Source organism: Lepidochelys kempii, chromosome 3 (assembly GCF_965140285.1).
Source record: "Lepidochelys kempii isolate rLepKem1 chromosome 3, rLepKem1.hap1, whole genome shotgun sequence".
Taxonomy (NCBI): Eukaryota; Metazoa; Chordata; order Testudines; family Cheloniidae; genus Lepidochelys; species Lepidochelys kempii.
The window spans coordinates 61762942-61835030 of record NC_136382.1 but is presented as its reverse complement, the minus strand read 5'-3'; the positions used below and the strand labels follow the sequence as shown (position 1 = coordinate 61835030).

General features: G+C 41.1%; 1 protein-coding gene across 1 annotated transcript; it reads left to right on the top strand.

Annotated features, from left to right (window-relative positions):
* Positions 1–35185: 35185 nt before the first annotated feature.
* Positions 35186–40010, top strand: HTR1B (5-hydroxytryptamine receptor 1B). The gene is made up of 2 exons (XM_073335129.2): positions 35186–37012; positions 38919–40010. Exon 1 carries the CDS (start codon positions 35797–35799, stop codon positions 36949–36951), a length of 1155 nt encoding a protein of 384 aa, XP_073191230.1. The 5' UTR covers positions 35186–35796; the 3' UTR covers positions 36952–37012; positions 38919–40010.
* The last annotated feature ends 32079 nt before the right edge of the window (positions 40011–72089 follow it).

The following is a 72089-nucleotide window of genomic DNA, read 5'->3' as shown; positions in this document are numbered from 1 at the left end:
TTCTCTCTTTTCCACCTCATACTTTTATTATTTTTAACTTTAAACTATTTGATTCATTTTAACAAACTACAGTTCAGCCCATAATTTCATCTGGGATATTGTTATGACTTGAAACTGCAGTGAGGTTCTGATGGATTTGTTACTGTAGGTTTTTCCTTACAAGACTGACCCTTGCATAACTACAATACCTGCAAACAGAGATATTTATCTGCAAGACCACCTACGGACATTTCAAAGATATCACTTAACTTGGGTTACATTGTGGACCCTAAGCCAATGATTTCAACTTTTTTGGATCCAGGACTGAAACTAAAAATGGGCGAAAAAAAAAAATAAAAAAAAAAAATCCACCCACTGATCCATTATATCCCACAGCCTTTTGTGGCCAGAAAAGACAGTGGTAGTTTAACATGGAAAGAAACCATGAAAGTTTTTGCGTGCTTGCTAGGGAGCTGGGCATGGATAAGATATACCAGACATATTTTAATATCAGTTTCATAAACTTATAATATAAATCTGTTAATCCTATATCTGAATCCAGGTTACTGTCACACTATGTGCACAAGTTTTCCAAATTTAGAGAAGAATAATTTACTGAGAAACACTGTCACCGAGACATTGAAGTAGTATTTTCAATGAACTGTCTAATTGTGAATCCATTTCCCCAGTGACAGATGGATGGAAGCAGTTACACACATTGGTTGAGACATATAATAAACATTTCATTGCAGTCGATGAAAGGGACTGTATTATTTTAGATTCCTCCTGATGTTATTCTCATGTTGGTCTCACTGATAGCAGTGTTTGCTTATAGAGACATGAGAAATTAAATCAGAAATTAAAGGACTACAACAGATATCACTGTTGTCACCAGCCCACTTATGATGTATTTAAAGAGTTTTAATTATTAAAAAAATATTTAAGACTTGATGTTTGCTTTTGGGCTCTGACTTCCCTCCTCCTGAAATCCATTCCCCATTATGATTCTCTTTTAATTTTTAAGAGAAAATAATTTTTTTCTTCCCAAAAACAGGTTTGTATGTTGGTAATCAATTTGGTGGTGCACCTTGCAATCTGATATCAGAGTTTCCAGGAACATATATCCAGAATTTGATTGCATCCCATGCAAACCCACTTGTTCAGGTCAAGTTTAACACAATACTTTAACTCTTCAGGGCAGGGCCATCTTTTACTTCATGTTTATAAAGTGCTTCAGTGATTAGGATCCTGAAGTAGCACTATAAAACAAATCAGCACCCTTGGCATTACCAAAATAAAAAGCTGGCCAACCTCAGGAACGTCGGCAAACAGGAGGTCATGGGAGATCTATAAATAAACTGACAAGCTCAGATATTTACTTTTGACAATATATGTTTGCAGCATTGTTGTAGCTGTTTTGGTCCCAGGATGTGAGAAAGACAAGGTATGTGAGGTGATATATTTTATTGGACCAACTTCTCTTGGTGGAAGGGACATGCTGTTGAGCTTCACAGAGCTCTTCTTCTGGTCTGGGGAAAGAAACACAGTACCTGAGCTAAAAATAACACCCCAAGATTGCCAGGCTTGTCGTCAGAAGCAAGCTCCCCACAGACAGATGACCCATCCCTGCTGATATTAGAAGGGCATAATTTAAAGATTTCTCTTCCCCTGGAGCAGCTTGAGTCATGGTGCCCTCCATACAGGTCCCGCCCTTACCCTCAGTCTCCCCTCTCGGAAAGCAGTGGCTCCTCCCTGTAGCTCCCAGCTGTTGCTCTTTCCTCTCCCCACAGGGTGCAGCTCACAGCTCACCGGCTCTGGCAGCTGCTGCGCAGGGAGAGGGTACGGTCACAACATGTGACCAAGAGGGGCCAGCAAACCCTGGCAGAAATCTGGGGGGGGGGAGCACTTGACACTGCCTGCCCCCCCCCCACATCACCTCTGCACACAGACCAGCACGCACCAATTCAAAATGGCACCAGAGCCTGCCAGAACAACAGATGCAAAACTGGCAGACAGTTCTCCACTGCTGTGATGATAAATGGTCTACACAACACATCTTTCAAGATTCATGGGTCCTACACATGCTTAACACAACATATGGTGTACCTCATCCAGTGCGTCAAATGCCCCAACAATAATTATGTGGGTGAAACCACACAATTATTACGCTCTTGAATGAACTCACATAGAAAAACGATAAAAGACAAAAAGAAAAGGAGTACTCGTGGCACCTTAGAGACTAACCAATTTATTTGAGCATAAGCTTTCGTGAGCTACAGCATCCGATGAAGTGAGCCGTAGCTCACGAAAGCTTATGCTCAGATAAATTGGTTAGTCTCTAAGGTGCCACAAGTCCTCCTTTTCTTTTTGCGAATACAGACTAACACGGCTGTTACTCTGAAACCTGTCATGATAAAAGACAAAAACATCATATCACGCGTGGGTGAACACTTTTCACAGAATAATCACTCCACATCTGATCTTCAATATTGTCCTCAAAGGAAACTTGCACAACACCTTCGAAAGTTAAGCTTCGGAACTTAAATTAATAACTCTGCTAGACACCAAAAACTATGGACATAAGAACAGTCATGCTTAGGGCCCTACCAAATTCATAGTCCATTCTGGTCAATTTCACAGTCATAGGATTTAAAAAATTGTAAATTTCATGATTTCAGATATTTAAATCTGAAATTTCATGGTGTTGTAACTACAGGGGTCCTGTGGGGGGGGTCACAAGGTTATTGTGGGTGGGGGGGGGTCATAGTATTGCCACCCTTACGCCTGCTCTACAGCTGGCTGCAGCGCTGCCTTCAGAGCTGGGTGACCAGAGTGTAGTGGCCACTGGCCGGAGCCCAGCTCTGAAGGCAGCACCACTGCCAGCAGCAGCGCAGAAGTAAGGGTAGCCTAGTATGGCATTGCCACCCTTCCTTCTGCACTGCTGCCTTCATAGCTGGGTCCTCAGCAAGCAGACACCACTCTCTGGCTGCCCAGATCTGTAGGCAGCAGTGCGGAAGTAAGTAAGGGTGGAATGGTTTGGTGTTGCCACCCTTAAAACCCCCCATAATCCTCTTTTGGGTCAGTTTGAGAAACTCTGGTGAAATCTGTATAGTATATGGTGAAAGCACACAAAAGACCAGATTTCATGGGGGAGACCAGATTGCATGGTCTATGATGCGTTTTTCATGTCTGTGAATTTCATAGGGCTCTAGTCATAGTAGATCAGATCAATAATCCATCTAGCCCCATATCCTGTCTTCCAACAGTGGACAATGCCAGGTGCTTCAGCAGGAATTAACAGAACAGGCAATCATGGAATAATCCATCCCCTGTCATCCACTCCCATCTCCTGGCAGTCAGAAGCTATGGATACCTAGGGCATGGGGTTGCAGCTCTGATCATATTGGCTCACAGCCACTGATTGACCTATCCTCCATGAACTTACCTAATTATTTTGAACCCAGTGACACTTTTTGCTTCACAACATCCCCTGGCAATGAATTCCACAGGTTGTCTGTGTGTTGTGTGAAGAAGTACTTTCTTACATTTGTTTTAAACTTGCTTCCTATTAATTTCATTGCATGATCCCTCGTTCTTGTGGTATGAGAAGGAGTAAATAATACTTCCTTATTCACTTTCTCCGTACCATTCACCATTTTATGGATTTCTTTCAGATCCCCCCTTACTCGCCTCTTTTCCAAGCTGATAAGTCCCAGTTTTTGTAATCTCTCCTCATATGGAAGCAGTTTCATATCCCTTATCATTTTTACTGCCTTTTCCAATTCTAATATATATTTTCTGAGATGGGATGACCAGAAATGGACACAGTATTTAAGGTATGGGTACACCATGGATTTATATAGTGACATTATGATATTTCCTGTCTTATTATCTATCCCTTTCCTAATTGTTCCTAACATTTGCTAGCTATTTTTTTGATTGCTACTGTACATTGAGTGGATGTTTTAGGACAACTATCCAGGATTACTCCAAGATCTCTTTCTTGAGTGGTAATAACTAATTGAGACCCCATCATTTTGTATGTATAGTTGGGATTATGTTTTCCAATGTGCATTAATTTGCATTTATCAACACTGAATTTCATCTGCCACTTTGTTGCCCAGTTTTGTGAGATCCTTTTGTAGCTCTTCAGAGTCTGCTTTTGACTCAACTATCTTGAGTAATTTTGTATTGTCTGCAAATTTCACCAACTCACTATTTACCCCTTTTCCCAGATCATTTATGAATATATTGAACAGCGCTGGTCCCAGTACAGATTCCTGGGAGACACCACTATTACCTTTCTCTATTCTGAAAACCGGACATTTATGCCTGCCTGTTGTTTCCTGTCTTTTAACTACATGTTTGTTGACCAGCTTGAAGAATTCTAATAGAGTGGTGAGGCGTGACTTCCCTTGACAAAAGCTGTGTTGACTTTTCCCCAACAAATCGTGTTCATCTATGTGTCTGATAATTCTCTTCTTTGCTATAGTTTCAACCAATTTGTCTGGTACTGAAGTTGGGCTTACTGGCCTGCAACTGCCTGGATCACCTCTGGAGCCCTTTTTAAAAATTGGCTTCACATTAGCTATTCTCCAGTCATCTGGTACAGAAGCCGATTTAAATGACATGCCACAGTTAGTAGTTCTGCAATTTCACATTTGAGTTCATACAGAACACTTGAGCGAACACCATCTGGTCCTGGAGATTTATTACTCTTTAGTTTATCACTTTGTTCCAAAACCTCCTCTAATGACACCTCAATCTGCAACAGTTCCTCAGATTTGTCACCTAAAAAGAATGGCTCAGGTTTGGGAATCTCCCTCCCATACTCAGCTGTGAAGACCAATGCAAATAATTCATTTAGTCTCTCCACAATGGCCTTATCGTCCTTTAGTGCTTCTTTAGCATCTCAACCGTCCAGTGGCCCCACTGGTTGTTTAGCAAACTTTCTGCTTCTGATGTACTTAAAAAAAAATCCTGTTACTTTTTGAGTCTTTGGCGAACTGTTCTTCAAATTCTTTTTTGGCCTTCCTAATTATATTTTTACACTTCATTTGCCAGGGTTTATGCTCCTTTCTATTTTCCACACTAGGATTTAACTTCCACTTTTTAAAGGATGCCTTTTTGTCTCTCACTGCTTCTTTTACTTTGTTATTTAGCCATGATGGCACATTTTTGGTTCTCTTACTACGTTTTTCAATTTGGGTATACATTTAAATTGAGCCTCTATTATGGTGTCTGGTACAGAGGCTGATTTAAGTGATAGATTACATACCATACTTAGTCGTTCTACAATTTCATATCGGAGTTCCTTCAGAACTCTTGGGTGAATACCATCTGGTCCTGGTGACTTATTACTGTTTAGTTTATCACTTTGTTCCAAAACCTCCTCTAATGACACCTCAATCTGCGACAGTTCCTCAGATCTGTCACCTTAATCAGAATATTGGTTTTATGGCTCATTACAACAATTTGTAACATACCACATTGCCTGCTACTCTTAATTGCTCACTTCACTTTGTGGACGACAATCTAACCCTCACTTGCCCAATTCATTTCAAGTGACCACCTCCAATCTGCATTACCCCTTCTGCTTAACAATCTGTTCCAATTTGTATATAGCTCAGATACTGTGCTTCCTTTCCCAGACCAGAAGAAGAGCTCTGTGTAACTCAAAAGCTTGTACCTTCCAGTTTCACCAACAGAAGTTGGCCCAGTAAAAGATATTACCTCACCCGTCTTGTCTTTGATAATGTAAGTAATTGCCTCATCTGGAACACAATATGCCTGGTATCATCTAGGGATACAGATGTGGCGATTGAATGTTCCACTGCCTTGCAATATTATTGCTAATGACACATTTAAGCTAGCTCTTCCAGAGACCTTAACTCCCATTTAGGCACCTAAATAAGAGCCAATTTTCAGGAGTCCTATGTACCCAACAGCTCCCCCAGTGACACTTATGGCCATATTTTCAAAAAGATCTCAGCACCCAACATGAGCTCTTCTGAAAATTTGGCCAGTTATTTAGATGCCTAACTGGGAGTTGAGCTCTTCTGATCAGCTGGCCCTTCGGGGTCATTCCTCATGATTAGATAACAGTAACTCGAACATAATTCCAGAACATCACCTTACTATTACTGTCACCTATCCTTCTCCCCCATGACGTATTCTATGCCCACCAATCATGTCTTGTCTCTATTTAGACGGTCAGTTCCTTAGGGCTCTGTTTTATGTTTGTACAGCACAAGAGTCTTTCAGTCCTGACTGGAGTCTCTGGGCACTGCTCAGTACCGTTTGCAAATTAATTGAAAGCTTAGCAGACAAGGAGATTTCACCTCTTAGAATTTTGCGCAGGGTATTTATTGATGAAAATCATCGATCCCATTTTTGAATGACTACCTACCCTAGGAGACACTTGGAATACAGAAGCTGCACAAAACTGTGCATATTCAAGAACTGTAGATGCTAATTTTCTTTTCGCTAACATTTTGACCTGAATTTTAACAGCTGCCTGTAAAATGTTTTGTCCATTTTTTTAAAAGATGCATATAGCATGCAAATTGCATTTTTTTCATGAAAATCAGGTAATAGAATATCTGACTATGCAACTAATTCTACAGATAAGGATCTCATGCAAGTAGCCTCCCCAACTTCAGGAACACTACTTGCCTGTGTAGGGCAAGTATGCAGTTCAGAGTTTATGGAATCAAATCTATGAATACATTTACTGAGGCTATGTTTAGGTCAGTTTGAATATCTGATCATTTGAACATCTTACATTTACTTTTATGTTTCCAAACAAATCTTTCTCATTTTTGTATATGGGTAGCACACTACAGCGATTAATTATTTGCATAATTGGCTCTTTCTGTTAACTTGAACAATGAGCTAATATTGTCTCCCACAATATATAAAAAATATGTCACCTTGTAAATCAGTTTGCTATAAGTACCCAACAAGAGATATTTCTGTCTTTCCTTTGCTCCCTAGGATTAGCAACACTGACACAGAAACTCATGATGTATAACGAATATTTGTTCATTAACAAGTTGCACAGATATGACATTTCAATTATTTTTTTTAGGTTTAATTTACACATTTCAGCATTCTGTAAACTTCTTTATCTAATAAGGCCAACAATTTTACTGTCCATCTTCATAAAACAACTAGCCCCTTTCTGAATAAATGTTTTGCCTTCCATTGTTACTGTAGCTGTCACTGACCTTAATTTAGGCTGCAAACAATTTTATGCAATATATGTAGTAAGCTATTTCCATCTTTGCTTTCAGTCAACAGTTCCCTTCCTCCCTCCCCCAGTTAAACTTTCCTTGCACTTGATTATCCTTAATCACTTGGTAAGAATTAGCAAAGAAAACACTTTAACTGGTTGAAACGTGTTTCACTGGAGTTCAGCTAATACCTACCAGCTAAGTATTGTACTCTTTTAAAAAGATTTTAAACCAAAAAACCCCCAGAACAAATAAACGAATGAACAAAAACATTACCATTCCTGGAAATAAACAAATCAAACCATTACCATATAATCCATCACAATTTACTGTGTCCACCCAAACCTAATATTTCCCCATAAAATTCGCAAATATACACAAAGATGAAAATAGGAAAAGATTAGAAGATTATTAAAAATTGATCCCTTAAAAAGAAAATGTGTTTATATAATTAACACATTTATAACCACACTGTAGTGGAGGCAGTTTGGCCTAGTGGACATGGCATTGAACTAGGCCTCAGAAGTTCTGTGTCCAATTTACAGCTCTGCCACTGGTTTGCTGATTGAAATTTGAGTCAGTCACTGCTCCTCACAGTGCCTCAGTTTCCCAATCTGTAAAATGGGGCTAATGATACCAACCTCCTTTGTAAAGCACTTTGAAATCTAAAGATGAAAAGCTCTTATACAGAGTTACATATTATTATTATTAAGACTACGTTTTAGTCATAGGTATTTTTAGTACAAGTCATGGACAGGTCACAGGCAGTAAACAAAATTTCACAGCCCGTGACCTGTCCATGACTTGTACTATACTCCTGACTAAAACTTGGGCCAGGGTTGCTCTAGGGGGGTGGTCCGGGAGCACTGCAGGTGCTGTGGGGGGAGGGGGAATGGCCCGGGACCCCTGCTTGGGGGAGAGGGTTGGCAGGGCCAGCAGGCTCCCTATCTGGCTCCATGTGCCCCTGCAGCTCCTCGGGGAGAGAAGGGCAGGGGGGACCTGCGCCCCCGCCACGAGCTCCAGCTGTGCAGCTCCCATTGGCTGCGCAGCTCTCATGGGCCGGGAACCACAGCCAATGGGAGCTGCAGGAGCAGTGCCTCCAGGCAGGGGCAGCGCGCAGAGCCCCCTGGCCCCTCCACCTAGGAGCTAGAGGGATATGCCAGCTGCTTTTGGGGAGCCCTCCCTAAGGTAAGCGCCGCCCCAGACCCCAACCCCCAGCCCTGAGCCCTCTCCCACACCCAAACTGCCCCAACAGCAGCCGGTGCTACTGGCCCAGGGGCTGCCTGATCTGCTTGGCCAGCCCCAGAGCCAGCCACACCGGCCGCTGTAGAAGTCACAAAAGTCACAGAAAGTCATGGAATCCGTGACTTCCATGACCTCTGTGACAGACACGGAGCCTTCATAATTATTAAGAAAACATCCAGTTAAACCTTTCCTTACCTATTTTAGGTCAGATTACTAAAAGCTGTTTTTATTATTATATCTTTGTGACCTTTCCAGACCTCCCTACCACCACCAGAAAACCATACAAACCATACAAAGCAATTCTCCTCAACAAGGCCAACACAACAAAGCAAATGAGTTTTTTGGCCAAGGCATTTTGGAGGTAGTATGAGCCCCCAAACCTTCACAAATTAGTGAATTTCAGGTAAATATGGAAAACTTAAAATTCCTCTTCTGATTTTTACCAAATTTCCCAGAAAAACATTACCCTGGATGATATGTGGCATAAGAAAGCTCCAGAAGGTTAGTTTCTTCTTGGATACCTCAGGGATGTGTGGATTGAAAACTTGTCTTACACGGGGAAGCTAATTTTAACCTTAACTATGGAGCTGTGGTATAAAATCCCTTAGCAATCAAACTGGCTTCCTTCACATCTTTCTGATGGCTAGCTGTGTCAATACTCTCAAATATTAGAAAATGTAAGTTACTGCTTGAAGTGTCTTGGTCACCATTAAAGTGAATGAAGGCCTGTGAGCAGGTGACTTTTGCTTCAGTTCACATGTCCTGCATATGCTTCAAACTCACCAGCTTTCTCCAGTTTAACCTTTTTTGACAAAGAAACGAACAATGGGACAGAACAAAGTTCAGGCCAGGTCTTCCACTCAGTTCTGATAGCTCCTATGGCTCTTGCCTCAGGGGCACTCAGCCCACCTGCTCCATCCTCTCTGCCTTAGATCCAAGATCCTCTTGTCAGGGTCACCCAGCTTGGAAGCCCTTTTTCTTTCTTCCAGGGTTGACATTGCTCATGGTGTTCTTAGGAAGGGCCAATTTCAGCTCCTGCCTCCAGGACAGATAACTAAACTTTTCCTGTCCTGGGCCAATGCATAGGTTGAGGAGTTCACCACGTCACAGGGACCAAACATATGCCTTTAATTCTTTTCAGTTTTTGGTGGTGGATCCCTGGATGTTTGACATCCATACATACTCAACCCTGAACCAAAAAATAATCACCTACCAGAACTCTTGAGAAAACTCTGCAATGCCTCTCTTCCTGGTACAGTAGAGCCCTAAGGCTTTATTCCTTAATCTTCTTTCCTAACTCCTTTATCTCTTTTGAAATAACCCTTTCAGCAAACTAATATACTGTATCAGTCCACCCAGAAGGAAGGGAAAGACAGTTCCTTTAGTGCCACTCCTTGAACATGTCACGACTCAGAAAAAGACTGATATAAACATTTCACTACCCACTGAGAGCTCATTTTCACTTTTTTGCCCCCTCCTCATGAGCATATAGGGCTAAATTCCTGAAGTAATTTCCAAACCTAAATCTCCCAAATGGCAGAACACTATATTAGAACTGAGCTAGCTGCTAAATAATGACCCGTGCCCCAACCTTCCTTTGCACCCTTGCATAATCAACTTGTACTTAAAACACAGCATCAGCACCTCATCTTGCAGTGGGGTAATAGCAGGTTTCCACCCATCTCTGAAAATATTCCACTCATTTCTAAAACATTCTCCACAATCAATTAACATATCTAGTCACCATGCAGCTCACTGTCAGGAAAATATGCTTGCACCGAGGGCATAGAAATGAAAGCAATATCCTTTCCTTGTTGGACTGATCAAATGTGACAATAAGCACTCACCTGATGATAGTGTGATTCTGAAAGTTCTGACAGAAAAGCAGGCTATTTCTAGTAATTTCTGTAATGACTTGGATAATACAGTGGACAGTATTCTTATAAAATGTGCAGATGCCACCAAGCTACTTTGGAAGACAGGATTAGAATTCAAAGCAACTTTGACAAATTAGAGAATTGGTCAGAAATCGAAAAAATGAAATTCAATAAAGCCAAGTGCAAAGGGACTACACTTTGGAAGGACAAATCAAATGCACAACTAGAAAATGAGAAATAATTGGGTGGGTGGTAGTACTACTGAAAAGATCTGGGGGTTATAGTGGATCACAAACTGAATATGAGTCAACAATATGATGCAGTTGTGAAAAAGGCTAATGCCTTTTCTCGGTTTAACAGAAGTGTCTTATGTCAGACACAGAAGACAATTGTCCCTCTGTAAACGGCACTGGGGAGACCTCAGCTGGAGTATTGTGTCCAGTTCTGGGTGCCACATTTTAGGAAAGATGTGATTAATTGGAGAGTGTCCAGAGAAGAGCAACAAAAATGATAAAAGGTTTAGAAAAGCTGACCTATGAGGAAAGGTTAAAAAAGAAACCCGGGCATGTTTAGTCTTGAGAAAAGAAGATTGAGGCAGGACCTGATAAGAGTCTTCAAATATGTTATGAGCTGTGTTAAAATGGACAGTGATCAAGTATTCTCCATGTGGACTGAATATAAGACAAGAACTAATGGACTTAATCTGCAGCAAGGAAAACTTAGGTTAGATATTAGGAAAAGATTTCTAAATGTACAGGTAGCTAAGCACTGGAATAGGCTTCTATGGGAGGTTATGGAATCCCCATCATTGGAGGTTTTTAAGGACAGGTTGGCCAAAACCTGTCAGGGATGGTCTAGGTTAACCTGGTCCCGCTTCAGCACAAGGGCTGGACTAGATGACCTTACCAGGTCCCTTCCAGCCTTACATGTCTATGATTCTGTGAGAGTCTGCCCGCATAAGACTTATGCAAACACTTTACTTGACCTGGAACCACCCTTTAGCGATTAGTGGTTCAGCACTACTTCCCAACCCGTGTAGTTCTGAGATTTAAAATGCTAACACCCCTCAAAAAAGGGGGATTTTAATTACAATGCTCTGTAATGTAAAAAAGGAATTTAAGCAGATGGTTAAGTGGGGTTATAAAAGAAATTGCAGAGTCCATTGAGTATCTTGCACATATGATTACAGTGTCTGAGAACAATGGAACAATTCATATATGTGCTGAACCAAAACCAAGAGAAGACAGTAGTCCAGACAGAGGAAGACACCCTACCTATAATGGATGACTTTCTTCCAAAATGAGTACCAGTAGGCACACCAAGTATGTTCCCTTTTAGATGCTGCAAGTGCTTATTGGCAGATTCCTTTTCACCCAAGATGATGCCAAGTTTCCTACTTTCAATAACTTTGTTTAGATGATTCTATTTCCACAGACATCCTATAGTCTTGCTGGAGGACCTGTCTGCTGCATGACGTGGGGGAGGGGGAAGTCTTTGGTGTGAATGATGGCACTATATGGAAAGAGAATATGGTCAAAATAAATTTGTCTAGCATGGTGGAAACAATAAAGCTGAATAAAGAGTCAAGTGCTCGCTGTGCCAGAAACTACTAGATTTACTGAAGCACCATATAAAAGAGCAGTTCATAAGCCTGAATCCAGAGAAGGTAAAAGCCATGCAAGAAATTTATTCTCTTGTATCCATTCCAGAAGTGAAAAGTATCTTTGTATTATGAGGTGATTTGCTATCTAGACAGATATATGCTTAAACTGTCAGACGTATTACATCCTTTTCCTGAATATCTTAAAAAATAAAGTATGTGGTGTTGGATCACATAACAAGAAGAGGCATCCAACAGACTACTCCTGCACTTGTCTTCAATGCCAGTAAACCAGTTGCTGTAAGTATAGGTGCCAGTTATTTGATTAAAGGAACACTGCCAAGTCACAATGGTAATCTGAAGGCATCTACAATCCATTTCTGGACATTGGCGTCTTAGATTCAAACAAAACATTCAAATTGAAGAGGAGTGCTTTAATGCAGTATGGGCATGCAAAATGTCTGAAACATTTTGAAAGACATTGTAGCCTGTCAAGGAGCTTGGTAGGTGCTAATGCACTGTCAAGACACCTTTTTAAAGTTGCTGTTGCAAGAAAATTGCAAAAGCCTAAGGAAACTGAAGCTCATGTAAACCAGAAAACTTAAAACCAACATTCAAATCTCATTTACACCGAATCAGAAGGCACAATATTAAAAATCTGGAATGCCAGACAGCATTTTAAGTAGGTGGCTTAATTACATTGGAATTCTCCAAACTTTTTTCCTAGATAAAAGTAGCCCTCGAGTATCTAGTGGAAAGTTATTGTATGAAAATAGAATACTCATCTCCTCATAAATACAGCAAACTATCCTTATGCAAGGCCATGTCTCTAAATGTACACGCCAATATGTCTATTTGGTAACCAGAGGCTGTGAAAAACATTCTAGCAACTACAGTCAGTTGAGAGTTTTGTCATGAAACCAACATAAAGAGCCATTAACTGTTGCAAAACCTGCCACTGTGGAAGCTGAATACTAGCCTCCTATGTCCAGTACTGTCAAGATTAGCACAGCACATTCAGGAGGAACAAGAGATATTTGCAACTCATCCCAGAAAGAAGAGATGAAATTCAGCAAGTCTCCATTTGAGATGTAGTGTTCTCTATAATGTCACACTTCTCGGGCTGCTGACAGGCACCTCCTACTGTCTGGGCACTGAGAAATCTGTAGGGCGCCCCCTGATTGCCTAAGCAGGAGTCTCTGTGATACAAAATTGGGTGAAGCTGTCTAGCTGTCTTTGAAGGAGGTGGGGCTCCTTGCTCCCACTCCCCTAGTTCCTTTAGTACAGTCCCAGATTCTCTAACACCAAAAGGGTTAGAGGGTGGCAGTACCAACCACCTAAAGCTCTCTTTGGGGATTGCCAAACCTATCCCACCTGGCTGGTATATTGAAGTCTGTTGTCTCCTTATAGGCGCATGGGGATCAGTGAATGGCCTTCCTGAGGGCTGTTCCCCTGAAGGCTTCCAGGAGTCTGTCTTGGGAGCTATAGAACCACTGTCTGCTCTCCCCCCAGAGCTGCTCAGCAATTGTCTGGAACTTCTTGCTTTTAAGCCCTTATTCCACCCCGATAATGATTGACAGGGCTAGAGGGGTGGGGCCAGCCTTCCGTGTAGCAGCTTTTTAACCCCTTCATCATTGATGCGGGGTTCATACAGCTTATCCTATGCAGACATGGACACTGTCACTTCTAAGAGTAACAGCCGTGTTAGTCTGTGTTCGCAAAAAGAAAAGGAACTGAAGTTTTTCCAGACTCCAGCGAGAAAAACTGTTGAATTGGAATTCATTTGCAAATTGGATACAATTAACTTAGGCTTGAATAGAGACTGGGAATGGCTAAGTCATTATGCAAGGTAACCTATTTCCCCTTGTTTTTTCCTACCCCCCCCCCCCAGACGTTCTTGTTAAACCCTGGATTTGTGCTGGAAATGGCCCACCTTGATTATCATACACATTGTAAGGAGAGTGGTCACTTTAGATAAGCTATTACCAGCAGGAGAGTGGGTTTGTGTGTGTGGGGGGGTGAGAAAACCTGGATTTGTGCTGGAAATGGCCCAACTTGATTATCATACACATTATAAGGAGAGTGATCACTTTAGATAAGCTATTACCAGCAGGAGAGTGGGGTGGGAGGAGGTATTTTTTCATGCTTTGTGTGTATATAAAAAGATCTTCTACACTTTCCACAGTATGCATCCGATGAAGTGAGCTGTAGGTGACGAAAGCTTATGCTCAAATGAATTGGTTAGTCTCTAAGGTGCCACAAGTACTCCTTTTCTTTTTGTCACTTCTAACAGACAGGAACTAGAGACTGAACACAATGTGTTGTAGGTAGTTTAGCCAAATTGGAAAGATCACCAGGAGTCAGCTGCAGCTGATTCTTCAAGTCCTTTGCTCAAAACTTCAAGAGGAAGCGTGATTAGGAACCCTGAACATTATAGAGACTATTGTTGTTATAATTATTTATATTTGAGTAGTGCCTAAAGGTCTCCGTCAGGATTGAGGCTTCTTCAAACATATAGTTATTGTAGACATAGCAAATCAAATGGGGTAGCTTATAGTCAACTCGGAATCTAAGTTAGAAAGGCTGCTATGCGTCTGTCTTTATTTGGTATTGCATTATGTTTTCCAGGAATAAAACTACTGGTTAATAAAGAAGAGAAAGTGTCAAATAAGGATGCTTCAAGTTCCTGTGTGAGTTGCAGTGAGGAGCAATTTCCCAGTCACACAAGGAAAACAATGGCAGTTGGTATTCCTGTGGATTCATATTGCTCATATGGCAGTTTTACAAATGGATAAGCTGGGACACAGTTATATAAAACGAGAAAAGTGAGGCTTGACTTTGAGCAAGTAAGGAGCAGATGTTATCCTGAAGTGGGAATCAAACGACTGAAAGAAAATATTGCATACCCCTTCTGGAACCATGAAACTCATACACCAACCTAAATTAAATAAAATATGATACCTCCAAATAGAAGACTTTACATTTGTTCAAAACTTGAAAACAATCCACATGACACTAAGAAAATTACAGCCTGATCCCATACACTAAAACATAATCAGGCAATATCCTTTTGCACAGCAGTCACCAGTTCTGGAAACTTTGTGCCTTGCAATCCAAAAGTCATAGCCTAAGAGTGATTTTTACCCAGGCAAAATTAACAAATTTATCATTAGACCTTTTTGCAAGTGACTCAGAATAAGCAAAACTCTTTCAAGAATTTGAATACCTTGTCAATGTTCTCTGACGTTCTTGGAACTTGTCCTGAATATGGATGAGTGAAAGTACGTTTGGTGTCTGTCAATCTCTGACAATGTCAAAGCCACAGAAACCTGAAACCATTTTGTGCTGGATACATTATCCTTGGCACTAGGAAGATTCAAGGCTACATTTGTTCCTTTATCACACAGCATTAAGTAAGAGTTGAATGGCATCTCTTACCCCAAGGAGCAGAGGCACTGACTTTCTTATTTCCCTAGGGGTGCTCAACCCCTTCTCTGCCCCAGACCCCGCCCCCACTCCAGCCCTTCCTCCAAGGCCCCACCCTCACCCCGCTTCTTCCCACCCCTATCGTGCCTTTTCCTGCCCCTCCCCTCCACCAACTCCTGCTCACTGATGAACAGCTGATCACTGGCAGGTGGGAGGTGCTGGATGGGGTAGGGGAGGAGCTGATCAGCAGGGCTGCGCCGGTGGGTGCTGAGCACCCACTATACTTTTCGTTGGTGCTTTATCCCCAGATCACCCATGGAGTCAGTGCCTATGCTAAGGAGAACTCTGGGAAGGATTTTGAGGATGTGTGGTAGGGAGTGGCTGGAAAAAGCCTGTCACAATCATAGTCCCTGCACCCTGGAAAACACAACATTTGCTTCATCCATATACCTCAAGGCAATTGTAATGACAATCACTGTATCTCACTGCTGTTCTTCATCACAGGAGTGTTGGGATTAAAGTCTTTGGTAAAATCTATGTATCTATTGGGATGATTTTTTAAAAATCTATAAACATATCAGATACTTTGAACTTCTACACTTTAAAGAGCCCTTTAAACATGAACTAAATTGTGGCAGACTACCCTCAGAAACATGCCACTGCTGCAGGCCTGGCTCCTCTAGTGCTTAGAGCATACTGTCATGGTGTATACACAGGTAGCTCATAATGACTCACTTGGTTGTCATTGTCACTATTTTCCTTTCTGGACATTTTGCTCCGACACTGGTTTCCTCGTTTCTCTTCTTGAGTACTTTTGACAGTTTTATAAATGTGGATCATAAAATTCTGTTTAACAGAGGTGTCTGAACAGTACACAAGAAAACTGATTGTTTTTGTATCATTACATTCATTTAAATCAATATAGAATAGTGATTTAATACTTTAATGTAATTGTCTACAGATTTGCAGACAACAAAGTTACATTTAAAGGCAAAAATTGTTTCAAAGCTGCCACCAACTGTTATGCTTGCAAATTGCAATTCAAAGAACTTATTTTTGTGTCCAAATCACTCATTTATACTGAACATTATAATGTATCTCTGTACACTGCATGGCTTACAAGAAGTAATGTAGCATAGCTTCTCCCCAGGCTGGATAGGCAAGTAGATTCTACTTTGGCTACTTTCTGATTTCTAGCCTTCAAAGAGCATATAATACTATGTCAAGCAGACCTTTTAAGATGGTATGTTGGAACTTACCATTTAGATTTGTGTAATTTAATTAAACGGTAATAAAACTGATTTACAAAACTGTAAAGAAATTGGCCAAAAACATACCAAAGATCCCAACTGATCTGGCTTCCTCTTTCCCCACCCCCCTCTTTTAAATGATATATGAATTCCTAGACTTCTAAGTATGTGCAAAATACTCAGTGCTCCCTGCTCTTTTTTTACCTCATCCAGACTTCCATTTCCCTCTGTTCTAACTGCTGAATATCACTGCGTCCTCCAGGTGGACAGAATACAATACCTCATAAAAACCTTTCTTAGTGCTACCGTATTCCATGTGTCTTGTCGAGATGACTGGGAAAAAGCTGTTTTAGAAACCACTTATTTCCCCCTCAAGGTAAATGACCCAGCAGGTCTCTTGGCCTGTGAAAAAGGTGTTTCAAAGTCTTTCTCAACCCTCAGTTTCTCACAGCTTATTACCTTCACAACACTGGGCAGAGAACCACTACATTTCAGAGCTGCCACTTTTACTATTGCAAGCCGAAAAGTCCATTAGAATTTAGGAACTGCACGTTCACTTTAGCTTTAAGAGAACAACCATGCCATCTCCTTTATTTCACCTCTCGGCTCCCATCCTTTTTTGCTTGATTCTCCACCTAGAGATGGATTGGTGGATGGGGGCACCCACATTTCCTTGTGCCATGTCCTGAAACATCTGGCACCTCTCTTTTTCCTGTCCATTTCCTCTCACTTCTCTTTCTCCTTCTCTTCTTTTTCCCATTTTGGTCGCCTTTCATCTTTTTTGTGTAGTTTTTTTCTTCATCTTTTTTCTGTTATTTTTATTCCTTTACATTATTTTTCTGCTCTCCTCCCTATTATTCCTATTGCTCCTATGGCCTATTGTTTTGCTCACTAGAAGGCTAAATGCTGCTGTTGGGCATCCACTGGTGCCATCCAAGGCTGAGCTGAGTGCAGCAGCAAAGCAGGGCCACTGCCTAAGCCTGCTCCCCGGCACTCTAATATAAGTGGGCTGCTCTCACAACCAGTGACATGAGGGGCCTCAACAGGAGCAGGCAAGGAATACAGGCAGCTTTGAAGGGAGCCCCCTGGCCCATTAGCTCCAGACATGGCAGCTTATTTTTCACTATGTGTCCCACACAGCTTTCCCTGCCTATACTGATACCCCCTCCTCTGCTTCATCATGACCCCCCATGAACTAGTCTGAAATCCCCCCAAATAGCCCATTTAGTCAATTGACATTGAGCTAAATAGAAATAGGATCTTTGCCTTCAGTAGAAACATTTAACACTACTTGCTTTTATCCAGTTTATTGGTGCCATGAAGAAGGTGCACCTACACTACAGAAGTCTGTTACTCTGTGTTGCAGATTACTGATATGGTCTTCCAGGAGACTGCATTTTTACAGCTACTGGTAATCTCTGCAATACATCTAAATAATTAATAAAATAATAGACCTAAATCAATTTAATTTGCCTCCTCTGATTGTATAAAACACATCAGCTGGGAAATAAATCAGTGCGAGGTTAAAGGTTTGTGGGGTTAATAGCTCATTCCTTTACAATTTATAGGATGATTAGACATTTAAAGAATCTGTCTATTAAGGAAGCTGTATAGTTCTTTGTTTATACTAGATTCTGAGCACAAGTCTTTTTCTAAATTTTACAGCATTTTATTAACAAATAATAAAATGAAACCTCTATGCATAAGGAACCCCAAATCTGAGATTTGTGCCTTTTTTGTTTCCTTTTTTAATAGCACAAGATACAAATTCATATTTTGATTAGGAAAGTATAAAGTCCATAATTATGAGCGGAGAAGGAATTCCAGTGTTTTGAAATTGATCCCAAAGCTTAAAAATATTTTCTGAATTTATTTTGTAGCTTTTCCAAAGCTTCTAACTACTATAGATCTTAAGATTCCCAGGAACTCTCTGCCCCTAATTTTCAGGGGTCTTGTCACCTACCTTTCCTAAATTAGACATTTGCAAATAAATATTAGGAAATAATTTTGTTTTATGCTATAACGATTATTTCCACTGTTTTAAAGATCACCAAGTTGCTGAAGGTGTTTGTTACACAGCCAAATCTTGAGTAATGTGGAAAGTAGATCAGTACCTTGAACCGCCATATTTTATAGAAAATCTTTTGATTATATAATATGTAAGTATGCCACTGAGCTATTTGTTAAATATTAATGGCATAGATATTGCTACAATAAAACACTAAATTAAATAAATACAATGGCAAACTAGACTTGAAAAGATTATGCTTTCAGCATTCTTCATTTAAATTATAAAAGCAAGAGACAACAAACATCAAAAGCATTTAACCTGAACATAAATCCAAATCAAGGAGAGATTATAATACCAAATCTACTGAAGCAAAAGGCAGACATATCTACCTTCTCATACAAGTGGAGAGGAAGAATTCATACAGTGAGTTCTATTCAGCCCATCATTGTAGTATCTGTGCGCCTGATGGCAAACAAGACAAAGTTTTTGGAATGTGTCAAGCAAAATGCCAGATTTCTGTAGACTTAGCTGTGGAAGATATGTAGGTTTTTCCAGCCCAGATCCAAGAAAACCTAACCTTGTTTCAATTCATGACCAAATTCTGATCTCAGTTATGCTGATATAAGTTTAGAATAACTTCATTTACTTAAAGAGGAGTAACTGTGAATATACACCAGTGTAACTCAGATCAAAATCTAGTCCATTAGCATTAGGATTTTTAATGAATCTGTAAACTTGGGGGCCATACCCTATGGCTGGAGAATTGCTAATATAGTTCCTATTTTTAAGAAAAGAGAAAAAAGTGATCCAGGAAACAACAGGCCTGTTAGTTTGTATATAAGGTCTTGGAACAAATTTTGAAAGAAAAAGTAGTTAAGGACGTAGAGGTTAATGGTAATTGGGATAAAATAGAAACTGGTTTTAAAAAGTAGATCATGCCAGACCAAGCTGATCTCCTTTGAGAAGATAACTGGTTTTTTAGACAACGGAAACATAATAGGTTTAATCTACCTGGAATTCAGTAAGACATCTGATACAGTTCCACATAAGAAATTATTAGTTAAATTGGAGAAGATGGGATTAATATGAGAATTGAAAGGTGGACAAGGAACTGGTTAAATGGGCGACTACAATGGGTCATACTGAAAGGTGAACTGTCAGGCTAGAAGCAGGTTACTAGTGGAATTCCTGAGGGATCGGTCTTGGTACGAACCTTATTTAACATTTTTATTACTGACCTTGGCACAAAAAGTGGGAATGTTCTTATAATATCATACAAGAAGATCTGGATGACCTTGTAAGCTGGAGTAATATACATAGGGATACATTTAATAGTGCAAAGTGCCAGGTCATGCATTTAGGGACTAACAACAAAAATGTGTACTATAAGATGGGGACGTATCAGTTGGAAATGACTGAGGAGGAGAAAGACCTGTATGTATTGGTTGATCACAGGATGACTATGCGTTACCAATGTGAAAAAAGGCTAAGTCCTAGGATGCATCAGGCAAGGTATTTCTAGTAGAGGCAAGGAAGTGTTGGTTTCATTATACAAGGTGCTGGTGAGATCTCATCTGTATCTCATACTGTGTGCAATTCTGATCTCCCGTGTTTAAGAAAGATGAATTCAAACTGGAACAGGTACAGAGAAGGGCTATTAGGATGATCCAAGGAATTGAAAACCCACCTTATGAGATAAGATCTTGGCTTGTTTAGCCTAACCAACAGAAGGCTGAGAGGTGATATGATTGCTCTCTCTAAATGCATCAGATGAGATAAACTTCAGAAAGGGAGAGGAGTTATTTAAGTTAAGCACCAATGTGGACACAAGAATGAATGGCTATAAACTGGCTATCAACAAGTTTAGGCTTGAAATTAGGCAAAAGTTTCTAACCATCAGAAGAGTGAAGTTCTGGAACAGACTTCGAAGTGGAGCAGTGGGGGTAAAAAACCTAACTGGCTTCAAGACTGAGCCTGATAAGTTTATGGAGGGGATGGTATGATGAAATTGCCTACGATGGCATGTGGCCCATCTGCAACTGCTAGTAGCAAATGTCCCCAATGGCCAAAGATGGAGCACTAGGTACTACAGAGAATTCTTTCCCAGGTGTCTGCCTAGTGGGTCTTGCCCACATGCTCAAGGTCTAACTGATCACCATATTTGGGGTCAGGGAAGGAATTTTCCCCGAGTCAGATTGGCAGAGCCCCAGAGGGTTTTCTGCCTTCCTCTGCAGCATGGGGCATGGGTCACTTTCAGGTTTAAACCATAGGTGCTGGAACTAGGGGTGCCAGGGGTGCTGAAGCACCCCCTAACTTGAAGTGATTTTCATTATGTACAGGGTTTACAGTTGGTTCAATGGCTTTCAGCACCCCCAGTATAAAAATTGTAATAATATAATAATAAAATAGTGTAAATGGTGAATTCTCTGTAACTTGAGGTCTTTAAATCATGATTTTAGGACTTCAGTAACTCAACCAGAGGTGAGGGTTCTATTACAGGAGTGGGTGGGTGGCCTGCAATGTGCAGGACGTCAGACTAGATGGTTATGATGGTCCCTTTTGATCTTAAAGTCTGTGAATCTAACACTGCAAATATTTCGTCACAGAGGAAACTGCAATGAAGTCAGTGACATCTTGTTTTGCTGCTAGATTGACATATGTAAGTAGACCAAAGAAGACATAAAAAGGACCAAATCTTCCATCATACCCTGGTATGGACCACAACGCAATGGTGCTTGCCTCTGCAGACAAAATTCTCCACATAAATCCATAGGTGGATTTTGACTCCAATATTCCTCTGACCCTCAGAGAGAGATTTTGAACCCCTTACTCTCACTACTGATCAGCCATTCAGGGAGAGTAAAGTATTCACAATCTGGTCAACATGTGTGGAACTCTCCCACTGACTTTAAGGAGCATGAAGCTGTGTACTTTACATGTATGAGCATTTTTCAAAAATATTATCTATTGTGTAAGAAGCAGCTACACAGGGAGGAAAGTCGTATTTTCTCTAAACCTGTAAGCTTTTTCTATACAGTACATTCCTGATTATTGAAAGCCGACTTTCTGATTTGTCCACAACAAATGTAGTAAATCCCCATTCTCTGCTTCATAATAGCAGAAGATCTCATTTGCTACTAAATCACTTGTATTGGTCAGGTGTCAATTAAATCCAGTGCATGATCTTAAACTGAATAAATCTCTGTTTAGCTTTTGTCACAACCCTATGAGGAGTTAATAATATTCCCATACTGATTCAGAAAACTTCCTTTGCAACTGAACTCCTATTAAACCTTAGATTGGTAAGTGCTGTCCTGTCATACAAATGCTCCATTAGCATGAAATAGAAGTTTGAAGTAAGATGTGGCCGAGTTAGCAGGCTCACTAAATACACAGATATTATGGAAATTACAGTATACAATGATTTTGCCTTACAAAAGGCCCCGTTGTAGCCTTACTACACTTTGTAGCCCCTTTATCTTTGGTGATACTAGTAAATAATAATACTTAGAGCTAGTATCTATTAAGGCAAAACTTTGCCTCTGCTTAATAGTCTAGTGTATTATTATCTTTATATAGCATATCTGGTTATAGTACAAAATGTACAATTTCCCCTTTGTTAGCATTTTGGCCAGTGGCATAGCGTGTTTCCAATTTTTCTCCTTTGGGGTCTTCCACATCTCTTGCAATGCCATAAGAGTCTCACATTTCTCCCCATTTCAATACACCCACCCTAATTGTGCCCAAGGAAGACTGAATAGCCATTTTCTATTAGAGCCAATCAACACACTGCCTGAATCAGATTTCTGTAATTTTTGTAACACCCACAGCCTTTACTGGCCAGTTGCATGACAAGCCAGTACCCAAATCAAACCTGGATTTCTCAGATGGCAGTATTGGCATTACCAGTAAGCCAACAGGAAGTCCTACCTGACAATTTTCAATGTGATCCCCCACCATGGATTTTTTGCATGGTTTGAGCAATGTATTATTAAGATATTAAAGGAATGGATACGTTATCTCATATCCAACAAAACCTTCATGAGGTTTGACTCTTTCCTTGCTATCTGAATTCAAGTTTACAAAGATACATTCATTCTTATTTTTACTTATTGTTATACTTGTGATAACACCTGGAATACTGAATCAAGTTCAGGGCTCCATTGTGTAAGCCACTGTACTAACATAATTTATAATCTTCAGAAGCTATGACTATCTATTCTTTTCTATTTTTTAATTTATTCCTATAAGTGAAACAAAGAGGACTGGGTTAGATAAAACATTTTAAATGTGTAAACTATTAGATACCATATTACCTTTTAGAAGACAGGATTTATGAGAACAGATTAAAAGAATTAAGGGCCAGAATCTGAGCTCCATTAAAGATAAAAGATGTAGGCCCTCTTATACCAGCAAAAGGTTGGACCCTATATGTGTATGGTATGGCTAAGCAATGAGTAAATGGGGATATATGATCACAGTCAACATGAAGAAAATGAAGAATGTTTAAGGTGGTTCAAGAATTTAAAACCAAGGGGTAACAGGATGAAATTAAGATATAATTTAAGATGAACATCAGGAATATTTTGCCAAAGATGGTATCTATTAGTCTGCAAAATAATTTCTCAAGGAAATGACAGAAGCCCCATTATTTGAAACATTTAAAACTAGAATGGACATAGCACATGAGATTATACTGTAGGCAACAATCCTTCTTTGGCAGGGGCCCTGGCCTAGATGACCTAACAGATCTTTTTTCCACAATTAACTTGTATAAAGCCTATGTTCTTATAGTTTTCTGTACTGAAAAATTGGAAAGGGTTCAGAAAAGAGCTACACGCATGATTCAAGATCTGGAGCACTACCTTACAATAAGAGACTTGAAGAGATCAGTCTACTTCACTTATCAGAAAGAAGTTAAGGGACAACTTGATCACAGTCTACAGAGACCTACACAGGTAGAAGACATCTGATACTAGAGGGCTGTTCAATCTAGCAGATAAAGGCATACAAAATCCAATGGCTGGAAGCTAAAGTCATCAACGTTCAAACTAGAAATAAAACACATTTTTTGACAGTTAAGGCAATTTACCACAGGAATAGTTTAACAAAGGACGTGGTAGATTCTCTATCACTTGGAGTCATTGAATCAGGATTGCGCATCTTTCTAAAACAGGTGCTCTAGCTCAGCAACAAGTTCTTGGGCTCAGTACATGAATCACTTGGAGAAATGATATGGCCTGTGCTATGCAAGCAGTCAAAATAAAGCAGTGATACTCAAACATCACTGGTTCAGGAACCAAATGAGAAATCAACATTACCCAAAAGAACCACAGTAGTGTGAATTCTTTGCTTCATTTACTATTTTTATATATCTCTATAATATTCTCACAGAAAAATGACTGACCAAATATTATTATTTTATCAACTACTAATAACACAGTAAAAGCATCCTGATTGGTTAATAATTAAATCACACAGTGTTTTAATATCATGTGCTGCAAAGAGCCGCAGGAGACACAGTAAAGAGCCACTAGCGGCTCACGAGCCTCAGTCTGAGTATCACTAGACTAAAGAATCATAATGCTCCCCTGTGTTCTTGAAATCTGTGAATCTTCTATAAATTACAGTAGGTCTAGGAATTGTGAATGTATCTCCCTAAAATAGAAAGTACCTGTTCTAGATTTTCTCAATCTGCCTTCCTAGTATACCATTTGGTTACATTTAACTTACTTTGCCTTTACCAAAATCACCATCTTTGTCACTACAGTAGCTCAATAAAAAAAAATCCTATTGCTGCTTACCTATCTTTTAACAATGTCCAAAACACCTGTTATCAATATTTTAGAATCAACTGGGCTTCTCATTTTATGAATCATATTAATTCTGTTTTGCTTTCTTTCAAGGATGTTTTACAAAAATCAGATAATGCCAAAACCTATATTATCTTTTTCTCCTATGCCAAGGGAAAGCAAGGAGTGCCCTTTCCAGCCCTCTCCACTAATATAGACCGTGGTCCAGTTCAGCAACCTTTGTGGGGTTCCACAGAAGGCTAATAGCATGGAGAAGGCTGAGCCCTTCCTTCTGTGTGTGAATTCTGTGCATGGAGGATTGTGTCTGCGTGTGTATTTGAATTGGAATGATCAGGGACTCAAGTTTTACTCAAGTCTAGCTCAGGCAAATCTCCCCATGAACCAATAGCATGAGACTTTATGTCTTGACCCACTATTTCTTTCAAGTTTGTTGTATTAATTCCTAACCATTTTATCTCATTTAATCCCTATTTCAATTTGTCTCCAGTCTGAAAAAAAATGGCACTGTCCACTCTTTAGATACTGACATTATCTCCAAACCCTTTTTTCCTATGGGCTCTAGGTACATATGTGCCCCAGCTCTTTAATAAGTTTCAGTGAGTCAAGAGATGCAGTTTGCAATCCTGGTATAAATAACAGTGTATGCAGAATTCAACTGAAAATAAATGTGATTGTGTTGGTTACATAACAGCAAAGGTTGGACTTGATTGTGTAAAGAAATGCATTTGGTGCCCTCAGACCTTCCACGGATTATTTGCAATACTCTCATGTTCCTGCATTTCAAAATAGCCTTTCCTTGGAGGTCACATCTACTCTGTGAATCCCCATCAGAATTTTGTGTAATTTAGTAGAACCACTCCCTGTGTAATCTACTATTTTTCATTATAAAGAGTTAGTATAATCTAAAGCAGTTCATTAAATATCCTCAGGTTACTCTATCACTCTCCTTGCAATCTGCTGTGCCTTCCCTGTGTTTATATCATTTTAAAATCAAAGTGACTAGTATGACACACGCTGGCCTGATTTAGAATCTTCAGCAGAGGATTAAAAACCAAGATCCACCTAGCCTATTCCCTGCTTTTAATCTTCCTCTTAATTTATTCTGATCTTTTGCCAGTATTTTTATTAGGCATCCAAGTGATTTGTTTCTTCATTTTATTGATATTAAGTCTGTAATAAAGCTTTAGGGCTAAATTCATTGGGACTTACATACACCTAAATGAAAATGAAGTGGGTTGCAAATCTGCAGGCCAGTTGGACCAGTGTAGCTGAGAGCAGAATTTGATCCTGCAGGAAGAAATAAAGCTCCAAGGGAACCAGCAAGACCAAATAATGGAGAGTGGCAGAAATAACTAACTAAAAAAAAATTGCATGCTCAAACAGTTCCTCAATAGAAGAAATGAGCTTCTTGGATTATCCTGTTCTAATAGTTTCATCTGATAGAATCCAAGTTAAAAGCCTGCTTTTGCCAAGGGATATAAAAGTAAATGTGCATCACCTCTAGTGTTCAGGAGTGTACATCCACAGTGTTGTTTCAGCAGGATAATCATGAGGCAGTAAATAATAGACTGAGCCCCACATGAACATCTCATCCAAGGATGACATCTTGGAGAACTCCGGGAACTTAATAGCAATCAAAACAGTGAAGAAAGTAGGCAATCCTGCAAAAAACATGTTTTTTGAAGGGAAGGTGACTTATTCAATCCTACAGAAGAACTGCAAACCTCTTGACAACACCAAGTGACAAAGTGCGCCTGTTGCAGAAACTAAAATTATTGCAAACTTGCAGGATTTATGTCAAAGCAAGACAATACGCTTCTCATAATATAGGAACTTTCAGCCATTGAATCTTCAAGGGGCATTCACTTTTTAACACGTTACTATGATAAGAATAAATAGCAGGCAATGCTATGTATATCATTTAAAAACTGATTGCTTTCGATTAAATTGTGAAGGCCTTATACTAGGAATTATTCAAGAAAATGTTCCTTGAAGAAGCCCTGGAGATTTTGGTCTCTGGAGGCAGATGATGAGCAAGTGAGGAGAGGGGCAGGGAGATTCTATTTGCTGCTGTCCTCTCCAAAAGTACAACCCACAATCCTGCCTCTTTAAGAACATCCTCTGTTTATCTGAGGAGGGGAAATTACACTATGTTTCACATTTAAGTTATTCCTCCTGCCCTTTAAATCTCTACACTTCAGAAAAGCAGAATTGCCATAGATGTGAACAAGCTGACACATGCCACCTCCCAGGAGGATGCCCTGACATCCCATTCTTATTTTGAATTAGTTACATAAGGAAAGCACGACACAATTTTCAATGTCCTCCCCAAACAGTAAAACCCTTCTCTATTCCCCAAATGGAAAATATGTAATAAGCCACAAGACAATTTTTACAGGAAAACGGAAATTGATTCCATCAAGTCCAATATCCTGTCTCTGACAGTGGCTAGTACCAGATGTTTTACAGATGCAATAAACCCCAGAGATATGTCCATGCTTGATTCACAATGATTGTTCCAGAAGACAAATGTTTGTTTCTGGTCATGTTTCACTGTAGGACTCAGCCTAGGGTAACACGTGGCCATGAACAAATGTCTGAGAATGTCTACATTAGAATTTACTATTGTGTCAGTTGGCAATCAATTAGCAAGAGCTGCAGCACAACCAAAAACTCTAGTCCTTTTTCTAACCTCTTGTCAGTTAACGGTTGGCTTATACCCCTTCTAATGTGTTCATAATCCTATCTAATATAATGCTGTGATCACCTATATAAACATCTAATCCTATTTTGAATTCCACTAGCTGCTTGGAATCAGTGATGTCTATAAGCAATATAAAGAACATAATTATTTTATGTACATTCCACTTTGTAAACTATACTTTAGAGGGAAGTAAAAAGTTTTGGCCAACAAGGGAAAGTAAAAAAAAACAGTACAATTCATGTCCAAAATATAGATCCAAAAATGAATAAAGGAGCCTAAATCTGCCTTCTGCTGTGTGAATCCTAGGGCAGAATTAGCTCCATGTACTATAATCTTTAAAGTCCAGTGCATTCTGAAGAACTCACCCACAGCAGAGATATTTTGGAAGGTCAGTAGAGATAATAGCAACCTTTATCTTGACAGGGTTCTGACCTGAAAAATGAATATTTTAGTCTGATCTCTTCCTGTAAGGAAAGAAAAATAGAAGCTGACCTTTTCTAACTAAGGAAGATATATGCATATATTTGAAAATACATCTATGAGAAATATAGATGGGATAGATAAATAAATAAATTAAATAAAATGTGGGGGGAAATAGTAGGCCAGATCCTTGGCTGGCATAAACTGGCACAGTTCCACTGAAGTCACTCGAACTACATTAATGCCCTCATTCCCCTCAAATAAATTGAAATATTTATTCTTACAACCAGCGGGTGAAGAGTTACATTACTTTCAATATTTGGGAGAACCTTAAACTCATTGCAGGGAAATTATATATACTCACTGAAGAGTTTCCAGTAATGTTTCATGGACGTCTGGTCTCCCATCCCAGTGGGCTGCAGAAAGAACTGTGGCTACATCACATCCTTTGATAATTGCACACCCCTTTGACAAATTGGGTTCCATACTTGGCAACATCTATACTTGCATTTTTTATGTGAGACTGACTCCAAGACCTGATTGTATTGGATCTGACTGGCTTGCAGAGAATCTGCAGCTGTCATAAAAAGGATGGCTAAATCAGCTGTTCTTTCACTAGATCTTTCAGTATAGCTTCAAGATAGGAAAGGACACATAAGCTTGGATCTTTCCCAACAAGACAATATAGAGTAGTATGTGGGTACTGTCAGTATGAGTTATAATCTTCCCTGATGTTGTATTTGTGGGCTTTCTTCATCAATGGTTTTCAAAAGAGCCAGCTCTGACACTCCAGCTAACCAATATAAAGCCAAAAGCTATAAAAAATTGGGAGTTAAGTCTGGTTACCTCCAAAAAAAAAAAAAGAAGCTATGGTGAAAGCATATATATTAACATTAGCAGTGTGCTTAACATATGTTACCTTTTTGCCTAGATAGATATTCACTAGGGATTTAGAAATGCCAGAGCCTCATCTAGAGTAAATCAGCTTAGCTCCTCTGAAGTCAATGGAACTCTGCTGCTTTACACCAACTGAGAATCTGGCCCTTAATTTCCAGTATTATTATTTCTTCGCTTTGATTTACAGCACTGAACACATTCTCTGCACATTTTGTTCTCTCTTGATTTGTTGTCTTTTAAAAACACATATGAAGAATTCTGTGAAGTGTATCCAAAAACTTGCTGTTTGGGAGCTTCACTATTGGAGATTTTTTAAAACAACTCTGGATCCTGAAACTAAGTCTTTACAGATTTTCTCCTCTAAAGGGAGGCAAGTTTACACCTGATTTAAAGTGAAATAAGCTTTAGCCCCTCTGATATTCAATTCATAACTGATGTTGGAAGGTTTACCTTTTGTCAAGTCTCAGCATAGAATGCTGGACAAATACTTTTCAAATTAGGTGCCTCCAGATAGTCCAGATCTGGAGTCCTCACTACCCCACTTTACTTTCTCTTACAGCTTTACCATCAGGTTCTGGGAGATGGTGAGAAGCTGGCCTACATGCTGAACAGGTACCTAGCTCTTCTTTTGAAGAAAGAGTTCTGCATGAAAAGGATAATTCACCCATGCTAACTACTTAGCACATAAGTGTACCCTGATATCTGAAAGTTTAAGGATGGGAACCATTTTCTATGGTCCATTCCACAAGGACCAGAATAAAATTCATTACTTCTCCTGCTGAGCATCAAACACTGACTACCTAAAATGCATAACTTGTGACAGTCTAAACTATGAGGATGGTCCCTCCTCAGGGAACATTGCTTATGAGGGGCCTGGAGAAAGGGCAAAGCTTTCACTGGAGTTACTGTACATGCTGCTCCCCAACCAGATCTGGAGGCTCTCATAAGAAAAGATACCTTAAAAGATACCTGTGATTATGATGGGACTACTTCTGTTTCCAGCTGAGTGTCTTTTTTCTGTTCTGTTGCCAGGAGGACATTGGCCAGCCTAGAAGGAGGAGATGGTGGGTTGGTCTGAGGTGGTCATGTAGCATCTGCTAAAACTCCATGCATAATAAACTGAACATCATCTATGAGTCCTGTTTAGGTTGAAGAGGAAGCAGTCACTGAGCATTGATACCACTTCCATGAGCTGGAGGAAGCCAGTTAGGCAGGATGCAGTGTCTGGAGATGAAGTGGCAGAGAATGTGCAAGGGAGGATTGAGCCCTCTTATCATTTGACTCTGGATGTCCAGTTGAAAAGTAATTTGTAATGCAAGATAACCCCTATTTATAGGAAGTTTGAGTGTCAACTGCACCTATGGATGCTCTGATCTTCCTAACTGGACAAATTTAAAGAAAAAAGTGATAATTCAAATAATATCAGCTTTATCTCTCTGTTTAAAGAGTCCAATTAAGTGTGAGTGTGTATGTGTCTGTGTGAAAAAGAGTGTGAGCATGAGCACATGTGCTTGATTCTTTTTATAGGACTTTAGAGTCAAAATCAAAACCATCCCCAGCTGTTCCTTATAATTAAATTTTAGACTCAAGCTGGGTGTTTTTATTTTCACTAGTGACTTAAAAGTGTTGGCATTTAAATGGCCTCATCTATATTTCAAAGTTAACATTAGGAAACTTCACACATATTTTGGTGGTGTTTGTCTGCTGGCAAACTCAACCAAATACCAATGTAAGTATAAGGGAGGCTTAAGTTGCGCCTAGAGCCTTATACACTGGAGTGACTTAAAGCCTAAGGGATCACAACAAAATCCATAAGTTCTGATCCTACAGTCTGATTCATAGAGACAGACCTATGAACCTATGCAGAGCCCTGTTGACTCCACATGGGTGAAAAGATCCACCTTCACAGATCTGATTGTGGGCTTAGACTCTTAGTTTGTGGTATTCATAGGATTGTTCCTACATACCTGCCTTTCCCTCTGACTTCTTCACAAGCCACCGACCCAAGTTTGTGCCACATCAATCACCATATGCTGGCAGTTTGCAATAAAATAACCAGAATATTATCTTTTTTTTTTCACTTGCAGTTCCTTAATTAAACTATTTTAACAGGTCAAGATGTGAATAAAAGAAATATCAGAACTATTACCCCCAACAGAATGAAATGACTATTTATGCATTCCTCTGTGTAAAAGCCAAAAGCTGCAAGAAGTTGAATCTCTTTCTATAAGCATTTTTAAAGGCACAGTTGAAAAGAAAAGAAGCTTGCAAGAGTTTCTGCCTATTGCTTTGAAATGCAGGTTTCAGTGCGATGGCATAACTATGGATTAGAATCATTCATGTGATAATATATGTGATTCAAATTATTGTGCTGATTGAAACTCCGGGATAAGATGACACTTGCCAATAATTTCTTGAAGATCCTGCTTTCATCCTGTTTCCTGCCTCCATCAATTCTTGGCTTTGTGGGAGCCCATCATGTAACAGCACTTGGACTGTGCACTCCTTGGGTGGAGAGAGAATAAAAGACACCCTTGAAAGTCTGCAGCATCTTTCACTATGGCCCAGATCCTGAGAATCAGCATTCACAGCCCAAAGAGAATAGATGCAGTTTTCCAAAGTTTTCTTTCCCCTTTTCACCAGGAATCCCTATGATGTAGCTCCACAGCCTGGGTGGGAACATTCCTTCTCCCCGGGCCCCTCCATGGAGATCATTAGCACAAAATCGGCTACAGTGAGCCCAGTTAGGAAGTTGTCTTTTACCTTATTGCCTGTAAGTAAGATATTGCCAGTTCAAGCAGTATTCCCAGTAAGAAATATAGGGAATATTTGCTGAAATAAGTGGGGACAAATATGGAGGCCCAATTATTCCCTGGTGTAACTCTAGTGAAATCATTGAAATTACACCAAGGATGGTTTTGGACCTGGATGAATACACTCTTGATCATAAGATTCAGCGTTGTATAGCATAACTTTAAAAACGTGAGAAGGAAAGACATTTCCTGCCAAACAAACAGGGGACCAATGACTGCTGAATATCGATGTACAATACTGAGAATTAAGGGAGAAGGACAACCGCAAGAGCACGCTCAGAGGAACAAGAACTTTTTACAATAAGGGTAAACAACTGCATTAGAGAGGCCAGAGCTCATTCTCCAGCCACCTGGTATTTATCTTGATTAAAGGTTAGATTGGAGGTCATAAGGTTAGAAGTTACTGTTGAAGGACAGGCGGTTGTAAGAGAAGAGACTTTCCACCGCAGGAAGACATGCTGCTGCAAAACAGAAACAGTTTTTGAAATTAAAATCAGTGGGGTATCACAAGTTGGCCCTTCTCGGGAGAATTCGGGAGTGGGTATTCAGAGGGAAGTTGCCTACAGGAGTTTAACCAAAATCAATAGAAAATGTTAAATGGGAGAGGGGGAACTTATGCTGCAACATGAAGAACTCACATTGTAAAACCTCTTCCCACTGAAAAGAGTCCCGAAGAATACCAAAAGCTCTATATTATTATTTGTTATAAGTAACGATCAACGAATCAACGATCAACCTCGTTGTGTTTGGCAATGTTGAAGCATGTACATAAAACAGTCGCTACGCCAAAGGGTGGGAGACCAAGCTTCACTGATGGTCAGTATTCTACCCTCATTTACATCCGTGGAAGAGTAATTAAGCAGTGATTGAATTTACCCACTATGTAACATGTGGGCATGGGCTAATCACTCACTGCTAAATTGTCAAGGAACACATTCCCAGTGTGCAGTGAAGTGCAGTTAAATACACCGTTGTGTGTACATACAAAATAAAATACTTTCATAAAAACAACTTCTGGCCTTTTAATCAAGTGCATACTTTACATCAATAGGTGACGAATCTTGGCTATATCGATTGGTTCCGTGCTAAAAAAGTGGCAAACATCAGAGGCTGATGCTTGGGAGTGAACAGGGACGATATATACTGTGACCAGAAGCCAATGCTCGTACAGCCAAACCTTGTCTATCAAAACTCCAATTAACTCAAACTCTCATCTTTGCCAAGATTTTGATTGAAGCTCTAAGTTCTGCAGAGTTTCTAACTAGATGATTTCAGTGAGGCGAGGACTGGGCCTTTATGGCTTGACTTTCAAAATGCTGAGCACCCGTACCTTCCACCAATTTGTGGGTGCTCAATACTTCCGAAAGGCATGCCACCCTGTCTGGAGGGTGCAGAGGGGGGATTGAGCCCGCGCATGTCTTGCTGTCCAGCATCACTGCTTTTCTCGGGCTGACATTCCGTATGGACGCTAGTCTGTTCCAGAAGGTCTCGTTCCTGGACAGTTCCCTACAGACGGCAGCTCTTTCAGCGCACACCGCAGCCTGCAAAGTCACGGTAGCTGTATGCAACTTTTTCTCTGAGCTTCTATTTGGGGAGCTTTCTTACCAGCTTCCTACCCCCTTCGTTTATACTTGCACATCTCTGCTTCTCAGCCTGCCACCCTAACACGCCCTTTGACTGGACACATCGCCTTGTCTGGTGTGCTTGTCTCGTCTTACAAGACTTTTCGAGTTCTCTTAAAGCTGCACCGCTGGTCAGGTGGGGGAGTGTATAAACAGGAGGAAATGGCTCTATAATTCTGTGCCAAAGCCGTGGGCTTTGACTCTGGCTCTCTCTCTCTAGATCAACTTACTTTCTAAATGCTCTTTGCTTTCCAGAACTGTCCTCTAAAAACATTTCACTGTGAGCACACCTGAAAACACCCACTAAAAGAGAAGGGTCATCAGAAAGAGGAAGGTGCTAACCCCTTTAGCTTTTGACATTTTACCTGGCCCACTGCACAGAACAAGCGGCTGGCTACTGGCTGGGCGACAAGAGCAAACGTGCAGCTGCAGAGTGCGGGCTGCACCAGGATCACCGACCTGCTCCCTTGAACAAAAGGCTCCCTGGAGGTGCTGGTGACTTTGAGGACTCAGCACTCCCGGCGAACAAGAGCAGAGCTTGCCAGCTAAAGATTGACAGTTTCAATTGCCAGACGACAATGCGACGCCCGCTGAGGTTCCCGGGTATGAAAGATTCAATGAGATTTTTAGTGCTCTGAAGGTTTATGAATAAACACCATGCACAAATCAAGTGTGTGTGTGTGTGTGTGTGTACTGTATACACACACGTACATATAGAGAATTCCCTTTCCTCTCCCTTCCCCAAACCGTTTTCTATACATCACTGAGAGACTCCAGCAGGAGCACCGAATCAATAAAAAATCTACATTTATTTTTCCTTGCAAAACTTTCCTTTGCTGCATGTGGGAAATGACTGAAACCGCTGCAAGGGCCACTTCTCAACAGCGCCCAGAAGTTAGAAATCCTGTACATTGTGTGTCCAGCCGGTACTAACACCACACACACACACTTCAGGCTCAGTCAGCCCTGTGTGTGTTGATTAAAGCATCCTCTCCATTAAACAGAGTGTGAACGTGGGGGCGGCGGCGGGGGGGGGGGTTCTAAATGACAGGGTGATAATGCTTTAACAATCGGCTATTTGCTGTCTAGGACTTTAAATCCACACAATAAACGGGGATTTACACAACGTTAGTCCATAGAAGCGCTGGGCTCCCATCAGAGCGCTCCCCAGTCCTGGGGTTTCTCGCGGTGGGGCGGGGGGAGAGATTGCGACTCCGAGAGGAACCCGATAAAACTAGACCAATTCACTGGTTTATTGCCGGAAATCGAAGCCTGGCAAACAACAGATTACAGCTATCAAGCTAATAAAAACCACCTACTGCCGCCCTAAAGCCTAATCTCTGACCCCGTCTACTTGAGCGCTTTTCTTTGTAATCTGTTGTTTGTTTGCCTTTCCCAACCGGATACTGACTATATCTGAATGCAAAACTTCCCTAGCAATGTACGGGATACGGGTTCTGGAACGAGGATGCGCACACCGTGTGAATGGGATGCATCACTCGCGGGCAATGGTCTGGGGTGGCGGGCGAGCTGGGCTTGGCCTGCCTATGTTTAAGCAGTCCAGCAGCTGCGGGGGGGGGGGGCAGTTTCCAACAAAAGCAAATGCAACTTCCGCAAGGACCCCCTCCAAGGGGGCTACAATACAGAAGGGCCGCACTATCGCCCCAGCATGCACAGCCTGGGTTAAAATCAGGGGGCGGATAAGAGATAACAGACGTTACCAAAAAGACAGGATCCCTCCCAAAAGCACCAGCCATCCCCGCCCCTATCAGGGATCGCTGCAGCCCGGGGTCTCGGTCTAAGGTCCCCAGCTTTGCAGGCTCCCTGGCCTCTCGCTTGCAGCTTGTTTCCAGCGCAGAAAAGCCCCCTCGGGCAAACCCCAGGGCTCAGGGTTCCCGCCCAGGAGCGGCAGGTAGGGGGCAGGGGGGACCAGGCGAGAGATCCGCCGGACCGAAACGCGGCTTGGGGCTTGGCCCGACCCGGTTCCTCGGCCCGCTCTCTCCAGCGCTCCCAGCCTCGGGGCGGGCAGCCGGAGTGGAGGGATGCGCCGGGCTCCGGTGGGAGAGGAGCAATGCACTGCCGGGAGGGGGGCAGAGGAAAGGGGCTGCCGCGGGCGCTAGGACCCGGAGGGAACTTCCCCGGGCAGGGGGGCGGGTGGTGAGCCGCCGGGAACCCGCACTCGGCACCGCACGAGTTGCGCTGCTCCGGCGGCTCCGAGCCGGGCTGTATATAAGGGGCGGAGGCCGCGCGCCTCTCACTCCCGGCCGCGCTGCTGCCTGCCGGAGCCCAGCCCCTGCCTGCCCCCGAGCGCTCGGCGGCCACAGGGGCGCCGCCGCCGCCTTTGCCGCCCCTCGCAGCAACTTGCTGAAGTGGGCGGCGGTGGCGGGGCAGAGCTCCCGCGGGGCACCAGCGAGCCGGGCTGGCGCGCCCCCCGCCAGCCCGGGCGGCCATAGGCAGGGGAACCTCCGCCCGGCCCAGTACCCGAGGCGTCGCGCTGTTCCCGCCCGGAGGCTGCGGGCTGCCCGGGGAGCGTGGCGGCCCCAGCCCCGCAGGCAGAGCCGCTCTGAACCCCGCCACAGCGCGGGGAGGTTTCAGGCTGGCTGCAGCCGCGTGTGCTAATGCACCGGCTCGCGCGGTGCCCGGGTTTCGCTGGCGCCACTGGGCAGGGGCCCGCCGGGGCGCAGGAGAAGCGAGAAGGCTCCCCATTGGATTGCCCGGCTCGGGCGGGGATGGGGAGCGTCGCCTCCCCGCAGTCCGTGCCGGGGCCGGCGGAGTTGGAAGAGGTGCAGCCCGCTCCGCAGGCGATCGGTTTCCTGGCGGGGGGAGCTGCCCTGCCATTTGCCGCCTCGGGTTGCTAACTCAACGCCCGTCAGTTTGCCGGCTGACGCTTCGGCTGAGAAAGTGATGGAGCAAGCGGCTCCCTGCCAGCCAGCACCCGACAACCTGAAGGTGCTTCAGACCAATGACTCGTACCACGACCGCAACTGCAGTGCAGCGGAAGGGATCTACCAAGATGCCACTCCGCTCTCCTGGAAGATAGTCCTCACCATTATCTTGGCTCTTATCACTCTCGCCACCATGCTCTCTAATGCATTTGTAATTGCAACCGTCTACCAGACGAGGAAATTGCACACTCCGGCCAACTATCTTATAGCCTCCCTGGCTGTCACGGACCTTCTTGTGTCTATCCTTGTCATGCCCATTAGCACCATGTATACTGTGACGGGGAAATGGACTTTGGGCCAGATCGTCTGCGATGTATGGCTATCTTCGGATATTACTTGTTGCACAGCCTCCATCCTCCACTTGTGTGTCATCGCCCTGGACAGATACTGGGCGATCACCGATGCAGTTGAATATTCTACGAAAAGGACTCCCAAGAGGGCAGCGGGCATGATCGCTTTGGTCTGGGTCTTCTCTATCTCCATTTCCATGCCGCCTTTGTTTTGGCGTCAAGCGAAAGCGGAAGAAGTTTCTGACTGTGTGGTGAACACAGACCACATACTGTACACCGTTTACTCCACAGTGGGAGCCTTCTACTTCCCCACCTTGCTGCTGATAGCCCTCTATGGAAGGATCTATGTGGAAGCCAGATCTCGGATTTTGAAACAGTCGCCAACGAAAACAGGCAAAAGATTAACAAGGGCTCATTTAATAACCGACTCCCCCGGATCATCGTCATCTGTCACCTCCATAAACTCGAAGGCCCCAGAGGCTTCCAGTCCAATCGGATCTCCTGTATATATGAATCAGGTCAAGGTGAAGATCTCGGATGCCCTTCTGGAGAAAAAGAAGCTCACGGCTGCTAGGGAGCGAAAAGCTACCAAGACTTTAGGGATTATTTTAGGAGCCTTCATTGTCTGTTGGTTGCCCTTCTTCATCATCACCTTGGTGTTGCCTATTTGCAAGGACGCTTGCTGGTTCCACATGGCCATCTTTGACTTTTTCACCTGGCTAGGATATCTCAACTCTTTAATCAATCCCATAATCTATACAATGTCCAATGAAGACTTCAAACAAGCTTTTCATAAACTGATGCGTTTTAGATGCACAAGCTGAATGTTGAATGCATTGTGTTCTCCCGGGCTGCTTGAATACACTTTTGTGTCTGATTCTACAGGTAGGTTGATTATTGTTACAATGTTGTCATTTCTCTAAAAGGCTGCTCTAATGGGAGAGCGCAGTTCAATCAGGCAGGCAGGGCTTTGCTTCCCTTCAGAGGAGCGAATCTGTAAAAGTTTCTCCTCTAGCCCTGGTAATGACACTGCTGCTTCTGATCCCGCTAAGTAGCAATAGCTCTAAAAAAAAAAAAATCACTGTTGTCTCTCCTGGATTATGCCCTCTAGAGCCCGTAGAGCACTATGTTAGGAGTTGGAGAGCTTTTGGACACCTCCTTTGGACAGATCTACAGCTTGGCAGTACTTGAACTAGAAGTTTATCGCCCAGCATGCCCTAGGAGAACTTTGTGTATCAGCTGTCTCTGCAAGTCCTTTGGCAATGTCTCGCTACAGCTATCTTGCTCTTTGTTTCTTTAATTTAAAACCTGACGGAATGAGCCACGTGGACTTTATAAGGTTCCAAACCTTAGTTTGTAAGCGGACAGAGCAGACACCTGGAAGAATTGGCAATGATGGGTTGAGGCTAACCACCTTATACTTGAAACTGGGGGCAGGGAGGGGTTATTGAGTATGAAAATAGCAACCCCTTTGTGTTTGTTTTCCCGCAGCTGTGTGACTTATTTCTGTTTAGCTATAGTCAAATCACGTTTAACAAATCAAACTAAATTGTACGCGCGCTCGTGCCAAAGCCTGCAAGCTGCTTTCATTTTATTGCCGCTACACTCTGACATTTTACATATTTAAACTCGCAGCCAAAGGAGGCCCATAAGGAGTGACTCACACCAGTTTGCTGTTATTTCCACATATTAATACAATCATTTAGCCCAATTAATGTTAAACAACCCTATCTTTTTAAGATGCCTTTGCTCTCTAATCCAATTCTGCCAATTTGTCTAGGGTGGAAAAAAAGCAGAAATTAATTCAGAAAAGTAGACTGGTCCAAACGGAAGCAAATCTGACTACAGTGACACTGCGGTCGAATTAAGAGAGCCTTGGCGTATTTTCTCCGTGCAGGACTTTTAAAATGCGAAGTATTTTCTCTTTGCACTCATTCACAATAACATTCCTTTCACTTCTAATCCCCTTCTCATGCACCATTATGCACCTTCAGAGACCTGCTCCCTTTCCAGTAGTATTTGTAACGCAATATAGTAAGAACCCCGCTGTAGCTCCGGTCTCTTGATTACTCATCTCCTTGTGAGGATTACATGAAATACATGGGCCATCTGCCTTAGAACAAATAGAAATGGCAAAGGTAGCTAGTTTCAGTGCTTCTGGTTTTTGCTCAAAGAATTTGGGAGTTTTGGGGGCAATATTTAGATAAAACTAAGTGCCAGAGTTAATGTAACATTCACTGGGAGGAATGAATGTTGCTTCCAGATCGATAGTTCATACTGAACTGTGTAAGTGCCCGCCCAGCCTTCTCATTTGCACCTCTCAGGAGACTGATAAGTAGTTCTTTCTCTAGACAGAAAGATCAGAAGATTTCACTGTGCAGTTGGAGCTTGATCCAAAACTCCAACATTCAATATGAATTTTTCTATCTATTTCAACTAGTTTGGATCTGGCCCTGTTTTAGGAGTGACCTTAACTTCAGCACACTATGGGTCCCATGCTGCCTTTGTACACCCACAATTCCCTTTGGCTTCAAAGACAATTTTGCCTGAATAAGGGTTGCAGGATCATTTGAAGTAAGATGATTTTAATATAAACATTAACATTCTATACACACTCCCACTAAATTAAGTGTCCTAAAGGATTCTGTTTACTTCACATGTTGAACAAATGTGCATTTAGCATAATATGATGTAATATATATACTTTTCAGCGCCATTTTATGCAGAATACTTACTGTCTTTGTTGTGACACTTTAATAATTCTATGAATTTTTTCCCTTTTTGTCTGCAGAATCAAGTTGCTATTGTAAAGACACACTGCTTGAACCCCTCCCGCTCCAGTTGTCAGATTCATGATGCTGCAATAACATCAATACATACTGCCACCAAATTGTTCTGCCCTGCATTTCAATGTAATGACTCTTGCAAAGATGCTTTTCCAAAAAGCACATCTCTTACAAAAAGAGAGCAACTGCAAATCAAGATTTAGAACTGATCGGGGTTGGAAACAAAATTTGAGAGTAAAACGTCTATTTATTTTGCAGGCTTGCCTTTAACTTTTCTCTTGCAAGTTGTAGGGGTGTGCATAATAGTTGTTTGTGTCTGTATGAGCATAGTTGTACTTATGTGTACCTGTAATTTCTTTCTTTCAGTGGAAAGAGTTGTTAACTTTACTTTAAAAAGGGACTGGAGGAAAACTGCAGCATTTAAAAATAGGAACATAAACTGTGTAAGTGACTCCTTGGGCAGAACATGTGTGTGAAGCAGGAGTGTGCAAAATGTTATATTTGTATTTGAAACAATAGTAAATACAAATACTGTAGTAATAAGAGTCCTAGATGTATTCAACTGCATCACACATGGCTGTGTCCTCGGTTTATCCTTTAACAATTGCTGTCTCTTGTATTATAGTTTCCTTCATAAGTTAAACAGTTCTACTCAAACATTAAGGGAAAACAAAGTTCTGTGCTTTACCTTTGAACAACTGGGACTAAGTACTATTTGATGTTGTAACTGAAGTTTTTTCTATTTTTGTGTCCATTGCACACCCTTACTGCATCAAACACTGGAGAATTTAGACCATCTAAAATACTTAATATTGATTATTCTACTCTGTAGGGAGATGAAGCAGTTTGCTTTGTTAAAAGAGCCACAGCACCTGCAAAATAAATACCCATAATCCTGGATAAACTGATGTCAGACATCAGTGAAATAACTTTCATTTTTTTTTCTTTATTCAGCTAAGATCTTAAGACAAGTCTACTTAAGTCCAGCAGTCAAAATTAGTTTCAGACTGTGGCCACCTGCTGTGATACAAATGCATTGAGTGTTCCTCCTATGTGTAACTGAAAATGAAATACAAACAATAAAAAGCTTCACTGTGTTCTCAAGAGTATTTAGTAGTAATTATGTTACTAAGAAGAATATTTATTGGTTCACTTGGCTTTCTCAATACTGTCCTTATAGGTAAAGATCATTTGATGTATCTATCATTCAAGACAGTGATTGATGAGGGCTAAAATTGTAAGCTGCAATCAGCTATCAGGTTTTTAATAGAGTGCTTCACTCTTGAGCCTTCCACTGTCCTTAGGTATAACTTCTATGTTTATTTTCTGTACCATCACAGATAAATTTCAGTAATATAAATTACATGCTTAATAAAAGCACAGCTTATCGCAATAAGAATAAACAAAACCTGCTTAGTCACCCAAGTGCCACAGTAATTAATGCTCCTATTGAAAAAAGAATTATGCTAGACTAGACTTTGTTTGTAGGCCTATCAAGAGAAATATGTGGGATTTAGTCAGCTATTATCCACATATGCTTGCCAGGAGAATCATTTAAACAATATAAATTTACATATTTAATTCAACAGCAAATACCTGAGCCTTCATCCTTGCACATCCGAAGCTCCCATTAAATACAGGCGCGCGCGTGCGTGTGTGTGTGTATGCATACGTGTGCACAGACTACAAAACGTAGCTCACAAATTGCAAGCACAACCGATGGTCAAAATACATTTGTAGAAAGCGGATAAAATCTAGAAGGCTTTCTTAAGACTGGAATGGCTAATTACCACCACAAGTTTTTAGAAAGTGTTCTTTTTAATTGTTAAAATACAGCATTGTTTTTTCAAAATATAGAAAAGTTTTTTTCAAACATTGGCTTAAGTGATAGAAGTACTGCAGTGCCATTTAAAATGTCTCTTTAAACCTGATTTTTAGAAATTTTTGTGAAGCCAAAAGCAAAGAAGAAAGCATTTAATAATACTTAGCCTACACTATATATAGTACCTTTCATTTTCAAAGTTGTTTTCAAACAGTGGGCCAGCTCTTGTTCACCCCAACCGGCCACTGATATGGATAGGAATTTTGAGTGTCCAACAAAAGGAGGATCAAATCCATAAATAAATTAATACTTATAACGTCCCTGTTATATCAGTTTTATAGCAAGGAAAAGAGCATACATGACTCATCAGATAAAGCCATAAAAGAAGTCAGTGACAGAGCCAGGATTAGAACTCTAACATCCCTTGTTCTCAGATCATTAGACGAAGCCTTTATTTCCAGTCACTGTAGGACTGACACTAGATACTACTGACCCCTAATTGTGATGTGAAAGTTTTGCTAAATAGTAGCAGAGATAATCCATCAAGGGATTATCTGTGCAAGTTTATGATGAGTCTTTCTTTGACCTTCCAGCACAAATAAATATGCTTCAGCTAATAATAGTTACTGTTGGGAAGACAATCATGGTAGAGATTGCACTGAATGATTAGAGGCCAGAACAAGAAATCTTGGATTAAACAGAAACCACTTTAATATATCCCCTTGTTACAGGATTTACTATTGGCTGAACACTGACCATGTATTTCAAACATGTAGCTAGTAAACCATTCCCATAGGAAGATCTGCAGATTGAAAAGGCACAGTACAGTACGAAGTGGCAGTACTCATGGAGCACAGGGATTCACCAATAGGTTAAGTGTAAGCACCTTTCCCTTCCCACCTCCAAAGATACACTTCACTCTGTTGTGTATCGGGAATGAAGTTAGGGGAAATATCAGTCAAACTTGTCTAGTAAACATGCAAAGCAGAACAGCAGAGACTACTCTTACAACCTATATTTCAAGATGGAAGAAACCCCTCTGCCGGATAGAAGCTAGGAAGGTCTGGCCATAGGCCTAGGGGCAGCCACTCTACCCAGCAATAACTTCATTTTGGCATCTACCTTTTTAGGGAAGGGGTAGATCACATTGACAGCATGACTTCTGATTGAAGTGGGCTGTTAAAGCTCATGGGGATCCAGGGAGCAGCATGAAAGGTTTGGTTCAGACATGCCAGAGATCTGTGGATTTCCCCATAGATTTTAGGGCATCTGCAGGATTAGAGAGTCATTCCCTCTTACTCTTTTGAATGGTCACAAGTTCCACAGGAGATGATGGGGCATCAGAAATGTTCGCTGGGTGAAATTAACCATTCCCCGCCTCCACTCTGAGTAGAGGAGTTGTCTTATGCATCTGTCTTTAATGAGCATGTCCTTCATAATCTTGTCAGTAAATTGCTAAAATCCTAAAGGTGCTTAGCACACAGTGTATTAATCCTTGCTTATGAAAGCAGCAGGTCTTGCTATTAGATACAATCATGATTTTTGCACAGGGCTTGAACATAATAATATGATGTTGTTAAGAAAAAGAAGAGCTGGGCACTGAGGTCTGAAATACCAGGAGTCTGTGAGCTCTGTGCTTCCCATGTCTGGAGATAAAGTGTACATGTGACAGTGATGTTCTAACCTTGCTGGTTGATCAGCATGCAGGTAAAGAGGGACATATTTGTGAGTAGTCAAGAATAATCATAGTTAAGGTAGTGGCTCTTAGCCTCACAGCTACCACTTTCCTGTACTCTTAACAGGCATTTCCATCTCTCCCATTCGTCACACCTGCACAGGATATTTAAATCAACGATAAAATCGTCTTTCCTCCCTTAATGCAATGGTTCTGAACCTTTCCAGAGTACTGTAGCCCTTTCAGGAGTCTGATTTGTCTTGTATACCCCCAAGTTTCATCTCACTTAAAAACTACTTGCTTACAAAATCAGACATAAAATCACAAAGGTGACACTGCACACTATTACTGAAAAATTGGTTACTTTCTCATTTTTACCATATAATTATAAAATAAATCAATAGGAATATAAATACTGTACTTACATTTCAGTGTATAGAACATAGAGCAGTAAAACAAGTCATTATCTGTATGAAATTTTAGTTTGTACTGGCTTCACCAGTGCTTTTTATTTAGCTTGTTGTAAAACTAAGCAAATATCTAGATGAGTTGATGTGCACTCTGAAAGACCTTTGCATATCCCCAGGGATATGTGTACCCCTAGTTGAGAACCCCCACCTTAATGCACCTATGCAGCAGCAGGGTAAAGTACAGCCATGGCATACATTTGAATGCTAGAAAGGGGCTTGGCTAGTTGCCAGTGCTCTGAAGGGCATGTCCAGCCACACAGACTTTCTGTCTATCTGGGCATTTGTATCATACAGATCATCATGGCATCTGAGCATTCTAACCTGGCTTGCAGCCCCTGCTAGAGTTTGTGAGGTAGCAATGGTGCTTACTGTTCCTTTCTGGAGTAGCAGTAAGGAGTGCTGTAGAATCCTGTGCTGACATCTCCCTACCCCATCCCTGATTCCCTTGTTCCATCCTACCCTCTGTTAGCATATCGGTTACTAGGCCTTCTGATTCATAGCGCTTTCCCCCATGAACCCTTGGTGAGTCAGGGCACAGTTTTGCTTTAAGTGAGCACCTTTATTCACTGTTCACAAGAAAATCCAGAAAACCCAAGTAAATCCAGTGACTTCAAAAAGGAAGGGAAAGCGAAAAACGGAGGGCATTAGCCATCATATGAGAGCAAGTGATGTAGTTCAGATCGTTACATACAGCTAGAGCTGCTGTGCAATAGAATACACTTTTGAATCATGAGGTGGATGTTTGGTGCACATTCTGTATTAATCCAAGTACAGACATTTTAATCAATTCTAAAAATGTTGCAGGCCCTGAGGAATAGGAGAAAAACAAACATAAAACCAGTTTTAAGAAATGGAGCAGGGAGGAACTAGGAAATCACAGAGCAGTAAACATGGTGCTAGGAAGGATTCTAGAGCCATTAATGAATATACAGCAAATAAATTAAAGCAAGACACCACTCATGATTTTCAGGGTTGCAGAAGACAAGGAGGCCAGCAAGTAGTTGAGAAAAAGGAATAATTTCTACAGAGACTGAGGGAAATTATAAGTATGCTCCTAATTCAGCAAGATACTTAAGCATGTGCCTCACTCGAAGAACACGAGTTGTCTGTTTGACTTCAACGGATCCACTCAGGGTATGTCTACACTGCAACTAAAAACCTGTGGCTGGCCCATGCCTACAGACTTGGGCTTGCGGGTTTGGCTAAGAGGCTGTTTCACTGCAGTGTAGACGTTCTGGCTCAAGCTGGAGCCTGGGCTCTAGGACTCTGTGAGGGAGAAGGGCCTCAGAGCTCTGTCTCAGCCTGAGCCCAAACTGCTACACCACAATTAAACAGCCCTGCAGCCCAAGCCCCACGAGCCTGAATCAGCTGGCACAGGCCAACCGGCGATATGTAATTGCAATGTAGTGCCCTCACACACTTTCAGTGAGGCATGTGCTTACTACCTTTCTAAATCAGGGCCTGTCAAGGTTCCTCCCCCACTCTGAACTCTAGGGTACAGATGTGGGGACCTGCATGAAAAACCTCCTAAGCTTCTCTTTACCAGCTTAGGTCAAAACTTCCCCAAGGTACAAAATATTCCCCCCCGTTGTCCTTGGACTGGCCGCTACCACCACCAAACTAATACTGGTTACTGGGGAAGAGCTGTTTGGACGCATCCTTCCCCCCAAAATACTTCCCAAAACCTTGTACCCCACTTCCTGGACAAGGTTTGGTAAAAAGCCTCACCAATTTGCCTAGGTGACTACAGACCCAGACCCTTGGATCTTAAGAACAATGAACAATCCTCCCAACACTTGCACCCCCCCTTTCCTGGGAAATGTTGGAATAAAAGCCTCACCAATTTGCATAGGTGACCACAAACCCAAACCCTTGGATCTGAGAACAATGAAAAGGCATTCAGTTTTCTTACAAGAAGACTTTTAATAAAAATAGAAGTAAATAGAAATAAAGAAATCCCCCCTGTAAAATCAGGATGGTAGATATCTTACAGGGTAATTAGATTCAAAAACATAGAGAACCCCTCTAGGCAAAACCTTAAGTTACAAAAAAGATACACAGACAGAAATAGTTATTCTATTCAGCACAATTCTTTTCTCAGCCATTTAAAGAAATCATAATCTAACACATACCTAGCTAGATTACTTACTAAAAGTTCTAAGACTCCATTCCTGTTCTGTCCCTGGCAAGAGCAGCATGCAGACAGACACAGACCCTTTGTTTCTCTCCCTCCTCCCAGCTTTTGAAAGTATCTTGTCTCCTCATTGGTCATTTTGGTCAGGTGCCAGCGAGGTTACCTTTAGCTTCTTAACCCTTTACAGGTGAGAGGAGCTTTCCCCTGGCCAGGAGGGATTTCAAAGGGGTTTACCCTTCCCTTTATTTTTATGACAGGGCCTCTTATTTAGAAAGGTACTAAGTTGTTTCAACAGTTTCTTTTTAAGTAAATGTAAGATTAAGAGGCTTGCCTTGGAAATAGAGAGAACAAAAGTCAGGGGTGTCTGTTGCTTCACAGAAATGTAAAAAACCAGCTTGGAATGTGTGATGAAGCAGAATAGAATAGAGAACAGCTGAAGAGCAGCCTCAGTAGATTAATGTGAAGTGAGAAAGTGCACTTGTAAAGAAGCGAGCAGAAATTACAATCTCACTAGATGTAGGTGGCATTAGGGGAAAGAGGGTGATGAATAAACAGTTTGGAGTGAGTGGGAGTGCAGTAACATCAGCAAGGGGTACTTTTCAGTGATTCTTTTCAAAGGCAGCCTTCAAATGAGTTTCATATTACTTTAAAAATGATATCCCAAATTCGAATAAATAATGGCATTCTAGACAAAGTGCCTACATAGTGCAATTAAACTATCTCACAACCACAAATTTCAGCAGGCCACTAAACACCTTGGCATAGAAAGATCAGATAAAAGAGCAACAAAGAAATCTAAGCTTTTTAATCAACTGCATATTAAGCTTGAAAGATGTGATATAACACTAGACTCACTGTACTAGGTGAAGATCTGATCCACAGAATATCACAATTACAGTACAGAAATCAACATTTCTGTAGCTGGAGAAAGAGACTCTTTACTATTCCTCTGAGAGATCAGAAACGCCTCACAATCATTGTAAAAGAAAAATAATTTTCCATTGTCTTTAGAAAAAACACAGCTTTGAAGGATAAAAACAGATTTCATGGCTGTAGGGCTTTCTGTAAGCAAACATACATTTCAACTTCTAGGCTGAATGGTCTTAGAAAGATCAGGAAAGACATGAATCCCATGATCAATGTATAAAGTAATCTTCCATTTCTGTAATTCTTTCCCTATCTAGAACTGAGGCAAAGGCTACAATTACAGTAGAAAAAATTCTTGATCTGGCCAATTTAGACATTAATGAACATTTATTTGGTTTCCTGAATCCATTTAGGATAAGAGAGGTGGATCAAAAATAGCTCCAGAATTCAAAGTAGCAGATATAAAATCAGACATCCCCTTCCTCTTGGATACCTCAGGAAGTCCCAATATTGGTTGCTTAATATAATTTACCAAAATTTTGATCTCCCTGGGCATAATAAAATTATCTTTTATTACTATAGGCATAAGAAATTTTGTATTAAGTTGTTTAGTTTATAATTCATTCCTTTTTCCTGAACATTTTCAAAATTATTCTCAATTACTCTGCACTATCTTTACCTGTATAACTCTATTAGAAAATGAATCTAAATTGGAGCCAGACACATAGAACCTTGTCCTCAAACCCTGAATTGCAAGAAATATGGTTTTCAAAAAAATCTTAAGAGGAAAAGTAGCAGTAGATTTAAGAGCATCAGAGCAAAACAAGCCAGGTTCATATTTCAGTGTGGCCCTTTGCAGAAAAAGGCCACTAATCACTGACCTAAGTTAACAGAAAACTTTGCTAACCACAGGGTCAGCGGCTATAGGAATGACAGACAGAACTGCAAAACAATGCAGATTTCAGACACAAAAAGGGAAATGTTTAAATGAAACCAAAGACACCCATAGGAGTTACTATTAGAGACGTGCCAGACCACCGTTAGTGCCATTTACTGCTCTTGATCTGCCTGTGAAAGTCCCCGATTAAGGATAGTTACTTAGAGTACTCTACAAAAGGGACATTAAAGAGCAATAAAGGTTTCAAAGAAAAGCAACAAAAATGATAAAAGGACTATTGGATAGCTTAGACTGCAGTGGAGTAGGGTATTCTAGAAAAAAGATGGGAAGAGAAGTGATTGGAACCCATTATTCCTGATGCTAGAGGGCATAATGATGGGAGATGCAGGTTATTTTTTTTTTGAACTAATGAAAAAATCAGGAATTATATATTTAAATACAGAGAGAGTAGACACAAGTAACTGAGATGAAATCTTCATCTAAAGTATGGTGAATTATAGACCATGTACAGAGAGTTATTTTAAAAACACCAATAAACAATAACATAATCTTCTACAGTTCAGGAATTAGGTGTCTCTGGTCTGTTCTATAACTGGGGGGCTTAAAGAGGGACATCCATCCTAGCATAGCAGATCAGTGCAAAATCCTATGTACCACTTATACCCTTAACACAGAGATAGCTGAGGTTTGAATTTTTTTGTAGGGCATTGTGCAAGACCACTGCACGGTAGTGAATACCACCCTAGTTGAATAAAGGATTGAATGATTCACAGGATTGATCGTGGATAAACCACAACCTTTTGTCTATAAAATGGTGCTTTGGCTAAAACTCTAATGCGGAGTTACTAATATTTAATGACAGGTTTCAGAGTAACAGCCATGTTAGTCTGTATTCTCAAAAAGAAAAGGAGTACTTGTGGCACCTTAAAGACTAACCAATTTATGTGAGCATAAGCTTCGTGAGCTACAGCTCACTTCATCGGATGCATACTGTGGAAAATACAGAAGATGTTTTTATACACACAGACCATGAAAAAATGGGTGTTTATCACTACAAAAGGTTTTCTCTCCCCCCACCTTGATTATCATACACATTGTAAGGAGAGTGATCACTTTAAATAAGCCATTACCAGCAGGAGAGTGGGGTGGGGGGAGAGAAAACCTTTTGTAGTGATAAAAACCCATTTTTTCATGGTCTGTGTGTATAAAAACATCTTCTGTATTTTCCACAGTATGCATCCGATGAAGTGAGCTGTAGCTCACGAAAGCTTATGCTCAAATAAATTGGTTAGTCTCTAAGGTGCCACAAGTACTCCTAATATTTAATGGAAGTTCACTAGCAACTGGGCTGAGGCTACCAGCCATTCCACACAGACTACTGGATCTGGATTGGCACCTGAACAACGACATTAATTTGGTCCCCTTTCTGACAGTTTGGGCATACGGATTGAGCTTTACTCTCCAAAAAGGATCTTTCTAGGTTAGGAATTGAGACACATAGCTAGATAGTGTTGGGAGCTTGTACTATACCTTGCTCTACTTGTTCTGTGGGGAGAGAACCTCTGTCTCCAATGCTTTCAGTACAGCCCTCCTTATGAGCATGATAGTCCCTTGGAACTGAACAAAGAGAACCAGTGCTCCTTGACTGTTAGAGAAGTTTCTCAATAAGAGTGGTATAGTTTTAAAGATCTGCCAGGTGGTACTTTGTAGGAACTTTGGAGCAAGACTCTATGATGTGTTTATATTCTTTCACCAATGTGGAACAGAAGTCACAAATTCTTCATGTTGCAGACTATCAGACTCTGTTCTTCCACCATCAATGCTCCAATCTACTGCCTCCTCCCTTTAATCTGTCCCAACTCATCAATTTACCAAAGTGATCTGACAGGATGGGCAGGGGGGAGGGAGAGAGCATAAGCAGTACATCAGTGGCTGTGGATAATAGATGGCTATAGCATACTACCAGCCCTTTAATGCTTTGATCCAGCAGATGGTCATCATTTGCCACCAGCGAGTGCCAACAGAGTCCGTGAAACTTTGAAGATAGACAGATACACTCAGCCTGCCTCCTTGATGAAAGGCCCTGACCTCTGCATATAAGTAGTGATAAACCAGGAAAGCAGAAAATTTGCAATATCTGGGGTTTGTTCAAAGATCAGATCATTCATGGTGCTGGCTTCATAAATCACTTAGAATCATAGACCTGAAGTAAGTAACAACAGCCTGAGTTTGGGGTCCCTATTTTCAGTTGGTCTCTCCATCCAGAAAACATGTAAGGCAAAACATTTTTGATCTTTGTTAGGGGGCATATCTTTTACTGTACTATTCCTACATGCCACATAGAAGTATTTAAGATTGGGAAATGCCAATCACTCTGCCTTTATTAGACACTCTGTCCTAGATTAATTCTGGCCTTTGTCAAGAATATCATGTTCTCATTGAACTGTTTGACAAAAGACGTATGTAACTGCAGCCCAAAGCAGAAGCAGCAGCAGCAGCAAAAAGAGAAACAACCATATGGTCACTTACCAGTCACAGAGGAGTGGGTATTCTAATTAGTGGGTACAGACACTAATTAGGTACTACAGCTATCTCATACCTGTCAGAATCTTATGTCAACTTTTGTCTCACAGTGAGACTATCAGAGTGCATCTTTATTGGCTATCAGTAACTGTCACACAAATGAAGGCTATAATTGGGCATAAACAAAGGCCACAGATTTTGGACTCCACTGTGCAACCGCATTGTTTTCAGTGAGCACAGTTGGTAAGTGAGTGTAGAAACCACTATTTAATTTGGGAAGAGTTAATTCATATAATAATTAAAGGTACTAGAAATAGTAGTATTTGTATGATCAAAACAACAAAAATCAAAACCAAATATTAAAAGAATTAGATAATAGTTCAAATCTCTTATTTTCTTTTAAGTAGGTGGATCACGTAGAATTCTCTCAGATTTCATTAAACACAGATATTTGCCATTGCAGTCACCGCTTACTTATGTTACTATATAGATTGACTTGCACAACTATTTCTTTCATCAATGTGGTGTCCTCTCCTTGGTATATGACATAGATTATGGACTGATCCTGATCTTGTGTGAACATCTGCAACTTCCCACTGAAGTAATTTGAATATAGCCATGCAGATAGTTCTCTTGCTGTAGTTGCTGTTAGCAGGTAGTCTATACATAATTAGACCACACTTCACTGAGAGTTGCAAGTGTTCAGCACCTCTTAGGGCCATCTCCTATGTCATATAAACCAATTTCTGAAGTTACCCTGCATTGTTAAATCATCACTCTACTGAAGTTATCCAGATAATTCAGGGATGAGCACCACAGATAACATAATCATAGAATCATAGAATATCAGGGTTGGAAGGGACCTCAGGAGGTCATCTAGTCCAACCCCCTGCTCAAAGCAGGACCAATCCCCAATTAAATCATCCCAGCCAGGGCTTTGTCAAGCCTGACCTTAAAAACCTCTTAAGGAAGGAGATTCTACCACCTCCTAGGTAACACATTCCAGTGTTTCACCACCCTCCTAGTGAAAAAGTTTTTCCTAATATCCAACCTAAACCTCCCCCACTGCAACTTGAGACCATTACTCCTTGTCCTGTCCTCTTCTACCACTGAGAATAATCTAGAACCATCCTTTTTGGAACCACCTCACAGGTAGTTGAAAGCAGCTATCAAATCCCCCCTCATTCATCTCTTCTGCAGACTAAACAATCCCAGTTCCCTCAGCCTCTCCTCATAAGTCATGTGTTCCAGACCCCAATCATTTTTGTTGCCCTTCGCTGGACTCTCTCCAATTTATCCACATCCTTCTTGTAGTGCGGGGCCCAAAACTGGACACAGTACTCCAGATGAGGCCTCACCAATGTCGAATAGAGGGGAACGATCACATCCCTCGATCTGCTCGCTATGCCCCTACTTATACATCCCAAAATGCCATTGGCCTTCTTGGCAACAAGGGCACACTGTTGACTCATATCCAGCTTCTTGTCCACTGTCACCCCTAGGTCCTCTTCCGCAGAACTGCTGCCTAGCCATTCGGTCCCTAGTCTGTAGCGGTGCATTGGGTTCTTCCGTCCTAAGTGCAGGACCCTGCACTTATCCTTGTTGAACCTCATCAGATTTCTTTTGGCCCAATCCTCCAATTTGTCTAGGTCCCTCTGTATCCTATCCCTGCCCTCCAGCGTATCTACCACTCCTCCTAGTTTAGTATCATCCGCAAATTTGCTGAGAGTGCAATCCACACCATCCTCCAGATCATTTATGAAGATATTGGACAAAACTGGCCCCAGAACCAACCCTTGGGGCACTCCACTTGATACCGGCTGCCAACTAGACATGGAGCCATTGATATCTACCCGTTGAGCCCCACAATCTAGCCAACTTTCTACCCACCTTATAGTGCATTCATCCAGCCCATACTTCTTTAACTTGCTGACAAGAATCCTGTAGGAGACTGTGTCAAAAGCTTTGCTAAAGTCAAGAAAGAATACATCCACTGCTTTCCTTTCATCCACAGAACCAGTAATCTCATCATAGAAGGCGATTAGATTAGTCAGGCATGACTTGCCCTTGGTGAATCCATGCTGACTGTTCCTGATCACTTTCCTCTCGTGTAAGTGCTTCAGGATTGATTCCTTGAGGACCTGCTCCATGGTTTTTCCGGGGACTGAGGTAAGGCTGACTGGCCTGTAGTTCCCAGGATCCTCCTTCTTCCCTTTTTTAAAGATTGGCACTACATTAGCCTATATAGGCATTAGATATGCCTATAAATACACAAGTGTGTGCATCAGAAGCCAGAACAAGTCCTGTTGGGCCAAATTCATCATTAGTATAACTCTACTAAAGCCATAGGAGTTACACCAGGGGTGACTCTGGCCTATGATTTTTGTTGACTCAGTATGCAAGTTACTTTAGTCACTTTTACACAGGTCCTAATCCAGTGATACTCAGACTGAGGCTCACAAGCCACAAGTGGCTCTTTAGTGTGTTTCCTGTGATTCTTTGCTGCACATGATATTCAAACAGTGTGTGATTTAATTATTAACCAATCTAAATTATTAAGCAATCAGGATGCTTTTACGATGTTATTAACCAATTGTAGTTGATGAAATAATACTTGGTTATTCATTTTGCTGTTTATATATAAATTAAATAGAATATCAGGGTTAGAAGGGTCCTCAGGAGGTCACCTAGTCCAACCCCCTGCTCAATGCAGGACCAATCCCCAATTTTTGGCACAGATCCCTAAATGGCCCCCTCAGGGATTGAACTCACAACGCTGGGTTTAGCAGGCCAATGCTCAAACCACTGAACTATCCCTCCCCCCAAATATTTTTCCTCTGATACCATTATATAGTACTATGGCAAATGAAACAATGAATTCACATTACTGTGGCTCTTTTGGGTAATGCTGATTGCTAATTTGGCTCCTGAACCCTTGAGATCTGAATATCACTGTCGTAATCATTTGGATTGGAGTGGAGACTTCCTTACCTGCATTATTTTAGGCACAATAAATCTTTTCAGTGTTCCAGTGGATGAGCACTTATTTATGTATTCCCATGCGTGAGTACTTATGAGAGTTTAGGTGAGTGGTTAGTCCGGCAATGCGGTTCTCTAGAGTATGATCCAACTCCCACCGAAGCCAATAGAAGGAGTCCCATTGACTTCAATGGCACTTGGAGTGAGCTTTCAAGCATTATTTTCAAAAGACGCCATTGTGTGGAAATCACTAGGAGTTTTCATAGCTAAAATTAAAAAAAAGCCTTTTTTACATGTTCATAATTTTTCTTGCAACATCACTTTTTCTAAATAACAAAGACACATATTTAAACAAGGGATTTCTGGCTCCCTTCCAGCTTGAATTGCAGAAAAACTGCAATGCCTAAAATGAAGCATCACAATCATTTTCACAGCATTAAACTGCAGATTATGGATTAATTGCATGAATAAGAAAAACAAAACAGAGATTGTAAGGAAAGAAATCTCTGAAAACATAAATGTCTCCAAGAGCCAGTAATAAATACTTAGCAAAAATTATGAGCAAAATAAATGGTTAAAGAAAAAAGAAGAATAGATTTTAAAACAGATAAAAAAAATTACAAAAATACAGTACAACTAAACCATCAGCAAAATAAACAACAACATTCAAACATAGTGCTATAGAGAAAATTACCTCTATAAACAAAACAAATGATATCATAATCACATCACTAATCAAATCAATTCTCCCACAAATACCCTGATAGAATACCCAAACACATAGAAAGGATGATACTTAGGCATACATTAACCACAGGCATGAGTAATAGTAAACTACATGACAATAAAGTGTTTTTAATATTTCAATTTCAAGTTTCTTTCTATGTGAAAGTTGCTAATGGAAAAAATTCTCCTCTTCAATCTGCCTGGTAGTGCTCAGGTTTACCTTCCGTACTGGTGTAGCTCTGGTGACATCAGTGGCTTTTGTCCGTACAATGACCAAATAAGGATGTAAGATTAGGTTTCAGAGTCTAAGGAATTATAAAAATGAAAATCTCCTATTCATGCCAAATGAATCAGATTTTTTAAAAATGCCTAAAACTTTTGGATTTTGCATCAGCCAAAACAATAGACCGTATTCTGACTTCAGATACACACACGGCCCCCAAATTATAAATTCAGAGTATGGCCCAGCTGATCAAGAAGAAAATCGTACCACTTTAAACAGAATCATAGAATCATAGAACTGGAAGGGACCTCAAGAGGTCATCTAGTCCAGTCCCATGCTATCAAGGCAGGACTAAGTATTATATAAATATAAATATATTGAAATCAGATTATAAGAACATCATCAATGACACATACACACCATTGTCAGTGATGTAAAAAATATGATATGATGTTGCTGGGAGTTCGGTAAGGACATCAAAATATAGAAGTTGAGCTTATCTTGCAGTTCTGAGAGGATAATTTTGCCCTAATTTTGCCATCTTCTGAAAAGCTGCACAATTGTGATGACTTCTCTCTCTCTTCATTTTTGTCATTCTTGCAGATTAAGAGTCTGATTCAATAAATAAAAAAAAATGTCTGCCTACTATGACCTTATGCAGGTTGTAAACCAGAGGAATAATTTACTGAATTGCTCGCTAACATTAAGAATTGAACTTGTTATAGCCAGTGCAGTGATCTAAAGGATTGTCATCTCATCAATATTAATGATATTACTTTTCTAAGTACATTATGGTAAAAATCCAAGAGAACTAACTGCAGTATTTCAGCTCTCAGTATCCCAGCAAGAAGGTTTCTGATCAAATTGGGAGTGAAGGGAAATGGGAGGAAATTAACATCTGATTGTTGCTCACTGGGCACTTAGGGCCAGATTTTAAAATTTCTTTTGGCTTGTCTCACTACCAGGGAGATCAATGCTGCTGCAATCGATGCAGTGAGTGTCTATATAGTGGGTCTAGTGAAGACCTGCTAAATCGAAGGAATAGCTCTCTCTCGTTTACCCTGGTACTCCAGCTCCCCAAAAAGAGTAAGAGAAGTCAACTGGAGAGCCTCTCCCATCGATGTAGTGCAGTGAAGACACCGGGGTAAGTCGACCTAAGCTACGTCGACTCCAGCTTTGTTATTCATGTAGCTGGAGTAGTTTAACTTAGGTCAATTTACACCGGTAGTGAAGACAAGCCCTTAGTCACTTATCTGCATCTTTAGGTGTCTAAATACTTTTAAAAACCTGGCCCTTAGCGCTGGATCAATTAGCGACAGCAGCAGCACTTAATTAGAGTGAAATCTGAAGTCTTGGTCTTGCTAGCAAAAATCAATATGCAGATCAGCCTGAAAGAGCAGTACAAAAAGCACCAAGAAGAAAGAATGTGACAAGAATAAGGGCTCAAGAAAATAAATAAACAAAATGAGCAGTATATAAAATGCCAATTTAACCGAAAGAAGCTGAATACATAACCCTGCAGTGATCCTAATACAGAGCCTACTGAGCAAAACAACTGTTTTTGTTCTATAGCTGTTCTATTCCCTTTTGAAGGTTCTGATCCAGCATATGGCTACACATTGGGTACTCCTTTAGAATCTTCTGTAGACACTTGTTTTAAAGCCATTTCTGGTATGGTAATGCCACGAGCTGTGCTGTATTTCCAAGAGGCTGCTTAGCCACACCACAGCTCTTGACAGCTACCACCTGGAGATCAGGAAAAGAGTGAATGTTGGTGTATGGAAGGCCAGACCCAAGGCAACTTACTATTCAGGCCCTGCTCCTGTGTTGGTATCTAATACTGCAGAGTCCCACTGACTCCACAAGTGTATGGGGTCTGCTCTCAACCTTTCCAGACAACTGTACTCCTTTTAAGAGATTGATTTTTCTTGTATACCTCCAAATTACACCTCACTTAAAAACTACTTGCTTACAAAATCAGACATAAAAATACAAAAGTGTCACAGCACACTATTACTGAAAAATTGCTTACTTCTCATTTTTACCATATAATTATAAAATAAATCCATTGGAATATAAATATCGTACTTACATTTCAGTGTATAATATATATAGCAGTATAAAAAAAGTTATTGGATGAAATTTTAGTACAGTAACTCACTTAACATCCTCCCGCTTAACATTGTTTCAAAGTTATGTCGCTGCTCAATTAGGGAACATGCTCGTTTAAAGTTGTGCAATGCTCCCTTATAACGTTGTTTGGCTGCCTGCTCTGTCCACTGCTTGTAAGATTTTGTGGAAGAACAGCGACTTTACAAGGGAGCATTGCACAAGTTCCTCTTCTCCGCCTCCTCCCCCACCCCCTCCAGCGCTTCCCCCACTGCCAAACAGCTGTTTGGCAGCACTTAGGACTTTTGGGGGGGTAGGTGGTGGGCGGGAAGGAGCAGGGTTGCAGCGTGCTCCGGAGAGGAGGTGGAGTGGGGATGGGAAGAGGTGGGACTGGAGTGGAGCGGGGACGGGAAGAGGCGGGCCTGGAGCATCCCCTGGCAAAGTCGGCACCTGTTCTTCTCCGGGTAAGCTGCCACTGCTGCTGCAGGGAAGGTGCTTCCTAGCGTCCTTGCCTGCAGCAGGCTGTGCCTGTGTGGGGTAAGCCAGGGGCACTTCCCAACCACAGTACAGTACAGTACAGTACTGTACAGTATATAATGCCTTTTGTCTGCCCCCCAAAAATTTCCTTGGAACCTAACCCCCCGCATTTACATTAAATCTTATGGGAAAATTGGATTCGTTTAACATCGTTTCACTTAAAGTTGCATTTTTCAGGAACATAACTACAATGATAAGTGAGGAGTTACTATAAGTACTGGCTTTGCTAGTGCTTTTTATGTAGCCTGTTGTAAAATTAGGCAAATATATGGTTGTGTTGATGTGCCCCCCGGGAAGACCTCTGTGTACCTCCCCCAGGGGTTACAAGATCAGGACCTTGATGTTTATGGGCTAGATCATGACCAACCCTATATGACTACATAAGGTGTAAGAGAGTAAGACTCATAAGCTCTCCCTGGAGCTTGGATTTTGGGGAACAGGGATAAGCAGATTCTGCACACCTGTTACTACCCCATCTCCAGCAGGCAGAAAGTGAGTTGGCAGAGCCCCAGCTGTGTCCCTGTCTATTTCCATCTCCCCTGCACCAGCCAGCACAGCTGATCCCAAGCAGCAGAGAGGAGGGGTAGGAAATAGTAATTCGCAATGGTGAGGGTCAATTATATGTACAATCTATTTCTCTGCGCCACCCCTTTTCTCCAGAAGGGTAGGAATCTGCTACTGCCATTTACTAGGCCATTTATTGCATAATCTAGTTGAGAATCACCCTCATTAATCTGGTATTTGAGCGATTTATATGACATAAATATGGCAGGTAATTTTCTCAATGTAGTTTTCTCTTGGAGTCTCCCTTTGGTTCCCTCCTCCCTTCCATGAACACACAGATGGGAGGTTTCTTTGATGGGTTTGTTTAATTTATTATAATTACTAACACTGTAGGAAAGAGAGGACAAAGAGCTGGGCCTTATGTTTTGCCCTCAAGGTAGCAAGATTCATAATTATTCTAATTAATAGTGATTATCTTTAAATATTTCAATAAGAATGAAAAAATATTATAAATATGGTTTAAATACTTATTGTGGAGGTACTTTAAGCAATGTATTATTTGTTCCTTCTCCCGTCCCCCGATGGCCAGTCCTCTCTGACAGGAAGTTCACAGACTATGTTTCACAAATGTGTCTTATTTCTTAAATAAGAACTCAGTGGGAGTTAAGTGCCTAAACATTTGAGGATCTCGGCCTAAACCTCCACTATTCTGAATATTTCTATCTAAATACTGTAATAGTAATGAAGCACCCCACAATTCTTAATGTATTTACATGCCCAACAGTCCTGTGAGGCAGGGAAGTGCTTTTACAGATGGGGAATGGAAGGACAGACAGCTTATGTGGCTTGCCCAAAATCACACAAGAAGTCTGTGGAAGATTAGGGACTAAAATTCAGGTCTCCAGTGTCCTAAACTGGTGCCCTAGCCAGTGGACCACGCTGCCTCTCTTGGCTTTGGTTTTATATTGTGTATTTTGAGAAATAGATTTGTTGATGGTTCTCCACAATTCATTGTCAATTGACATAAGAAAGACCTCACAAAAGATTCCACTATTCTGACCTGGGTATGTCGCCATCATCTTCAGGACCATGGAAAGAGGCAACACAGTGTTAAAGAACTGTCTGAATTAGCATATACAGAATCTTTTCCTCCTTCCTAATCTGGATACAATTGATTTGGCTAAGATGACTGCAAAACTCAGATCCTCATATAGGCGCTGACTTCAATGGAGGCGGTTTGTCAGGTAGACTTGGTGTCAATTCTTCAGCAGATGTTGATGGGGCAGGCTTATCAGGCAGCTCCGTTGTGAAATTTAGTATTCCCTGTCTTAAACTCCCTTGCCAAACAAGTGCTCCCACAGCTTTACCAATGCTCATGAATTTATCACAAGTCATACAGTTTTGCTCCCTCCTGCAGGTGTTCATGTGCTGACTGGAAGAGCTCTTGCCATCACTGTGTTTGGGAGCCAGTGGCTGCACTCATCAGCCCACCTCTTCCCAGTAGCCACCTGCTCTTCCTCCTCCCTGGTCCCAATAACTACACTGCTTCTCTGACCCCTTCCCTCCCCTTCCCTCCCCCCAGCCCATCCTATGCTCAACTCCCTTGAGCTCCTTCTCCCTACCCCATCCTGCTCTCTCAGCCCTCACTGCTCCATGACCCCAGCTATTACCTGCTACACAGCTCCTTGCTTCCCTCTCACCCCCCACACACTTCCCCCCAGCTCACCATACTCCCAGCTCCTTAGTGCTCTTGCTTCCCCATAGTTTTCCTTTCTCTCCCACTGACCCAGCCTGGGCAGACACCTGTGACCTGGCCCCTTAGTTCCAGCCCCCTCTCTCTCTGACCTGAGCCCTCTCTGTTCACTGCTCCTGGCAGGTTCCTGCTACCAAGCCCTCCCTCCCCAAACTCCTGTGATTGTCACACACACATTGGAAGTATGCAGGGAAAGTTCAAAAATAAGATGACAAACTAAAAATCATGATTTAATTCTGTTAAAATAATCACTTGAGTTTTAGGCCAATCTCATGATTCTTTTTTTTTTTTGCGGGGGGTGGGGGGGAAGGTCTGACTCATGATATTTGAACTTGGGATTGGCAATACTGTTTTTCTAAGCCTCTTCCACATTCAGATGCAAATATTCCTGCTTTTTATTTTTAAAGCTAGGGTGTGGAGTAAGTTTGGACTATACTAGCAGGTCTTTCCCTGCTTATGGAAATAGGCCTCACAGTTAGATGGAAGTTTAGATTAAGCCGTTGGCATTCTCTCTTCTGGCTGTTCACAAATATTCACGACCGTTGAGTCAGCTTTGGCCTGACTTTCAAACATGCCAAATGCTCACTGACCCTGTTGACTAGACTGGGTGCTGGGGACAAAGGGAATGGTGGATACTCAGGATTTCTGAAAAATCAGGCTGTAGATGTCTCAAGTTGGGTGGCCAAAACCAGAGATGCTCAAAACTGGTAGATGGTTTTGAACGTTGAGGGCCTATTTACTACAACCCTACTTCACAAAATAGTACAAATGAAAGAATTATTATCGAGACCACAAAGGAACCATTTATCACAGCAGATTCAGAGTGAATACTAGAGAATTTAATTATTTTGTAATTCCCTTAGACTAGGACTCCAGAGTATTACAGAGAAGGAAGGCTCACAAATGGTCCTCTGTATTTGTCCTAGTCCAACCACAATTAGTGGGTATTAGTTTTCATTTATGAAGGAAGAATTTTTATCACTTCTCACTCTAATTAAATCATAGACCTCCTGACTAGCTCTTAAATTGGCACTGCTACAACTCAGTTCCCACAGAAAACAATTAGACAATAACACCCTCTTGCATTCTCCTGTCTGAGTAGTTGTTAAATGGCACTATTTATTTCAACTGAAGAAGAGTTGTACTGGAAATTTTATATTTTACTGTATGAACAGAGAATTGATTTCCATATGAAATGACAGATTTCATTCACATCCAATTTAAAATATATAAAATATTCAGAGAGCTTGTTCAGTGAGTGTAATCAAGTTCCTTTAATCAGATTTCTGGTAACATCCTAAAGGGGTTGTTCTGTGCTTTTTTCTGAAGCTGTAGTTCACTTAGCAGAATGAGATTTTGAACATTTTTGACCTTTCCTTATGTATGGGAGTTGTGTCTGAGCAAAGAAGGTGGATTAGATCCTTAAACAGCCCAGAGAGCACCCTCTTGTTCACAGAACCAGAAACAGGACCTATATTTCAGAAAATAATCAGCAGAAATCTGGAGCAAATATCTCCAACTGTCTTGAATGGGTGTGTTGTCAAAGTAAAGATGGTAGCATTGGGCTTTATATGTTTATGAAATTACCCATATTGAAAAATAAAACAAAACAGAGGAACAAATTTCATATATATCATTTGTCATAATTCCTAAATATTCAGTGAAATTGTTTGAAAATGTGTAGTTTTAAAGCCTGAACTTGATATTAAAATGTGGAGGTGTTTCTCTTTTAGACAGCTCCTTGCCTTTCTCTCTCTGAGGGGCCCATAATGAACTTTGTTATTAAAAATATCTTGGAAACTAGAAAGAATGAGAAGGGAGACAGAGAAAAAGCACATTGATATGGAATGAGATCATGGTAAAATATACTCTGAAATGTTTGCTTGAATGCGGATATAGCCCTTTACCAGAGGTCTGTATTTATGAATGTGGAAATTTCTAAATTCCATGAAAACCTTCCAGGGCTAAAAGGCTCATTTAGCTCAAAGCTTTACTTTCTCTGATCTACTAGATTAGTAAAGAGGCACAGATGTTCAGTATAGCTGCCCAAAGCTCATTGACAAGTATTGATTTCCTTTAATATCTGAGGTGGTTGCAATTTTACTTTACATACCCCATAAAAGGCTGCGATGGCAGAGGTAATATTGGTCCCTTTGACTAAGGGAATACATCTGCCATTAGTTACCAGGGCTCACAATTTGGGAGTGATTTTAGCCCCTCAGCTATTAGTGATCAATCATATTACAACAGTAACTTGGTCAGTTTTTTCAGACTTTATCTGTCTGTGAGGTTGTGACCTTTTCTTTCGGCTGTGGTCCTTATCACCATTATCCATGCCTTAGCCCATTGCAGTGTGCTCTATGTAGGGCTACACCTTAAAATCATTTGGAGATGGAAGCTGGTGCAGAACCCAGCAGCTCACTTACTAAGAGTGGCACCGTGCAGGCATCATATGATGTCAGGGCTTGGCAACCTGCACTGGCTGCCCATTGGTCTCTGGGTGGAGTTCATGGCGTTAGTTATGAGCTACAAACCCCTAAGGGTGGGTCTACATGGGCAAAAACACCTTGCAGCAGTGAGTCGCAGAGCCCGAGTCTGCAGACTCCGGCTCCAGTGCTATGAGCTAAAAATAGCCATATCAACATTTAGGCCTGAGCTCTGGAGCCCAGGGAAGGGGGTGGGTTTTAGAGTCCAAGCTCTAGCCTGCGCCCAGAAGTCTCACTGCTGTTTTTAGCGCCATAGCACAAGCCCTAGTCTGTAGACTTGGGCTTTAAGACTCACTGCACTGGGTTTGGTTGTTTTTTTTTCTTTTGCTATGTAGACCTACCCTAAGTGGCCTGGGACCAGCCTAGGTGAGGGATTGCCCCTCTTCCCACACCATATTGCTACATCTGCAGTCAGCAGGGGCACCTGAGCTGGATTTCCCTCACTGTAAATGGGAGGGGGTGGCTGGCAGGGCCTCCGTGAGGCCTCAAGGACCTGGACTTGCTCTCCTGCTTGGTCTGAAATAACCTGAATTTGGGGACCTTTATGACATCTTGCAAAAGACTGCTGTCCAACAGGGCTTTGGAGAGGACAGAGTGCCTTCTTCCCAGATGACAAAGGGATGGAAAGGAGTTTTTCTTTTTGTAAGTGGCTGTCTGCCAAGATTTTGATGATTGTTTTGATGCTACCAGGGTATGTTTTACTATCAGTTATGAGTCTAGAATGCCTGGAGACTCATATAAGTGTCTTTATATGATTTAAATTGAAATAGTAAATAAATAGCTGTTACCCAACCTGTCCCAGCAATTTAACAATTCTCTCTCCCCCACATTATTGGTATTAATAAGCAGTCATTTCTCCCTCTAAATTTTAGTTTAAGCTTTGAGTGAATCTTAAAGAGCAATTCTTTTATTTTGGTAACAACGCAGAACAGCACAGCAGTTGTGCTGCTCTCTCTTGCCTTCCACTTCCCCTGGTCAGAAGGAAATCTGATCCCTCAGTTTCCCTACCTCATGCCAGAGGTGGGGAGACTGGTTTCCCTACTGCCAGTCAAAGCCCCAGACACCCACACCAAACCCACATCACCCACTGACCCACTCTCCCCATGCCCTACCAGGTTAAAGTCCCGCCCCCTACTGCTCCAAGGCATAAGTGATGGCACTAGGGTGCTGGAGGTGCTGCCGCACTCCCTGGCTTGAAATGGTTTCCATTATATACAGGGTTTACAGTTTGGTTCAGTGACTCTCAGCACCCCCACTCATAGGACCTCATTGCCTCCTTCGATTCCCCATCAGAACCAACCATCCCATACTAGATAGAGCCCCAGGCCCCACACTTGCTTCTGTGCTCACCATAGTCCCAATTCCTCCCTCCCTTTTCCCTCCATATCCTTACACCACAGCACACCATTCCCCTCCTTGTTCCTCATATCTTACTCTTCTGATGCACCCACAGCTGCTTCCTGAGCTCTCCCATATCCCCTTTGTCCAATAAATGATGCTTTTAAATGATATGTGTAATACTTAATATATACCTTCAGAGCTAAGGGTGCATGCATACAAGTCCTTAGTGCATTGAATTCTAAGTACAGGAGAATTCAGCACATGGAGGGCTTGTAGGATCCAACTCTTAGCATTTTAGAAATAAAAATAATGGCAAAAATCATCCTCCCACCATGTCCAAGATTATATAAAATACAAGATGACAAATAGCGCTTTTAATTCTTTTGCATTCCAGACACAGCTGTCTGCCTGACAAGCAAGGATACACAAGATACTGAAAGTTATTTGAGGAACTGGATTTTTTCCTTCTCTCTCTACCTTCCTTTGCAATAACATTTCCTTATACTTTCAACGCTGATTATCTGCAGTATCTTTCCTACTATAATCTTACACATTTCAGGATTCAACCTAAATAGCTGTTGATAGTAATCAATGACTTACATTCTGATCTGTCATGGCAGAAAAGATATATTAGATATGTTAAACTGGAACCTGAAACAATTTTCTTTCAATTTTTGTTTCATTGAAAATGTCAAACAATTTTTGTTTTGGGTCTACTATAATTAACATGTATGTTATTGTCTGGAACAGCCAACAAACTGAAAATTCAGTAGTCTTCACAGCTCTGCTTCCTCTCTCTGTATGTTGTCTATTTTGACTGTAAGATCTTCAGGTCTACACTGGTCTTGTACTACATGTTTGTACAGGGAATAGCTCAAAGAGAACCAGATCTCAGTTGGAGCCTGTAGGTGACACTGTAATATATATAAATTAATAATAAACCAAGCAAAATGCAGAATTTGGGAGAGGGAGGGAAGGTAATTTTTACCATTCAATAAGGGAAAAGTATAAATACCAAATTATTCTGCATAAAGAGTTGTTTGTGATTTTATTTGAGCATGACTACTTGGAAGACAACCGATTTTGCAGCCAGATTGCTGATGCTCAACAAATCAATGAAAATGACATCAAAACATCAAGATGGAATATTTTAATAATGATCAGAACATCTCCTAATGCAAATATTAGTAATATTATTTATATTGTTCTAGTCGTAATGGCTCTATTATGCTACATGTTATGAACACACAAGAAAATACAGCACATTGAACTCTGACCGGTCCTCTCTCATGTACATAAATCTTAACCCTTTCCCCACTTTCAGTTATATTTAGTAGTAGCTTTTTTATTTTAAAAGCATAGCTCTTGCTTTTTAAATTTTAGTTTTACTCTTGCCTTTCTATGTTTAAAAAATATTTTCTATTTTTTCTATTTTGGTACTTTGTTTGCATTTAACCCTTGATTTACTAATAAAAACTTTGTAACAATATCCACTGATGAAATTATGGCCTGATCCAGCTCCTATTGAGTCAATGGAACGACTCATTCATTTCAATGGGAACTGGGTCAGGTGTATACAGTGGGTGAATGACAGGTAGGGAATAGAAAAGTCGATGTTGCTGGAGGTCCTTTTGGAATCCTGGTGTCTGCGGGGGCGGGGGGAGGGGAAGGGAGGGAGGAGGAGGGAGGACACACGTTGGGACAGTGCAGATAGATAACATGGATTGAGCAGATCTGAAAGACAGTATCCAGGATGAGGGAGGGCTGCCCTGATGACAGTGGAGAGAAAAGAGAGGCCCTGCTTGTCTCTCCTTGCTCAATGCTGTAAGTGTATATTTTTATTTTAGAATGATATTCATTTATAGCCCAGTCCTATTCCTGTTAAGTTAGTGACAAACCTCTCATTGATTTCAGTGGTGCAGAAGGAGATCCTTAGTAAGAACCTGGGTCAATATTTATGCTACAAGTGCAGTGAACTCCTATTCAGGGAATAATAAAGAGATACGTATCATAGCATGAAATATGAGAACTTTAATTTTGAGAGATTAGTTAAAATAGATTTACAGTATGATTGGCTGGCATGATTACAATATCAATATCTTAAGAAATATGAAGACAGACTAGGATCAGATCATAGGGTCTGAATCCCTTTATTAGTATGCTTTCTACATTATAACCCTGTTCTGCTTCATTGCTGTAATTTATTTGTTTTAATTCCAAGAAGAATTTGTGTTTGAAATGATCATTTATAATGCTATGTTGATTCTATATTTTATGCAAAATAATCCCACAATATTATTAATAATTAAATTAAATGCACTCATTGCGAAATTATATTCCAATTTACCTTTCAGAGATGCATCATTTTCTTCTGATGTGAACTGAAAATTAACATCTGAAATACCATTGTAGTTTCTTCATTAAGTATTATTAAAACACTTTCTCTAACCCACAGGTAAACAAGTCATTTACAAACCTGGCATGAATAAAATAAAATAAAAATAATCATTCAGAAATCATTTTCTTGCATATAGCACATTTTTGTCAGTTGATAAAGAGCACAAAATAAGGAGAAGTGTCAATTAACAATATTTGACTGCAATTCTTACATTAAATTCAGCACTTTTATAATAATGAATTTCCCAAGAGGCTTTTTAAAAGCAATTGCTTCATTTCTATCATTCAAACTGGCTGTGTATGAAGAAGGGATGTGCGGTATTAGAAATGTGATACAGTGTCACATTGAATGCTAGCCTTCCAGGGGAACAACAGACTTGTGGTTAAGACAGTGGGCTAAGACTCAGGAGATATGTGGTCAATTGTTCGCTTTGTCACAGACTCCTTGTGCAAACTTGGGAAAGTCACTTAAACTCTGAGCCTTAGTTCCCCATCTGTAAAATGTTGTTATTTATTGTTTATATTACTTTACTGCCTAGGAGCCCTAGTCATGGACCAGGACCCCATTGTGCTAGGTGCTGTACAAATTCAGAACAAAAAGATGGTCCCTGCCCCAAAGAGATTGCAATCTAAGTAAAAGACAAGAGACAAGAGGTTGATATATATATATATATATATATATAGAGAGAGAGAGAGAGAGAGAGAGAGAGAGAGAGAGAGATGATAGAACACAAGGAAATGAGACAAAATTGGTCAGCATGATAGGCAGTGATCTTGGTACACCAGCTGCTTAACTGTCAGGCTTTTTTATAGGCATTATGACAAAGGAGGCTGCTAAGAAGGGTTTTGAAGGAGGACAATGAAGTAGTTTTGTAGATGGGTAAAAGAAACCTCTCCAAAGTGTGAGGGGCAGCATAGGAGAAAAGGGGCTTGTTTGGAGATTTAACAAGTGGGTGATGGAGGTTGGGATCATGGGCCACAGAGGTGGGAGTTGATTTCTGGATTGTAAATGAGAGATGATTGGCAGGGTGGAGAAAGGTCATGAAGATATCTGAAAGTGAAGTCAAGTAGCTTACCTTTGCTGTGATGGAAAAAGGGGGAGCCAGTGGAGGAATGTAAGGAGGGGGGTGACGCAGTCAAAGTGACAGGCTAGGAAAATGATCTTTGCTGCAACATTTTGAACTGATATGAGTGGAGCAAGATGGGATTTGTCAAGGCCAGAGAAAAGGATGTTGCAGAAGCTGAGATGGAAGATGAGAGAGCCAGGACAAAGGTTTTAGCTGTGTGGAAAGGCCATATCTTAGAGATGCTATGCAGAAAAACCAAGCAAGATTTAGAGAGAGAAGCCCAAGTTGAAGCTGATGCCCAGGTTATGGGCCTGAGTGTCCATTTTGTCCACGGTGATCAAGAAAAAAGAGAAGGGACAGGGCATGGGGTAAGGAAAATTACCACCTCTGTTTTAGCCATGTTGATCTGAAAGCTATCCACAAGACATCCATAAGGAGGCAGGATGGATCATCCTACACAGTGCCTGGGCACAACTGCAGTCCTGACAGCAAACGTACGTGGCTGCTGCATTGTGGGAGGGAGCCTCCTTGCATTCCCTCTCCTCCAAAGCACTGAGCGTTATCTGTTACTATGTCTGTGACCCAAATATTATGCTACTGCTTAAAAAGGAGGGAATGAAATTGACTAGAAACTGGCCACAAGCAAAAGTAAAACTGATCAGTCAATTTCCTTTCCTCAAACTGAGAGAGTTACAAAAAGTAAACTAACATCTTAAATAGTCATAAAAATGAAAGTAAAATATTAATAACATATTATATTAAGTACAACATAAAGAAGGAAATGTATGCTTTTAAAATCATTGATATATCAGAGAGAGAGATGGCTCAATCCTCTCAACAGTTGCACACGCATCACTGCCATTTAAATGAAGAGGAGTTACGTGCATGCCTGCAACTAAAAGCTAATCAGACTTAATTTGTCATTAAAAATCTTGTCACTTAAAATCTCAGTGAGCAAAGATAATACATGTTCTCCTAGGAGCTAGATTTTGGAGCAATTAAAATATTGCTCCTAAGGAGCACAATTTAGTGTGGAATCTGCATCTTTCAAAATTTAAAGCACAACGCTCTATTACTGACCACAGAAGTGCATGTATTTCTGGGATCAAGCACTAATGGAATTTTGTATGAGATTTTTCAGTGGAATTTTTTTGCTCCCTATTTTATTTATTGGATGGCCCCAAATCAATACTCTGTATCCAGACACCCCAAAATGTTTCTGTAGTTCTGACTTGTATCTGAGTGTTGTGTCTCAGGGCCATTTTTACTTTAGATAGCTTAAAGGAGTATAAATCAAAATCTGAAAATGGATTATAATTATTAAGTTTACAAAACATGGGGAATTAGGTGGCAAAACTGATATTTACTGTGGCTGAATACTTGGATACATCTTAGCAGAATTCCAAACGAAAGCATTCCTGTGTTCTTTTGGGTTGCTTTTCTGATTGTGTTCTGTAGTGGCTGGGAAAGAAGTTAGCTGAATAGGAGATACAGTAGGTTAAGGCAAGCCAGAACACCATGGCTCTGCCTGGTCATATCTCCTACTCCCATGACTTTTGTGAAGTCACCTTTATGGAGTTACTGACTTCTGAGAAATCCATTCATAGATTCAGAAACACATCTCCCCTGTACACTAAAAAGCTAAAAGGTACAAAGTTATATAATTGTAATTATATAACTTCCCAATTGCTTTTCACTATATCTACTCCCCCGCTCCTTTGTTATCTATTGTCTCTCTTCTGTTTCTGAAGTATTTTTGGTAGCCTCCAAAGAACAATTATTTACATCTGTACAGATATAGAACACTCTCATTGCAGTCTTCACTTCTGCCTCCACTAAAAATAATTGCTTTTATATTTAAATGGGGAGAAATACAGACCCTATTCCAGTATGCAGCACACAACTTACGAAATCTTGTGAGGAAGATCCCCTTTAACAACATCTGCATAGCTGCTACACTGCTGACAAGACCCTGGGCAGGGGGTAATTTAGGAAACTGCTTGGAAAGCCAGCTGACTGTTCCAAAATACATCTGAGAGCCAGAGTGATAGGTTTGTCAGGCTCAAAGATCTTCAGCTGCTCAGGGCAATAAGTTGGTGGGGTGGGGAAACAGCAGTTACCCCAACCCTTCCAGCCCAGCTTAACTTTTTTGCGAGGGCAAGGTGAATTTGTGCATTCTTGAAACTCTGGTCTTGCCCCTTCAAACTTCTTCTCTGTCCCTGAGTGGGAGGGAGCAGAAAGCAGGATCCATCACGAGTGAAAAAATGTAGGACTCATTTCTAGGATGGATGATTGTCTCCTAGAATATAGTGATACTGGAAAGGATTTAGGGAGAATAGTAGATAACCAAATGCAACGCTGTAGGTAACAAGGCTGGCATGTTTCTTGGATGTATAAGCAGATGAATATTGAGTAGGAGTAGGGAGGTGGTATTATCTCTGTACACAGCATTAGTTAGATCATTACTGGCACAGTGGGTTCAGTTCTGGTGTCAACACTTCAGTAAGGATGTTGATAATCCAGAAAGAATCATTTGAGGTCTGGAGAACATGCTTTATAGCTAGAGACTAAAGAAACTCTATATCTATTTAATTTAATCTAAGAGAAGGTTAAGAGGTAACTTGATTATGGTTCAGAAGTACCTACATGTGGAAGAGATTTCTGATTGTAGATGGCTCTTGAATCTCTCAGACAAAGGCATAACAATGTCTATGGGTTAGAAACAGAAACTAGACAAATCCAGACTAGAAATAGGGTGTAAATTTTAACAGTGAGAGTAATAAGTATTGGAACAATTTACCAAGAAACATGGTGGCTTCTCCATTACATGAAGTCTTTAAATCAAGACTGGATCTCTTTCTAAAAGATATGCTAGTTCACACAGAATTTATGGGCTTAATGAAGGAATTACTGTGTTAGGTCCTATGGCCTGTGGTATATAGAAGGTCAAATGAGATGGTCATATTGGTCCCTTCTGGCATTAAAATATATGTATCAATGGAAAAAAAAAACCTGGTTGAGGGAGTAGTGAGCTCACCTGAATGAGTTTTCTTTGCCCTAGTGGAGCACCTTGTGTCTTAACACTGGAGCATCTGGGAAATCATGCTTCATACCTGTCTCTACTGGCCTGATTTTGCTGAGAATTTGTCAGCCTGGCGGAGAGCCAGTATACATGGATGCAAGAGGTGTGCACACACTTTCATTTATGTGCAATTGGATAATGACCCATTCTATCTCTTATCTCAGGTAGGTGGGGAGAGAGCTTTCAGAGGGATTCAGATAGTGTAGTGACTTTATTTATGAGGACATATGGATGTGTGTTCTGGGACAGTGGTCCGAGTGGAATATTCAGAAATAACTATATGGTCGTTATGTAAACCAGATTCCCCATAGCCACTAATAATGCAGCAACTTGCAGTGCTCTGATCAGCTGAGACAGTTCCAAGCCCATATAAAGGCACCACTTAGTTTCATAGGGTTTAAGGCCAGAAGAGGCCATTAGATTATCTAGTATGACCTCCTGTATATCACAGGCCATTATATTTAACCCAGATACCTCTACATTGAGCACAGTGACTTTAGACTCTAGTATTTCTGTCCTCAGAACACTAACCTGTTGTGGGCCATAGGCAGACAACTGGATTAGGAGAAATATACCCAGATGATCCTAGTAGGTGATCTGCACTCCATGCTGCAGAGCAAGATGACTCCCCCACTCCCCCAAGGTCCCTGATCAACTGACCTGGGAGAAAATTCCTTCTTGACCCCACAGCTGGCAATCATTTTGACCTCTGAGCAGGACTCACTAGCCAAGCATTCAGGAGTATTGTTAGGGCAAGGCTGTGGGAGACCCATTAGCATGGGGTGAACTGCTCAGTATCTGGGCCAAAGAGTCAAATAAGCAGTCTGAGGCCAGGCCAAGTTGAACTTTAAACCATGCTTAACTTCAGAAAATAGAAGACAATGATCTTGGAAGGTATGCTAGAATAGCCTTAGTGTTAAGCAAGCTACACATATTTAAAGGGCCAGATCCTAAGCTGGCATAAATCCGTGTGACTCCATTGACTTGATCATTTATTTTTAAAAATCAGTTGAGCTATGTTGATTTATACCTACTGAAGATCCAGAATAAAATGTTTAATAGCTAGCGCGTTTTATTTTAAAAAATAAATTTCTAGATCTTTCATGATCAGCATCTCCTTTTCTTTTCGTTAATCAAGTTGTCATTGAGGCATCAGGCAACAGCCCAAAAAGAAAAGAAGGAAAATATACTATGTCATTTGACATTAGAGAATCTTTGACTTCAGCATGGTTTTCAGAGGAAAATATTTATTTGCTTACATCTCTCTCACACCCTCCACAGCAACAGACCCTAGAGTTCATAGGGCCTCATAGAAAAGATAAATCCTTTAGGAGAGATGTTACCTGAGTTACTGAGTTTCAAACTAATAATATATCAAGAGCGGTTTTTCCAGTAATAAAAGCACTACCTGCCACTGTTTTTTTTCCCCAGTGGTTCTTTCCCTAAGAGAACACAGAGAAAACATGTTTGTTCTTAAAGATGCTTCCTTTGAGGCCAATTATTTCCCTTTATTCCCCCTTGAAAACCAAGTTATAAATTTGTTAGTGAATTATCAGGCAATACTGTATGCAGCACATTCAAAGAGCCAAACAAATTCATTTGGTTTTGGCCTATCTTGAGGTCCTCAGAGGACTAAATTCAGAAACTGGATTTATTGCAACGCTTGCTGGAACATCACCGATGAGGAACTGAATGCTATGCTCACAAAAGGTTCTTCCATATTTACTAAAAAAAAGAAAGGGTTCACATATTTTAGTACTGTAGGGTGCTTTGCAACCAATTAATAAATGTGGGATGTCCTCTGTACCCCATTCTCTGTGAGGTAAGCAACATCTAAGATGGAAGAATCATATTAAAAAGGCGCATTGGCACGTCTACACATTCAGACCACAAATTGCACACTTACATAGCACTTATGTGATTCAGGCTGTTGAAGGAACAGTAACTTTTCAAAGCTCCATAGCTGTGGGGCAGTGGTGGTATCATAGTTAAACACAGATCTCATGAGACTGTCTTATTGTCATATTCCTTAATTGATGGTCTAGTTAAAGCTGACATGGCCACCAGAGAATGATGAACCTTAAAGGGTCTAGAGTTTGGGTTTGTTTTCAATAGCTGTTCAAAAGTTATTTCATCCAGACACGTTTATCCATCCCAATTGGCCACTTGATTGTAAGCTTTTAATCTTAAATTTCTTAGCTTCTTTCAGCCTTAAGGTATTTTTGCCCCACAAAAATGGGATTAACCCTATTTGAACATGAGAACAGGAAATTTTCACACTATCTGAAAAGTACTCCCATGATTTTGTGTTGGGATTCAAAACTTCAGAGTTGCTTTTGGGCAGTATTAAGGGCCCAACTGTGGAGTAATTACTTACGTGAGTAGACTCACTGGCTTTAATGGGGCTATTTGCATGAGGAACTGCTCCTCTATGTGAGAAGGAATTAGTGCCTTGCCAAGTTTGGATTAATTGGTTGAGACATAAATAAGATCGTATATTGAAAAAATACTGGGCAGTTATGTGCACTATATCAGGTTCCTAATCAACTAAAGCAGGTACTTGGGGCAGACTTCAAGTCACATGTGGCTATGGCTGGTGAGGCATAGATTGAAATGGAGCCCAGGCTGGAAAGCAGAATGTGCGTGCTAGGCAGAAGGGGTTTGAAATTCTCGCTGGGGAAGCAGCAATGGGTGCATTAGTTGGGAGTGGAATCAGCCACATGGTAGCCCTGATGCAGGAAAGCATGTAAGCAAATGTTTACATCCACCCCTATTTAGGTCAGCACTTGCGTAACTTTAAGTGTGTGCTTCTGTCCCATTGACTTCAGTAAGAGCTAAACATGTATGTAAGCCCTGGTCTACACTAGGACTTTAGGTCAAATTTAGCAGCGTTAAATCGATTTAAACCTGCACCCGTCCACACAATGAAGCCCTTTATTTCGACTTAAAGGGCTCTTAAAATCGATTTCCTTACTCCACCCCTGACAAGTGGATTAGCGCTTAAATCGACGTTGCCGGCTCGAATTTGGGGTACTGTGGACACAATTCGATGGTATTGGCCTCCGGGAGCTATCCCAGAGTGCTCCATTCTGACCGCTCTGGACAGCACTCTCAACTCAGATGCACTGGCCAGGTAGACAGGAAAAGAACCGCGAACTTTTGAATCTCATTTCCTGTTTGGCCAGCGTGGCAAGCTGCAGGTGACCATGCAGAGCTCATCAGCACAGGTGACCATGATGGAGTCCCAGAATCGCAAAAGAGCTCCAGCATGGACCGAACGGGAGGTACGGGATCTGATCGCTGTTTGGGGAGAGGAATCCATGCTATCAGAACTCCGTTCCAGTTTTCGAAATGCCAAAACCTTTCTGAAAATCTCCCAGGGCATGAAGGACAGAGGGCATAACAGGGACCCGAAGCAGTGCCGCGTGAAACTGAAGGAGCTGAGGCAAGCCTACCAGAAAACCAGAGAGGCGAACAGCCGCTCTGGGTCAGAGCCCCAAACATGCCGCTTCTATGATGAGCTGCATGCCATTTTAGGGGGTTCAGCCACCACTACCCCAGCCGTGTTGTTTGACTCCTTCAA

Excerpts from the sequence above, each read along its gene's own strand:
- HTR1B (XM_073335129.2), top strand. The coding sequence starts at position 35,797 with ATGGAGCAAGCGGCTCCCTGCCAGCCAGCACCCGACAACCTGAAGGTG.